The sequence below is a fragment of the Ixodes scapularis genome, unplaced genomic scaffold, assembly GCF_016920785.2.
Source record: "Ixodes scapularis isolate PalLabHiFi unplaced genomic scaffold, ASM1692078v2 PGA_scaffold7__128_contigs__length_106722199, whole genome shotgun sequence".
Lineage (NCBI taxonomy): Eukaryota > Metazoa > Arthropoda > Arachnida > Ixodida > Ixodidae > Ixodes > Ixodes scapularis.
In genome coordinates, this window is record NW_024609882.1 from 84,823,923 (window position 1) to 84,896,011 (window position 72,089).

Sequence of the window (72,089 nt, forward strand, 5' to 3'; positions counted from 1 at the left end):
AAGCACAAGAGGACGACACCGTACCATCCTCAGGCCAATATCACTGAGAGAGTGAATCGCAACCTGAAGACCATGCTGATCGCGCTGACGGAGAGACACCGGGACTGGGACGAACACATCGTCGAGATGGGCTTCGCCATACGGACGACAGTGAACCGATCAACCGGCTTTACACCAGCGTTCCTGAACCTGGGTAAGGAGCTCTCGTCTCCACTAGAGAACAAGTTAAGACACAGCGAAGGGGGATCGGGTCGCCCCCTCTCTACGTACGCGGCCGGGCTCAAAAGCCGCTTGACGGGCGCGTTGCACGAAGCTAGAGAGAACCTCGATGCCGCAAGGATCGAGCAGGCGGCGCAGTACGACAAGAGCCATGGCCACCTGGAGTACAACGTCGGCGACCTGGTTCTGAGGAGAGCGCACCAACTGAGTAACGCAGCTTGCGGTTTCGCAGCATCGCTGGCTCCGAAGTGGGAAGGGGGCCCTACGAGGTAAGTACGCGAGTGTCGCGGCTTACGTACAGACTCACTCGGCCGAACGCAACCGAGGAGTCTGGCCCTGTTCACGTGACCAATTTAAAGGTTTTCTACCTTCGCGATCAGGACGGCGATGGACGAGAAGCGGCTGATCAGGACGGCGAAAGCCCCGTCTCGCCCGGACGGTAGGCGCAGTCCGGAGCACGGATGAAGCGCGGTGGCCGGACGGTGCATGACACTGTCGGCGAGCTCACTTCTAACAGGAGTTTCTGCCGTCACTACAATCTGCAGCGCAGGGTTTAGTCCATTTCTGTGTTTTAGAGCGCAGCTCTTAGGGGCCCGTTCCCGGCTTGAGCGGCGTCGGCGTCGGCGTAATCAAGGTCACCCCAAGGTCACGCGACCCTCAAGGTCATCCCAAGGTCACGTGGCCCCCAAGGTCACCCCAAGGTCGCATGACCCCCAGAGGTCACGTGACCACACCCCAGGGTCACGTGACCTCCCCGATGACGTCATCGTCACTGATGACGTCACCGGCATCCGCATCATCGTCGTCATCATCACTGATGACGTCATCAGTGACGTCACTGATGACCTCACCGGCATCCGCATCGTCATCGTCACCATCACTGATGACGTCACCGGCATCACGCATCGTCATCATCACGGATGACGTCATCGCTGATGACGTCATCCGTGATGATGACGATGACGATGCGGATGCCGGTGACGTCATCAGTGACGTCACTGATGACGTCATCAGTGATGATGACGATGACGATGTGGATGCCGGTGAGGTCATCAGTGACGTCACTGATGACGTCATCAGTGACGATGACGATGCGGACTCCGATGACGTCATCAGCGATGATGACGATGTGGATGTCGTGACGTCATGAGTGACGTTATGACATCACTGGCATCGTCACGTGACCCTCCAAGGTCACGTGACCCCCAAGGTCACCTGACCCCCCCCCCAGGTCACTTCACCCCCCAGTACCCTTCTCTCCTCCTCCTCAAGAGCTGCGCTCTAATTCGGTGTTACAGGGAGTTGTAAACGGCTTTCATTTTTTTAACTGTATTTCCTTCGCACAGAATGCCTTTCTGGAACGACGCCGGACGCCGAGCACGTGCCGGCGCTGGACGGGGACGACTCCTCCCAGGAGGCCCGCCAGGCCAGAACGGGGGCGCTAATGCTCCCCCAAGTACCCGGGGTGGGCGCCCCGGGTCGAGGCGGCCCGACTCCCGAGGTCGGCGATCATGGAGGTGGCCCCACGATCGGGCGTCGGACGCTGGGTCCGGACAGCGCCAGGTGGGCTCCGCAAATTCTGCGAGCCGCAGCGCCGCCACAGCGCAGAGTGGGTCGGGCCTGCCTGCGCGAGGAGGACCAGGCTCGAGCAGGCCTCTTCGCCCTGCACTATTTCCTTCCAGGAGCAGAGAGGGACCGTCACCGCAGGGGGGACGGGCCTGGAGCCGGCGACCATGCCACACGGTGGCAACCTGGACGACATAGGACGGGCAGCGGGACCTCCATTTTGTGTCCCGCCAGCTTTGGCGGGACCAGCCAAGACCGGTCCACGGCAGGCCCGGTGTCGAGGTCCCACCGCCCTTCCTGGGGCACACGCTGCCCGCCTTCGAGTTGGCCCCGGACCAGCAGGACCCCTGCTGGCTCTGCCGGGTGCCGGTGGTTCACCGCGAGACTCATGAGGCCAGCCGACGCCACCAGGAGCTGCTGAGAGCGGTGGGCCCCCTACGTGCGTCGAGGCGGCGCTGCGGCTCCTCCAGAGGGACCGGCCCGACCTCCTGGCCCCGGCGGTTCGGGAGCTACCTGAGGAGGGGGCCACCCCTGCAGCCGCTGCCGCTGCCTCTACTGCCGCGACCGCCGCCACCGCGGTCTCGGACCCGCTTCCGCCCCCGCTTGTGCCACTCCCCTGCCCGGCCGAACCCCTCGCCGCCCCGCTGCCGCCTCCGCCCGCCGAGGACACGGTGATGGCGGAGCTGGAGGAGTTCCTGGCCGGGGACCGTCCGCCCCCCGCCGACTGGGTCCCCTCGGGGTTCGAGCCTTGTGGGAGGAGAGGTGTGGGAATCCGTCCGGCCGCGCCACCCTGGAGTCCCGTCTTTCCCGCATCTCCCTGCCCCTTCGCCCGTTCTTCCCGCGCCCTGCCAAGGCCGAACGGCCCGCTCGCTGCTCACCCGGATCCCTGGAGGGGGAGCGTCACCGTACGGCGCGTAATCCCCACTCGGGGATCGTGAGCGGCCCGTGGCAGGTGCGTGGGTGTTCACGTGGACGGGTCGTGGGGGGCACGTGATTGGTGGGGGCGAGGATACAAAAAGGGAAGCGGGACAAGGGGGGTCCTCTTCGGAACCTGCGGACCGGACGGTGTGAGTGTGTGCGTGAGGACGACGATGAGGAGGACAAAGGACAGGGCGCTGACCACCAACGAGTGAGTTTCAGTAAAGTGTTCTCAAAACGCACACTGCGTGAGTGACTTCTTGGGGAGCGAGCGAGGCACGTCCCGATCGGGCGTCGATTAGGTCGCGACCTACAACATTTATAAAAAAAAAAAATACATTGAGGTTTTTTTTAAAGATGTTTACCCCTTCATAACAAACGACTGAACTGGGTACAAGTAGGAAGCAGGTAAAATATTGCATTCCACCTTGCTCTAAGGCTAAGTGTTTGTTCAAAATAGGTTATTTATAAAAAGGTTGAAAGACTGACAATGTTTATTACACAAACCGGGCGGCTATAATATATAGTTTTCGAGGTAAAAAGTAGTACCAACTCTGAGACGAGTGTTTGATTTCAAATGAAGCACTTTATAATCAACTAAACTGACCAGACGTTGCTCTCATAATCACCCACCAACACTGTGAATTTCACTAATACTGCCCATTCCTCTCATCACTATCGCAACACTAATCCTGGAATTGTAAAAAAAAAAAAAAATGTGTCTTCTCGCTGGCTCTGTCATTATGTAAATTCAGTCCTACGGAACCGCAGCTAATCTTTTTTAACTAAAATAGATGGTTAGTGTGTTTTTTACGCTGCTTTGCGCGTCGAGCCTGCGCCATCAAATTTCCGTGAAATTTAAGTAGTCAAGAATCCGTGAGGGCTAATTGAATGAGCGCTCACAATAAGTTAGTGGAAGTGCACCCGCAGCTTTCGTTTGCATATCCTAGTATAGTGCCAATTATTTGTCAAATATGATTTTTTGGATGTTGGAACAACCTTTTCAATCATACCCCTACTAAGATTTGATAGCTGCCGAATTGCCTTATGTTTCGCTGATGTATCGAGTTTATATTGGATTTCCACTCAGGCATGTTTTCCCCTTTTCACTCTAGGAGGTGCAAGGAGGTGGTTGCCTTTTTGTTCTGCCTGCTCATCTTCGTCGCATCAATATTGTTGGTCCTCCGGCTTGCGCCATTCGGTAAGAAGAACACAGTAAATATTCGCAGTGGCAACTATCGTCACAATTGTATAACGCATAGAATGCGCTATTTAAAGGGTAACTCCGGTCAAACGTCGAACCAAGGTAAATACCTGATATTGATTTTTCGTAGACTATACACGAGCACTGCGAAAATGTTCAACTAATGGGAAACCCTCACCAACTCTAAAAAGAGTTTTAAAAACGTTACCTCCAGATTTTCAGCGGGCAGAGCGGGGCTTGGCTGTTTGTCAAGCAGCCTAGTGCCCTGATGTCATCTTTGTTTTCGAGGAGGTTTCTTGTTCGTACCAACACGCGTTTTGCCATGTTTTTCTGCTTCATTTTTAGCGGAATATTTCGGCTTGTTTTCCTATGCTTTAGCAGCCGCTGTTTGTAAGAGCTCTTCGACGATCGGCACATGAAAACTACTGACTCCAAGCTCCCTCAGGCGCGTCTCAGTGCCGAAGGTGGCAAAGGTGGCATTCAATGGCGTTCATTGTTCGTACTACGTTCACCCTTAATGCCCGTGTCCCACTTGAGCGACAGACGCAAACAAAAGACAGCGACAAGCCTCAAACCCATGCAGCATGCTCGCGGTGGTACCTTTGGCAGGCGATTAGTAACACGTGTTAGAGCCTCGACATGGGAAACGGGGGACCAGTGAAGGTTTAAAAAGGAGCGTTTAATACACGTCTGGCGGGTACGCCTGCCCAGCAAAAAGAACGGTGCGCCACGCGGGTGGGTGCGCGAGCTTGGGATCAGTTCTCTTCTTTTGCGAGGGCGCTAACACTCGGCCATCCTGAAATTCAAGCGTCCTCACTTGATGTTTCTTATTCAATGTCAACATCAAAGGTGCTGACTCGTTTCAGCTTGTCGACGGAAGCTGTTGACGCGTAGAAACCTTGAGTCCGCTTGTGGCCAGGTATATCTTATATGCGGTAGGTGTCATTAGGAAGTCGCATTGACTTCCGCCGCAAGTGCGACTTCTTGTTCTTTTTTTTTTCTTTCTAGAGCCTCCGCTGTTGCTCACGGAAGGCTTGTTGTTCTAGCCGCCGTTGTTGTTTCGGTGCTGGTGATTCGTATTGCGGTGAGGTCGCTTCCTTGGTTGTTTTCTTGCCGACGCGTTTTCGCTGTGCACCCCCTTGCGGCTGCCCTTGCCTCCTTTCTGCTTGTTCAGTGGTGCTCGCCAATTTCCTTCGGACTGTCTACTCTGATGTTGAGACTCGTGAGGGTCGTTGTAGGAAATGATGCAGGGCGTAACACGATTGCCCCTCTTTTTCATGTGACACTGGTGACCAAATTGGCCTTGGCCTGCGCAGTTGTAGCAGTAGCATTCCTTAACTGGCCGCGTCTTGAAAGGTGCTTGCAGGATAGGACCATCCTCTGTTGTAAGGCGGTTTTTCCTCGACAGCCCAGGGCAAAGCTGAGGTCCAGTTCGTAAATCATCCGCTTTCGTCGCTTCCAGGAGATCCGTCGTCCTTCGGTTGATGGCTGTTTCAGATATTTCTGAGCACCAGGAGCCTCTGGCTGCTACATCACCTTTTGAAATATTGACGTTGGAACTGGATATGTTCAAAATGGGCAAAACCGTATCGCCATCTTCTGTGACGTTGATTGCACAAGCAGGCAAACAGTGTTCCTTGCCTTCTTGTATCCGCAACTGTGCGTCAACAAAGATCGCCTTGGCATTCTTTTCTGCCTTTGAACCGGATGCCGCATCGGATAGGTGGGACGCTTCCCCGACGGTGGTGAGTCGGTCGTCCAAACGTTTGAGGCACTCCAGCAGATCCTCTGGAGTAGAAAACTTGACAACGCTCAGGCTCCGAATGAGCGCTTCGTCACTGATGCTAGACTCTGCAGGTGATCTTGGGTCTTGCGTGTGCTGGGTAGCGGGACGAAGCAGGTCAGCCATGCCTGCGACCGCTCCTCGCACGGCGGCTTGTACAACCTCTTGTACAATAGTCCGAAGCCCACACAAATCACCTGTCGGTCCATACAACCCAGTGTGGATTGTTGGTGGAACGTTTGCTGGGCCTGCCAGCCGTATTCGTTGCCCCACGGTGTCGGTATCGGAGCGTTCCGAAGCTTGATCTGCCACGCCATCTTGGCTCCTGGTTGCGTCGTCGCTACCGCCAAGGCTCGTGCTCCCTGTTCCAGTCGCAACGGTTGCTGGAAGTCGGGGAGGGCCCGCCGCCGCAGTCTGCCGTATTCGGTTCCGCTCGCTCCGCCGCCGCCCTTCCTCGTCCATGTCGAGGTGCTGGTCGGTGCCGCTGCTGTGACGATTCGTGGTCACAGAAGTCGGCTTGCGCTCGGTCGTGGTCGCTGGATCAGGCTTTGTCCATCCCACTTCTGATATGTTACAGCCTCGATATGGGAAACGGGGGATCAGTGAAGGTTTAAAAGGGAGCGTTTAATACACGTCTGGCGGGTACGCCTGCCCAGCAAAAAGAACGGTGCGCCACGCGGGTGGTGGCGTGAGCTTGGGATCAGTTCTCTCCTTTTGCGAGGGCGCTAACACACGAGCAATTGCAAGTCTGCCAAAGACACTCTCGCGCGCATGATGCTCGTGTTTAAGCATAGCCTCTTTTATTCTACAAAGCCACTCAAATCGCGAAAGACCCTGGCTTGACGCTTGTCGCTGTCGTTTGTTTCTGTCGGTCGCTCTAGTGGGACAAGGGCATAACTGATACTAGAAGCTCTGCCTTCAGCGCGAGCTCGCTGGCTTCCGCAGTGCTTTGGTTGTGCCTGATTCAATGTTCACACTTCTGTTAGCCAGAACAGGAAGCTCGCGCTGAAGGCAGAGCGTCTAGTTTCAGCTCAAGGCTGAACGGAGTGTGAAGGGGGCGCATCCACCTTCAACTAATTTATTTACATATTTACATATTTACAAGGCAAACTAAAACGAAGTCGCTTGGAGCGATGTCGGGAGCTGGAATCTTCCAAGCCGATCTTTGTTGGCTCGCGCTGCGTGCCTCGTGCCGGTTTTTCGTCTTTCCCTTTAGCGCTTCGCTGGGAGCTGCTGCATGGATCCACTCCCCACTCCCCTAGCGAGGAGCTCGATAAGACGAGCGATCTTGTTCGTGTGGCAGCGACGGAATTCTCGGAAAGTTCTAGCTCGTTGTAAGGTAGATGAACTGGTTTAAGGCGGTCCAGTGACACGATTTCTTGTCCGTCATATATGAACAAAGTCATTGTTTTTTCGTAACGTTCAATAACAGAATATGGTCCGTCATAAGCAGACTGGAGGGGACGCTTCGCCTTGTCGTTGCGTAGAAATACATAGGTGCAGTGCTGTCAGTCAAGGCTCACGAAACCTTTGCGCGACTGGTGGGGTTGGTTGGATGCTCTCCAGAGTCAAGTGTAGTCGGTCAGCGAAATTATCTGTGTCTGTGCAGTGCTGTTTGCTTTCGGTGTGAAAAAATTCTCCGGGAAGTCGAAGAGTTGTGCCATATACCAATGCAGCCGAGCTACACTGAAGGTCTTCTTTGACTGCGGTCCGGATGCCTAACAATACCACTCGAAGGAGTTCGGTCCATGGTCCTGCTGAGTCGTGCGCTCTAATCGCAGCTTTCAGTTGTCTGTGGAATCGTTCCACTAACCCATTTTAGGATGGGCAGTAGACTGTCGTCCTGATGTGGCTCGTGCCAAGTATAGAAGACAGTTTTCGGAGAAAATAGCTCTCAAACTGTGTTCATGTGTCCGTTGTTATCGATGATGGCACTCGAAACCGCGGACCCACATCGTAACGAAGGTGTGAGCTACGGTTTCCGCGGAGATGTCTTTCAAGGCTATTGCTTCCGACCACCTCGTAAAACGGACAACACACGTAAGCAGGTAGCGACAGTCACGTGAGGGTGGTAGTCGTCCCACGATGTGTAAGTGGAAACTGTTTAACTGTGCATCCAGAGCCTTGAATGTACCTACAGGAGTTAGGGTGGGGCGGTGTACACGTTGACATTGTGAACATGTCCTCGCAAAGTTTCTAACATCGGTGTTCATTCTCGACCACACGGATCGAGATGAGACAAGGTGCTGCGACACGCGTATACCAGGGTGCGACAGCGAGTGGAGAACGTCAAAAACGACTTTCCGAATAGGTGTCGTTACGTAAGGCCGAGGACGACCGGTAGAGAGGTCACAAAAAATGTTTGGTCAAATTCAGGAATTTTGATCTCTTCCATTACCAATGCTGCTGAGGTAGAGCGAAGGTGTTGAAGCTCTTGATAGTCGTTCTGTGCTGCAGCAAGGCCCTTGGAGTCGACCGGCAAACTGTCAACGTTGCACTGGTTAACTGTTATTCGGGATAGTGGGTCGGAGACATTGTTGTTATGGCCCTTGATGAATCTGATGTCACTGGAGTATTCCGAGATGTATGCCATCTTACTGCATTTGTTATGGCGACTTTTTTTTTGTCAATACTTTTATATTTCCCCCGTGAGCGCATGCTGTAGATATCGGGCAGTACAAAAGGCGGCATCACCCTAAACAAAAGGACATTAAGGCACCCTAATACAGGCCACATGCGCGCGAAATGCATTCACAATTTCTGGTTTTCTAATTTGTTTATAAAAAAACGTGCGCTCAACAGAAGAATAAAACTTGTTCCCGTCATTGAGTACTGCATCGTGGTTCCGCACACTTTTTGCGCATATCGCAAAAGGTCAAGGCGCAAAACATTTACTTGTTATTGCACAAATACACGGAATACCTCTATTCTCCCCCCGTACTGTAAATTAACAACATCTTTAAAAGAGAGCCCCTTGCTCTACTCGCAGAACCATGATGGGAGAATATTGCGGGGGAGCAAAATATAGAGAAAACAGGGGGAATGTCTGTACCTTCAAAGGAATGCAGAGGCTACGAGCCGATGGCCCATACCAGAGAACGACAGAAGCTCTTGGTCCCTGCTTTCAGTTAATTTCCTTGTCTGTGTGCATCGCGGCCAATCCAATTTGACAGATAAAGTGCCCCGAGAAAATGTGCTTTGAGTCTGTGTGTATGCTATGTTTGTCTTTTAGGCTCCGGGTGCGCTCCGACTTGCAATAAAACAATATTTAGAAATACCACCTACTATATCATCGAACGCGGGAGACTAGAAGAAAGGAATAGAATAAATAGAAAATGTGTGTGCAGGAGGTGAAGAAAGATGATTTTACCTTTTTCATTCTTGGAACTTGGTACCATCTGCGTATGTAATATATGGAGATCGAAAGATGTGCAGATTGAAAATATAATTCCTGCGACTGCAGCCGTGCTATTCGTTCACGTATATTCTGTAAATAATGTTAGCAGTATTTACTAGGTAAAAGCTAGTAACTCTTTGTCACATGCTACTAGGTCCTGAGCAACCTTAGGTAGTAACGGTCAATCTCGTAACGGTCACTAAGTCAAGAACATAGTAACGGTGATTAAGAGACCTAGTATCTCTTACTACACTTCAGTAATAACTGGCACTAACTCTCACAAGACCCAGGTGGTGCAAGTCAACGCCAAATTCAAGAAATGTCAAACAAATTATTATCGCTGGGATAGATATTTTTACGCTAGCTACATGCAGATTTGCTCAACCTGTATTATAAATTTGCACACGTATATACATGTAGCATAGACAATGAATTAGACCCATGAGACACGCCCAACACAAACACGAATACAAGCTAATCCAATTCCTGCCCCCAATGGCTACCCATGCGTCTTTTATACTGATCATTTGAAAGATGTCAGTTGGTCAGTGACAACCTCGTCTGTGATCTATGTTATAAATATGGTGCTGTTTTTCACCGATATTTTTCACAAATATATTTCCTAAACATTAAAAAAAACGTATATCTTACTAAGAGGTAACGGTACACACAGTAGTTTATATCGGTAGTCTTCGAAACAGCATCCCCACAGGTTCCCTGTAGCCATGTACTCGCTTCCCCGCATAAACTAGCCCACTTCGCGCATGCCCGTCTCCGTGGCAACCGCATCGTGTCTTGGAAAAGAGAATCACATATTTTAATAAATACAATAACAAAAATAACATATTATTCTCTTCTTTTTGAAAACATTTTTAGCACGTGCTGGGTGTCTATTTTTATCCCAGTCAAAACCAAAATGAAATAAGCAACAGTTAAAAAAATGGAAGCCGCTTACAACTCCCTGTAACGCCAAATTAGAGCGCAGCTCTTGAGGAGGAGGAGGGAGGGTACCGTTGGTCACGTGTTCTCGGGGGGTCACGTGACCTGGGGGTGGGGTCACGTGACCCCCCCCCCGATGTCACGTGACCCCAAGGTCACGTGACCTTGAGGGGTGTCACGTGACCTTGAGGGGGGGGGGTCCCGTGACCCCCAGGTCACGTCAGCCCCCAGAGATATTTGTCTGCTAGATTTAGCGGGGAATTTTTCCCGCTAGATTTAGCGGGGAAATTTTTGCGCTAGATTTTGTGGGGAATTTTTTCTGCTAGATTTAGCGGGGAAATTTTTCTCTTAGATTTAGCGGGGAAATTTTCCCGCTAGATTTAGCGGGAAATTATTCCATTAACTTTAGTGGGGAAAGTTTTCCGCTAAATTGAGTGGGGAAATTTTCCGCTAGATTTACCGAAGAAAGTTTTCCGCTAGATTTAGCGGGGTCATTTTTCACTAAATTTAGCTGGGAAATTTACCCATAATACACCGCGCGGTTACGGCGACGGCGACGCCGACGCCGCTTAAGCCGGAAACGGGCGCCTAAGAGCTGCGCTCTAAAAAAGGCAAACGGGAGGGACGTCTGGACGGATTTCACGAGCCGGAAGGCCATTGCATCAACCATGGCCGCGTTCGCGGCAGCGCTGGCATCCACGACGCGTGCTGGAACAGAGGCCGCGGTCGGTATAAAGTCAGTTCCAAGCCTCAAATGGCCTATGAAACGATTTTGAAATGAAATTTGATCCACCATACGTCATAAAATGTATGAAAAACAAAAACCAAAACACAAATATAGAGAGCCATTTTTTTTCGAATAGAACTTTTGGAAGGCGGAATCTTTTATAGCTTCTTTCCTTTGAAAGCTCTCTACCTTTTCACTGCGAATTATCCGCGGTGCCAAAGCACGTCACAAAAATCCACGTCGCGTATTGGACAAGCGCCTACCAAACCAGCACCGCGATCATAAACAATGAATGGCGGGTGAATGTTCCTTCGAAGATTTTTTTTAACATTCTGAACCACATTTCGCAGCATATTTAGCGATGTGATGGAATTTGCCGAATTTTGTATTGCTCGGAGCCATCCGCCTTCTATTGTGTGATAAACGAAGCAAGAGGAAGATCAGACGTTTCTTGCGCTGGTCGCGATTCCTCCTATCTGCTGAAAAACATGCCGTCGGTGGAGATCCTCGATGTGGTCGGCGTGGTTGAAACTTATCCTTCCGCGTAGAGCGCTATCCTGGACTGAATTCTTGTCGTGTGTCGCGATGATAACCCAGCATATCCTAGAAGGGAAGATCCATCTCCTCGTGCGGCGATGTTGTGGCGGCGCCCTCAAGACGGCTGGAAAGCTAGCGCCGCCGTGTGTGTTTATTAGGAGTGTCTAGAGTTCCGTCTGGACGGAACGATATCAGATGCGGAACTAGAGCAGTCTGGTAGAGATCCGTCCAGATGGAAAGATAGCACGTGCAAAATGGGTGGCACTGTAGCCGCTGAAAAAACAAATGTGGTGGACGAAACGCCGCTGGTTTAAATGGAACGGGTCTACCTTTCCATGGGTGCAATGGGGGACAACGGGGCTTGGTCCATTGGGGAGCTCACACGAACCGGCTTGTACGGGGAGCCAAGCGGGTTAACATTTTTGTAACTAATAGCCCCCCTCACGCTGCGTGAACGCAAGCGTGGGGGAGGGGGGGGGGGGGTTAACGTGCTCCCAGGGGTACACACGCCGCCCGAAACTGCCAGGAATTTCGCTGTGACTGTTGGTTCTGCTTGGACGAAACTCTAGAGCTGACTGTGGTTCCGTCTGGAAGGAACCCTAGACACAGCCTTGTTCATTTCAACTACAGTGGGGCTTTCTTAGCATTTGTGTCCTCGAACATTGCCCGGATTCTTTGTCTTCCGCATTCTAAGTGTGGGTTCAAGTGCAAGATCTGACTGGTGCGTACTGTGTTTAACGGCGTTTAGAGTGGATACGAACATGACGCGTTTTAATCACCCGAGAAAAGTGAATATTGCCAGCATTCCTAAAGGCTCGCTACGTCTACGTGATAACGAAAACACTTTTCAACGTTGCAATATCGCTGTTAAGATTACATCACCTTTTGCAATCGTAGAAAAGACGTGTGGCGAGATTACTTCTATCGATAAAGTCGTCTGTTAAAAAAGTGATCGTCCAAGACGGTGTTCTGCATCTTTGCTTTTTTTATCATCCCACTCTGCCCTGGAATTCCAGCCTCACAAAATAAAGTTTAATGAAGTCTGAGCCCATAAGAAAAGCTTTGTCCACTTTCCGCTGTACCAGTGAGTGGCAGCGCGCCACCTCCTTGTTAGAGGCACCGCGGAAACCGCTTACGGCGGCGGAGACGCGGCCGCCGTGCAGACGGCCTGCTACGCCGCTTACAGTGGTCGCAAGAGTGTGTACGCGCGGTGCACAACGGTTTTTCTGATCGCTTCGGTCACAACGGACTCAGCTGTAGCTAATGCGCTCGTTTCAAGTATCCCAAATATAATTTGTGTAATCCGGAGCTCGAAAAAAACAACAAAAAAACTGCAGTTTAAGCGCTCGCCAGTCGAGGAACCACGTCGAAGCACTTTGTGCAGGCTCATTGGTTTGAGGGACCCCAGGTCTAAGGTCATGCATGTATGCTCGGAACATTCCGTACATTAGATTCGCCACTCCTTATCGTCCGAATCCGGCAAAGAACTGGAATCTTCCTCGGAAAACTCGCCGCTATTCCCAACAAGCTTACCATCGCATGGGACCAGTCCCATGCTGTGGCTGTAGCGCAATATCTCTAATTGAGTTTCGCTAAGCTGGCGCCGATTCAGAAAATATGTCGGTGGCATCGGCGCCATAACCGCGGTAAAATCCTGTCACTCACTGGTAAAACCTACTGGCACACCTCCAGCTTGTCGCTTACAATCCCAATCGCCTACTGCCGAGAGAACTTTCAAACTCAAAGTTTATTGAATTCTCTTCACAATAGAAGAGAGGGAGGAGGGGAAAAAGCAGTACCAATCTGCTTGACAGAGCCCGCTCCTCCTTCAATAGCAACAGCAGCGGAACTTTTTTTAGGAATATTAAAAACAACAGCAAAAGAAGAACAAATTTTCGCGCATATAAATTATCCAATAATCTATTCCACTCAATATAAAATGTACTGCGAGTCTCAGCCAAAAATAACGTATTGTATTGCCCAGAAGAAAAATGAGCTAGGCATCACCGAACGCTCGTTCTTGATTCAAATGCAGCGCTAATGGTCCGAACTAGAGTTTAGTTCGAAAAAGGATCGGCTTGCTTGAGACACCGTATCAACTAAGACTGGAGGACAAACAAAGCACTGCCAAGTGCTTTTCTTTTTGATCGGAACTTATGCAGCGTCTCAAGAAGCTCGCGCGCCCTACCTTTTGAAGTGCTTTCTTTCACCGAGTCTCAGCTGAGACGCTGTTCTAGGAAGCCGGTGCTGGTGTTAAAGTTTGAGCAAAGTTGAATAGGAAAACGATGCCCGTGTTCACTCAGTTTTGTTAAATTTAGTGATTCAGATCCACGTGTTTCACATCTCCATCGGCCAAACTTCACCCAATGAAAATCAGAAAATTACTTAACTACTGCATAAAAGAAACAGTTTGTGCTGAAACGTTTGCTTCGGGTTTTGAACTCTAAGGCTAAATTTGGACAGGAAAAGGGCTTTCGGCAAAGCATAATTTAATTTTTCTGTGAAAACAATGGAATTATTTTTTTTTGGGAAGAACCTAAAGTGTAGCTCAATGTTGTAATTGTGGCAGGACCGTGGATCCCGCTATCTTCGCACTGGAGTGGCAGGAAGCGTAGATCGCGCGACAGGAAACGTTGCTGTGAGGGACGAGCTTCCCCAGCTGCTATTCTCTTCAGCAACACCTATTGAAGCAGTTGTTTTGCTGCTAAAAGTCTAACGCTTCAATGAGATAAGACTCACATTGCATGTTCCGCATATGTTGCATTAGCACGATACCAACAGCCAATCTTGGAAGGTGCGCCGGTAGTGGGCTCGAAGTTCCGTGAATGTTCGAATTCTATTCGAACCCGATGATACATTTCGGTTACCTGAGCATCTTTTGGAGTACATCTTTGAAAAGCCTACACGTGTTGGATCGGCCACTCATTCTGAAACGTACACGGGGTTTGTAAAATAAACCTGTTATGCCTACATGCAACGCTCATTTAATATTTAATTTAATACCACCCCCCTCCCGTTCCTTCGACGAGCACAGCCTGGGGTACTATCCTATACTGTACTTGGATGAGTACATGCTGGACTGGGCTAATACAAAGGCCACAGTGCAGACAGCTTTGGTGCACGTTGAATGGTTGGATAACCAGCAACCTTGGGTTTTTCCGCATTGAATTGGGAGTGGCAGGAGGCGCTACCTATATACACGGAAGTCGCGGTCGTCAAGCATTCGCGCAGGTGGCAGAAGGGCACGCCGCAAGACGTTCCGGTGATGCACGTGTTTGCTCAATAAGTGTTGTAGCTTGTTCCCTAAAAAAATTGAGAGCAAAAATTACTTATCTCCGGCGTGGCGAGATGTCCAAACCACAGAGAAGATATTGCCGCAGTAGGCGCGCCGTCGAATGCAAATGAGCAGCGTAGTATGAATTTCGCCTAGTCGTGCTAGGCTTCAAATTATTATACCGTTTGTGGTCACATTAGAAAATTGCCAAATATTCATTGATAGATGATTCAGTTTCTAAATTAACAAAAAACAATACAAGCACCAGCCATACCTACACTCTGCAGTGTACGTGTTCGGTATAAATATCGAGCTTGTAATTATTTCATACTGTAAAGGACTTTTTTTGCGGGCTAATACCTTTTCCGAAAAGAACTGCAACAAAGAAATGAGATAGTTCACCAAGAGCTTCAGAGGAGAGATATCCTTCTGCAGAGTATGCAACAAGAATTCCAAAAACGAGATATTATCCGAGCAGAGAAATTCGCCAGTCTAGCGGCTGGACAAACACAACTCGAAAAGTCATATAGCAGGCTCAAACCAATCCTTAACTCGCTTATAAAGAAACCATCAAACCCGGACACGAACTCGGTAGAGAGTCCCTGCAAAGTAACTATCCCTGACGTCAGCACCCAGAGTACACCAACAACTATGCGATAAGAATAATTTCAACCAGCCGCAGAAAAGCAACCCTAACAATGTGCTATCAATATGGCAGTGGAATTGTCGAGGACAAGGAAAAAGAACGGCTTACTCAAACAATACATTCAACAAACAATAAAAGCACCTGATATCATTCTAATACAGGAGAGCAATGGCTTAATGAACATGCCGGGCTACAGCTTATTCAGTCAACCTAGCATACAAAAAGTCAAAGGAAACAACCCAGGTAACACTGCTCCTCAAGGAAAAGTCGCTACATATATACATAAGAGGCTAGACGCTACCCAAATGAACACCACGAACCTAAACATAGAAGAGCAAGAATACGTGGCTACCAATATTAAAATCACAGATTCAGAGCTCGTAATGCTAAACGCATACTGGGTTCCTAATAAATCACACAAGAAATGGAATGACTTAGATCGATTAATTCGCGAAAAGAACAGGCACCCCTTACTTATAGCGGGGGACTTTAACAGTCCTCATGCCAGTTGGGGATACGCCTACACCTCGCCCAATGGCAGGAAGCTAGAATCAGTCATGTCTAATAGGCAATCAACCCTCATGAACGACTTCACATCTGCCACACGACAAGGTAACAGCATAGAAAGAGATACCATTCCAGATTTAGCTTGGTTTAGAGGAAAACTCACCTGCGAATGGGAGAACCTCTTAGAAAGTCTAGGTAGTGATTACTACATTCTTTACATAACCATTCAAATCCGTAGAAGAAATAGAAAAAAATGTCAAAGGTACGAAAATAAAAATCACCAAATGGGATCAAATGAGAAAAGAACTAAAAGAATCTTTGGAGAAAGAACCACACATGAACTGGCACCAAGGACTGAATTTCATACGTAATAGCTATAAATATAACACGAAAGACATCCTGAGCAACAAGGACGCGCCATATGTCGATTCCCATCTTCTCAATTTATGGGATAAGAAAAATAAACTCTGCAAAAAAAACAAATAGAGGCCTGAAAAAAGCCATTCAGATAATGACGGAGGAAGCCTACGAATACGCGAACAAGCTAGCAAATGAAAATTGGCTAACAACATGCGATCAACTAAATGGCCGACTGCATACTCGTAAAGTATGGCAGATTCTTAGAACGCTACTAGGACAGTCTAAAACAAGACATACTACAACTAAACTATGTCTTCACTATCAGAAAGGACCCAAGGAAATATCTGAAAAATTCGCAAACAAATTTTATCCTACCTAAAATGCTGCTCCATCCTCGGCAGTCGAGACAGAGGATAATTGCGACGAAGATGCTGAGGGTATTGATTCACCATTCTTGGAAGAGAAGCTACGGGTAGCCTTAAACAGCTTCAAACGCAACACCACCCCCCCTGGAGAGGACGGTATAACGTATGGGATGTTAAAAGATCTACCAGGTGAATATCTATATCTCCTACTTGAGGAAATCAACAGGGTATGGAACGAGGGCAGTTTACCGCCTCAATGGAAAGAGGCACTCATCATCCCATTCCAAAAACCAGGGAAACAGCCCAACTCTATTACAAACTTTAGACCCATATCCCTAACATCGTGCGTAGGAAAAATAGTAGAAAAGATGGTTCTCAGAAGACTGGAATGGCACAAGGAAAGCCAGAATATCCTCCCAGAAACCATGATAGGATTCAGGAAACATGTCAGCACGCAAGATACAATGTTACAAATTAAACAACAAATTTTTGATAATCCAAGTTCGGTGCAACTAAGGACGGTTGCAAGGATTGATATGAGCAAAGCGTTCGACGGGGTTTTGGAAACCACCGTACTAAACAATCTAAAAGAAATTTATCCCGGTCGAAAAATATATAACTACATTAAAGAATTTCTCTCGAACAGGAAGGCCAAGATTAAGCTGGACGACTTTACCTCAGACAGCCACCCTATCACAAGGGCAACCCCGCAGGGCTCTATCCTCTCCCCAACACTCTTTAAAATTGTAATGAAAAACCTACCTAAACAGCTGAACCTCATACAAGGACTAGAACACAGCATATACGCAGATGATATCACAGTATGGACGACAACAGGGTCTCCTGGAGAACACGAAGAAATAATGCAGAAGGGCATTATTTCTTCGTGCTCTATTGGACTAACTTGCTCAGCCGAAAAGTCTGAATACGTCGTGATTACCCAGGACACAACCAATAGAGCATCTGAGTACAGAGGAATGATAAACCTAACGATAGATGGGAAACCATTATACCGGAGAAATTCTTTAAGAATACTCGGATACCTACTACAAAATGACGGCAAATTCAATCTTACCATAAGTAAGCTAACAAGACAAATAGAGTAAATTCTTGCCATGTTACGGAGAATTACCAGACAAAAGAGAGGCATAAAAGAACACGAACTGCGTAAAGTTATCGAAGCGCTAATATAATCCAGAGTAATGTACCACTTGCCATACATGACACTAACCAAAACACAGCACGCCAAACTAGAAACAGCACTCAGAAAGGCCACCCGATTGGCGGTAGGGGTACCCAGATACGCAGTCAACCATAAAGTAGAAGCCACAGGACTCTTTAACTCACTAGATGATAGAATAGATATACACAAACTTGGGCAAGAACAAAGGCTAAAAACCTCAACCTAAGGCAGGAAAATCCTTCAAAACCTCGGCTACGATGTAACAAACCTTCACTCCATCCCTTTGGAAGCCCCGCCTTGGGACCAACTCCCCAGAATTATAGTTGACCCAATCCCTAAGAATACGCATCAAACAAGAGATATATAGAGAAGAATAGATAGGGTCAAACGCCTCCAGAACGAGGAGGAACACTCAAATGCAGTATTTTATTATACAGACGCCAGCTACGACACGGAGCACTGCGCTATTGCGGTATGGAGCCGGAATAAAACACTGACCCGCAAGTATCAGGGAGCCCCAACGCCCATGCACGCCGAGTTGCTAGCAATAGCAACAGCCATAACTGAACTCATGAAATATGAAAAAGAATCTATAATTAGAACCAATAGCCAAGATGCCTGCAGAGCTATCCTGAATAACGATTTACCTACATACATTCACAACACTCTACAACGACACATGCATAGCTACCCACTTCTAAAGATCAAGATCCAATGAGTTTCAGGACATAGGGACTGAGAGGGAATAGCCGAGCTCACAAGCTCACCCGCGAATCAAATCCGGGACCCCCTCTACTCTGGCCTGAAGAGTGTGAATTTGAGCCAAAACTGGGGGGGGGGGGGGGGGGGGGAGGAGGAAAGAAAAACTCTACATGAAGCTAGAAAAGAAATCCTTAAGGACAGGCGAAGAATATCCTCTTTCCTACCCTCACCATTATAAACATATTCAAGAAAAGAGGCATCCCTCATTAGAAAAGCACAAACACACACTTTACTCACCGAGCAGTATATACATTACTTCGCCAATGCTCCAGGACACCCCAGCTGCTCCCATTGCGGTGGATACCCGTCGAACCAGCATACATTCTGGGACTGCCCAGCAGCCCACCAGAGTTGACATGAATCCCCCTCTCAGTTATCCCACGACCTCACTCCAAGCGGCTGGGAGGAATGGTCCTCCCCTCCTCCAGAACTCCAGAAGTTGTGGTGGCCATCCCTCCTCGTTCATCACATTCAAACTATGATGGGTGACGGAGACCGGCACCGCTACATAGGCCCGGACCTGGGCTAAGATCGAAGAGCTTCCACTCTGCGGTTAAAATAAAGTTTTTTTTTTCTCTCCCTCTTTTATTCGCGAATCATAGGTGATTCGCAAAATTTGCAAAAATTAGCTCCTCGCGATACTTTGGTCGTTTAGAGTACGTGCCCAGGTATGTGTAAGTTTATATTGTCTGTGGTTGAGGGAACTGTTTTTAACGATGTTTTCTATCTATTTCATAACAGGTGCAGAGAAACACGACACCACACCCGAGTTTAAAGTGTCTGGCGGATCAAACGGCGGTGACTCCGTGGAATATTCATCGTCGCCACGTCAACCACCTATAACTAGAACAACTGCAGCCATGGCAATAACGACGACGCCAGCGGTGACGACAGAGGCATTAGCTATTAAAACGACGACGGTGCAAGGTAATTTTGAGAAAAGGACGCCTTTCATCAATAGCTGCTCACAGATAACAACGACTCCGGGGTCTCAAAACGGAAGTGTAGTCTATAGAACATGTGTGCGAATAAACAGAGAACAGAAAACACTCCCGTATAACACAAAAAAAGTTTCTGCGGGCAATTTTGTTTTCTTTTTTTCTTTTTAAACAAACGACCGTATTTTATGCTCGTATTTTGCAAATATTTCTCCGTTCAATGTCTGTTAGGGATGCCCGTACGGCTGAAAACCAATCAGTGCTTTTTTTTTTTAAAGCTTCACCGGCGCCTTCAAGGACCAAAACAAGGACAACTCCAACGCAACCTGGTAAGTGCCAAAAAAGAAAAGGATGTCTTCCACCGCAAGGTTTGAATATTTCCCAACTATTTTGGTGTCTCAAGACAGAAGAGTAGAGGATAGAGCAGATGACCGAATGAACAACAAAGAAAGTCGGGCAACAATTGGAGCATGGAATATTTTTGCAGCCTATGGATTAGTGTCTGCTCTGCTCCATGGAGGCCGCGATGTTTGAACTTGTTAACGCACTGACACAGTAGGAGGGCTGCGCTTTTTGGAAGACACCGTTTTTCTCAGAAACCTTTGCAAATATTTAGTCTGCGGTTGAGGGAACTCGGGTGAATATGCATTTCAGAAATGCATATTCACGGAGCTCCAAGAACAACACCGATCCCAAAAGTGCTATAAAAGGCAAAACTCTAGTTTCAAGCTCAGCCTCTCCTTCCAAGAGAGCCTGCATAGATTATTTCCCATTTTTATCGGAAGGGAGAAGGATTTAGGACGCAAGAATATGTTCGGACAAAAATGTGGGTGTTTCGCGTGCTCAAATCCTTAATATTTGTCGGTGAAATGTCTATTTGCGACGTCCGTACGGAAAATACCCACCAGGGGTTTCCTTTTGATATCCCCAGCGGCTACCACACCGAAAACTTCGACCCCACCTGCAAAATACCAAAGAATGACGTTTTTCACCAGAAGCTGCTCTTAAGTGAGGGGGACTCCCGGGTCTGAAAACTGAATATTAGAGTCTAGAACAGGTGGTCGAACACAAATCAAGCCAATGACGCAGTATTCTCAATCATATATTTGCTTGGAACACCCGTAAAATAGTGGGGCGTTCAAATCTTCATAACCAGATGTTAACTTCCAACAGTTAAGAAGATTGCGCATGCTTGTTTAACGCTCTTATCGTTTCGGTTCTCTATTGGTTCAGACAAAGGACGTAATAAACAAAAAAAAACTGTGTTCGAAATTCGGAACTTCTTTTACCTATTATGATCAAAATACATCGTAATTCTTATATTGTATGTTTAATCTGTTGCTAGAGTCCCACTCCCCTGTTCAAGCGACGCGATGTAAGTTAAAAAAAAATGAAGAGAAACGCTTTGCAGGCCGCTTTAGGTCCAGGCACAGCCGATGCTACGAGCGCGAGCATGTGGTCCCGAAAAGCGCTTGCACTGCACGAGCACGCGTGCTTGGCAAGGACGCTGAAAGCCGGAGCTCACTCCTTTTTGGCTTCAGCTGTGCTCACACTTAAAGTGAAACGGAATATTGTGTTGAGAACATCACGTTTGACATCAAACCTAAACTGTTTAACATGATTTGCACGTTACATCATCGCACTGTATGCTAGTGTTCATTGACATTCCTTTTCACTAAGAAAATAAAATCCCGTTGTGCAAAACGCATGCTGCAAAATGTTCGCGCTCAGTGCAACTCATGTATTCAGAACCAAAAATTATTCTTGCTTGGTGCAGCGTTGCGAGAAAAGGCACGAGCGTCTAGCACAACGAAATGAGCTTTCTGGCAAGAATGATTTTGTAAACGAAGTAGCTTTGCCGGATCACGATGTCTGGTCTGTGCGAACGATGCGGAGCAGAGGAACTTTTAGAAAACAGTATTGTTTTTAAAAATCTCCCCCGTTTTTTTTTTTTTTTTTTTTTTTTTTTTTTGGGGGGGGGGGGGGATGCTCCTCCAAAGAATACTTTTTATTTTTTGTTTCGGAGGGACTCTTTTATCTGTTTGGAGGTTACCAATTCGAAAATTGTATTTGTGTAATTTGTTCATAGTATTCGTTCATTTCTTTTATTTATAACCCAAAAACTGGACATTACAAAAATAAAAACTGCTAGACTCAAAGCGGCTGGCAACGTTCGGCAATCCCTCGGAAGAAACTGGAATCTTTCCTTTCAGTCGTGGAAATGGAGCGTGCTGGTTAAGTTACGGTGTTTGTGGAGAATATGTTCGTGTCGTCCGGTTTTTGTCCTCTATGTTATTCTCCACAAACACCGTTTCCTTTCAGGTATCACTGCCGTACACACTAATAGTTATATTTATCATGAGATAAATAAGCCATATTTAGTTTTTTCAATGCTTCTATTCTCGGGGACAAGTTTCTAAGACACTACAGCAGCAACGAAAACATGTTTGCGTGCCTCAATGATGTCTACATGTAAAATGTTTCGCCTACAAATTTTCGAGCTTTCAGCAAATACCGCTGAGAACTAATCTTTGATGCTGATAACTTTCAAAATCGCCCATTTGTTTTCCTCTTCGCTCAATGACAGACGCAGAAAAAATTAAGGAAAGAAACAACTTTCCTCTCCTTAAGTCGCTATAAGAACAAGCCGCGTCATCATCTGGCGCTAACTGTAAACCGCCAGTGTTCATCATTGTCATGCTCTGGTGGTGGCAAAGAATAAAGCATGGCTTGAGCTTCAGACATTGTTCGAGCTCTATTCTAATCTTTGACTGAACACGATTTATTACCGGAATGTTTGGCGATGTTGATTGCCATGATCCCGAGTTCTCGACTCGGGCTCATGACAATCGAGTACGTCACGGTGACTCGCGCTGAGAAGTCGTGAAAGCATCTGCTGGCATATTGTCAACAATGCTAATACATCTGGTGACGTTCTCAATGTAAGTTCATTTAACGCGGTGAATCACGCGACTACTTCACGGGACTACGTGACTTGACAATTTCTGACAGCATGTCGTGACACCATGACGCCACGTGACACAAGATTAATCGTAGTTTCATTAGAAAAAAGCGCCACAAAAACCTGCAATTAATCATACAGTGCAATTCAGTAGATGACAATTTGATCACAACATCGAAATAGAGCTGTCAATGTTTACCTCCCAAACACTCATTCTGTAACATTAAAAACGAAAGTACCGTGAACCGTTTTGAAAGAGTTGGTGTTATATTTTTTTTCGGTTAAGTTTCGGTCCAGTTCCAAGGTGGCGGAAAAAATTTCGGTTCGGTTAAGTAACGGTTCGGCTAAAAATAACGGTTCGGTTACGGTTCGACCCTCTGGGCGACACGTCCAAACCACAGTGAAAAAATTTGCGCATTAGGAGCGCCTTCCAATGAAAATGAGCGGAGTAGGATGTATTTCCCCTGGTCTTGGTAGGATTTTATAATTATGCGGTTTTTGGTCACGTTGGAAAATCACCGAATGTTCAATGACAGATAATTCGGTTTCGAAGTTAACACGAGCATTAAAACACCAACTATATATACACTCTGCAGGGTACGTGTTCGGTAAAAACATTGACCTTGTAAATAAACCATACGTGCCCCTCTATCAGTAAGTTTATACTGTCTACGGTGGAATGAACGGTTCCTAAAAAGCACTGATGGTTATATCTGCCGTCTCGAATGATTTTTACACAGCTGGCTCATTTTTAAAATTTCGCGCCACACGCTTAGCACTAGCCTCCAACTAAAAAAACTTAAAGGGGCGGTGCAACAATTTGCGGACTTTGGCTAATTAATTGCGGGAATTGATCCCGGCCACATATAAAACGAAAGGCCGAAAACTATTCTTTCCTGCTTGCCCTAGTTTTCATTAAAACAAATGAAAGAAATTGATATCTCTGGCACCCCTCAACTCAACATTGAAGCGGCACCAGCTTCGCCCGTGACGTCATTCGGAGTGGCGTTGGTTTCCGGTTGGGTTTTTCTGGCTTCCGTTTCCCAGCGCTCGCCGGCTCGCCGGGCTCGCCGCTCTCCCGCTCTCCCGCCAATTCCCGACGGCCTGAGCGACGTCGTCAGTCGACGCGGCGGGCAATCGAAGTCGAAGTCGAGGTCGAGACACCAGGAACAATAACGATACCACGATACTACGAACCACGACCAACGCACTCCGTCGAGCGAGGGAAAGACAAAACGTCCGGGTTGCTCGTGTAGCCGCCGTAGGCGCCTCGGGCGTCGACGGGTGACGGCGACGGCAGGTTTTGTTGACTTGCGGTAGATGGCGCCACAAATAATTCATACCCTTTTAGCGGCAATATTAGGCTTTTGAAGCGTTTCTGCATGCCTAAACAAAAAGATTTTTTAAACTTAACCTTAAATCAAGCTTACAATTGCCTAACACTATCACTTACAAAAACCACTCCGAATGACGTCACACCACAGGTTCCATTTGCGGTCACCATGTGGCCGCAGGTTGGGAAAAAAAAGCGTTCTTTATTTTGCGATTACGCAGCGAAATAGAGGTATGTTGGGATATGGTGGCACTTTTTCTCTTACTTATGCCGAAGTAAACAATATAAAAAAATACAAGCTGCACATTCGTTCAGTGTTAAAATATTGCACCGCCCCTTTAAAGACCACATTACGAAAAAATGTCCATAGTAACCTTACCTGCGGTGCTTAATGTTTGGAGGGGGCTACACCAAGAAACGAGCTATGGCAAATAAATGCTTCAATACGCTATCCCCGATCTACTCAGTTTGTATACGACTAAACGTTTGGATTGGGATAAGTTATCCCTGAGAGAATTAAGATCACTCTTTTTTCCAGCAGCTGGAGGTAGTTGCCTTTCTTTGTAGTCTGTGTGCCTAGTTTTTGTATGATTTTGTCTCTGATAACCGTCATGCCCCAACGTAAGAAAACACTCTAAAATTTGTGCCTAAATTGTTGTGAGAGCGACAATCTTTGTACAGTTTTTGTTTGTTTTCTCTTGATTACTGTTTTTCCCGGCTCTGTTTGTGCTTTCTGTAGGAGGTCAGGGACCCGTCAATCTGTACCTGACAAATTTTTTTCCTGATGGCCACTATTGTATGATGGAAATGAACATTATTATTCTTATTCTTCTTATTATTTTTATTAATATTATCCCAAGCGGCACAAGAATATTAGGTGAGTATCTACACAATATTGTTGGCAATACAAGGAATAGATGGTTCTTCCCATCCACACGATGTCTAGACAATATCTTTTTAAAAGCGGGGCAGTACCAGCACAATATCGCTGGAGTACCGCCACCGTCAGGTTGAGTACCCACCAGACGCCGAGTATATCCATAGAGTACTATCAGCGTCGGCTGAGTGCACGCGGGACGTCGCGTGTTAATCCAATGTCAATCGAGTTCTCGGAGTACCCGCCGGATATCGCCCGTATATCCACAGAGTACTTGGAGCGTCGGCTGAGTACCCACCGGGCATCGCGTATGTCAATCGAGCTGACGTGTCGTCTGAGCACCTGCTGGATATCGGGCACATATCTAGAGAGCACTTAGACCGTCGGCTGAGTATCCGCCGGGGGTCGAGAATTTCAATCCTGTCCAGGCAGTGTCGTCCGAGCACCCGCCAGAGATCGCACGTATATCTACAGAGTACTTGGATGGTAGGGCGAGGACAAGACGGGCAGGAAAGGAGGAAGCAGACGGATTGCTGCAGAGAAGAGAGGGTGAAACCTCCTTCCCTTTTTAGCGTTCCGTCTGCTTCCTCCTCCCCGGCCCGTCTTACCCTCGCCCTACCTTTTCGAGTTGCAACGGACTACAGATACCGCCCAATTTATGCGCTACAAAAATATTTTTATTTGCTAACGCCACCATTACGCTTCAGGCTTTTTTTGCACCTTTAATATACACACATGTAGATACATTACGCGTACCACAAGCTTCAGCTGAAAATATATATTAAGCGCATACACATACACGGCACATACAAACGTCAGCCAAACAGCAAACTAACCACTCCTAGAAATAAGACCGTAGCGCTCTTCTCATGACGTCACAGCGCAACATTCATTTTATTTAATAAGGCATGCGTTTTATTAGCTAGAATGAATGCTGCACATAGCAACTGATCTAAAATATATTTTATTACACGGGAAAAACATTACACCGCTAAATAATCGGTACGAAATGGCACAAGGTATGCGTATAAGCCGTCTATTAAAAAGTGTGATTGTTTTAAGCCGAAAACATTGAGTCGCAATTATTTCTGTAGGAATGAATGTTTTACACAGAAATACTTTGGCAACTTTGCATGACACAGTGATTGGACACAGCAAAACAGATCAATGTTAAATATCAGGTAGTAAAGTGGTTAGTTGGGCGAGTTGGTAATGATTGAACATGGTTAAAATTGCGCACAAATAGAAAGGAACAGAGAAGAGGGAAGAGAGAAGAGACAAGCGCAAACTCACAACTCGATGTATTGAAGGAAGAAAAAAGAACAGGCCCTCGGTATCAGCTCGAGCCGAGGCCACACTCGCACGGGTGCACCCGAGCACGCGGAGGACACACACCATCAACCACACTCGAACGACTGTAGAAAGGCTATTTCCTTGTCGGTTAAAGCCACAGAAGGATGGCTGACACAAGGCTCGCCAAAGCGGAGTATACTAAAAGTTTCAGAAATTTCGCGAGTGTGTTTTTCGGCGAATCTGCCAATTATCGAGGTCTTTTGTAAAGAAGGTGTACACTTACACGCTTGACAATGCAGAGGTAGGTGACCCCCCACTGTTGAATTTAGAGAAATATTGTGCTCCCTTAACCGGTCATTAATACTCCGTCCTGTCTGTCCTACGTAGGATCTGCCACAGAAAAGGAGAAACAGTGCTGTTGGGTGTCTGTTACAGGCCGCCGCATAATAGTCCCGATTTTCCGGGGCAGCTTAACGATATGCTGTGCCACCTCAATGCAAAACATCCCAATGCCCAGATACTTCTTTTTGGCGATTTTAATTACCCATATGTCGAATGGGCTAACCTGGCGCCTACAACAACCAGCAACGCAGAAACGAGAGAATTTATCGATGTTTGCCTCAATTTTAACCTGTCCCAAATATTAACTGAGCCAACACGTGTCACGCAAGAGAGTGCAAGTCTCTTGGACCTAATATTAACCAACCGTCCGGACAGTATGTCGTCAATTACTTACGTACGGGAAATTAGTGACCATAAGGTCATTCACGCTCATTTTATGTTCTCGCCGACGTTGCCCATACTCAAAATAAAACAATTCGCCTCTACAACAAAGGAAATTATGAAGCGATAAATAACCAATTAACCAATTTTTTTACGGAATTTGAGGCTGCTTATCAAAGTCGATCCATCCACGAAAATTGGGTACTACTCAAGAACAAGTTTAACGAATTAATAAATACATTTCTTCCTAAAATCAGTTTTCGTGTTTGCCGACAGAAGCCATGGTTCACTAAAACCCTTAAGAGGATGGAAAATAAAAAAAGCGTCTTTTTCGCTCTGCGAAGTCAAAACCAAACCCATGCGCGTGGGAAAGGTACTACGAGGCCGAAGCAACATATTTAAACGCGATCATTGAAGCCAAGCGCTCATTTTTCCTTATTGACTTACCAAACATGTTAATCAATAACCCAAGAAAGTTCTGGCAGGTCATAACCCCTCAGCAGACTCCCGGTTTGACTCTTGCCGATGAATCGGGGAATGTGCTTAGCGATAGTGAGTGCGCTAACATGTTTAATATCGCGTTCTCATCAGTCTTTACTCAAGAGCCCGACGCACCACTCCCACCCGTAATCGTAACTATTGAATCGGAAATGCACCCCGTCTCATTTTCCACTGCCGGTATTTCGTCTATTATTGATAACGTCAAGTTGTCATCATCAGCGGGCGTCGACGAAATCACCTCAAAATTTTTGAAGAATTGTAACCATGTATGTTCATCATTTTTCTCACTTATGTTCTCGCAGTCACTTTTCACAGGCGGCATTCCAGATGACTGGAAGACGGGGAAGGTCGTTCCCGTTTTCAAATCAGGCAACAAGAACTCTCCATTAAATATCGACCCATTTCCTTAACAAGCGTACCCTGCAAAATCATGGAACACGTCATTTATACCCACGTTATGAACTTCCTGGACTCTAACCAATTCTTTCACTCTTCTCAGCAAGGGTTTCGCAGGAACTTCTGCTGCGAAACTCAACTAGCTCTCTTTCTCCACGACTTGCATACCTATCGCGACTCTAACTGCCAAACTGACGCTATCTTCCTGGACTTTGCCAAAGCCTTCGACAAAGTACCTCATAGACGCTTGCTACTTAAACTTTCTCGGCTAGGATTAGACCCTGACGTCTTGAAATGGATACAGGAATTTTTGGACCGATCGCTCTCAGTCCGTCCTCGTTAATAACCAGTCCTCCAACTGCCTACCAGTATCATCAGGTGTCCCCCAGGGCTCCGTCTTGGGCCCACTGCTATTCCTCATATATATTAACGATTTACCCTTACACGTTACTTGTCAAAGCTGTATGTTTGCCGATGACTGCGTTATTTAGCAACCAGTTACTAACATTTCTGACCAAATCAATCTACAGGAAAACCTCAACCGCATCCAGGAATGGTGCGACCACTGGCTCATGTCACTTAATCCTAATAAATGCAAACTTATGTCCTTTCATCGCCGAACCAACCCTTTCCTTTTCCCCTTTTCAATTGCTAACACTCCCGTCGAACTAGTACAGTCATATAAATATCTTGGTGTCACCTTAGGTAGCGACCTATCATGGCGCGCACATGTCACTAACATTATCTCATCAGCAAATAAAAGTTTAGGATTTCTAAAACGCCATCTACGTACCGCTCCTCAAAGCATAAAACTGCTAGCATACAAATCACTCGTAAGGTCAAAGCTGGAATACGCATCCCCCATCTGGAGCCCGCACCAAGCCTATCTCAGTTATGCACTCGAACAGGTTCAGAACCGCGCCACCAGATTCATGCACTCATCTTACTCGTACAAAGTTAGTATCTCATCCTTAAAAGCTGAATCGGGCCTTTTAGACCTCTCCTCTCGTCGCCATACTGCTAGCTTATGTCTATTTCCCAAGTTTTTCTATTCTCCGCTCCATCACGCGCCCTACATTCTACCCCACGCCCGCATCTCTCTCCGAACAGGTCACCCATTGCAGGTCACCCGTCACCGCACTCGAACTGCCACTTTTTTCAATTCCTTCTTCCCCCGTACTGCAACAGACTGGAGCGGCCTTCCCGGCGATGTTGCTACGATCACCTGCCCATTAAGGTTTGCTGAAGCTGTGTCAACCATCAATCTAGCGTAACAACATATTGTTCAAGTTATTGTTTTTTTTATATTCTCCCACCCCTTATGTAATACCCCTCCCGAAGGGGTCTTTAAGGAAATAAAGTGAAGTGAAGTGAAGTGAAGAATGCTATAAACCACTCTGGTTCAACAGGGCACGTAAGGGCGGACGTATTTTGTGCGGCACCTGTGTTTTGTAATATTTTCTAGTTTCGCACGAACTTTAGAAAAAATTTGACCCATTTTTTGGGGTGCTGACATCACTAAGGGGACTCCGTACCTATTGGCTACCTGTTTGAGATGGTGAGATATTCTGTGTATATACGGAACCACCACCACTCTTTTTTGTCGATATCACGTGCAGCTTTTTCGCATCCTTTTACTTTTTTTATCAGAGTTCCTACCACTTCAGTTAGCACCTGTGCTGGAAGCCCAGACGCTGAAAGCCTCTCAATTTGAGCATTAAAACTGCTTTTGATGGTGTGGAGGCATGACTTCTTTAGGGCTGAAGTAAGGCAGGAAAGAGCTATGCCTCTCTTTACGACTTTTGAGTGCGAGGACGTATAATGCAGTAAACTTTTTTTAGATCAGGGTGAAAATGACTAGCACAGGTGGTTTGTTTGCAAAGATAGGGAAAGGTCTAGAAATTGCAACACACCTTCCTTAGGAGTTTCACAGGTAAGAATAAGTCCTGAACCGAACAACGCATTCGGCATAACCTCCCAAAAAAGAAAAGATCTGTGCCAGCTGCAAGACGATTTACCAACCTCGGAAATGTAGCGGTTCCCCAGAACCTAGAAACAGCCTTGGGTCTGGGTCCCAAGTTTTGCCTTCAACTGAACCTGCGACCACCGGAGCTTTTTACTTTGGCAAGGAAGGTTGCCTACAGAACCTGTGAAGAGGTTAGATCAAGATGTGTTTCCGAATGTGCTGACGCTCTATCTGGCTCAAGGGGAGTTCATGCCCAAGATCATAGTAAAGTTGTTAACGTTTTGGTTGACAACCAGCAGCGTGTCTTGGAAGCGGACAAAGAAGGCTCTTTTGTGATACTGCCCGAAGGCATGTAGAATGAAAAAGCATGCGCAGCGGTTCAGAAGAACTTTCGGCCAGTGCACATAGTCCTGAAGAAGGCCAAGAGCCAGGCACTCTCCCTTTGTCAACGTTTCACGTTGAACCAGTTAGCAAGCAACATCAAAAAAGCTGAAGGGCTACACCTTGAGGTCAGAGTGTCGAACCGAAATTTTTATCGGTTCGGTTCCGGTTCGGGTTCACGGCTTTCGGTTCGGTTCCGGTTCAGTTCCGGGGAGCAAAAAATAACGGTTCAAACCGGTTCGAACCGGTTCGAACCGGTTTGAACCGCTAAATTGATAATATATTTTCCGCGTTGTTCTGACACTATACACTATTTACGCCGTGAAACAATCAACTATATAGTTTCTCCTCTCATCTGTGCAATTAACTTTTTTTTCAAATACCAAAAGTATGAAATTCATTTTTTTTATTTCTTAACATACATAACGGCGTGTTCATACGACATAACATACACATTACCAGTAACATATATTTACCTAAATCCAAATGTTTCAGTATAACGGTAAGGAGCTGAGCTTGTTGGTACATACCTGTAAATTGATCAGCTTGGAATTTAGAACTATACTGTCTTTTCCTGTACTTTCTTTGTGTTTAAGTAAAATTCTAAAATTCAAGCTGATTTATTCACACAGTATAAAATGTTGACGCCAAGTGTGGCATGGTTACCAAAAATACCCTTGATTTGTACAACTTTGTGTCGCAGTATTAAAAGTTAAATCGTGATTGTGTCCTCGAACTAAGGAATTAATTACTGCATAAAATTATGAAATGGGCGCCTCGTGGCCATATATATCGTGAAATATTGTTTACTAAATATGTTTCACAATATATATATGTATATGATGACGACACAACTAAGCAAAAAGCAATGAAATTTTCAAAATGTCACGAAAGTTCTAGGATAATCCCTTTCAGTCTATTTTTTAAAGAAATGCCGAGCGTCAATCAAAATGCTTGTTGTTTTAACCAAACATTGCTTACACTCAGCACCGCGATGCATGCGACTAGTCATGCAGCAAGGAGCAATCAAAATTGTTCAGTCTAATCTATATGCACATTCGCACTCAGATCGAATCTGGCCCAAAATAGCGCTAGCCCACGTTAGTTAACATTTTCCTATACAGGATAAGCTGGCATAGCCTGGCTATTGAGGTTTGCTCTTGACAAGAGGCCGGTCAATTTAATTTGCAAATGAGCATCACCCTTGCTAATTGATTATTTTAACGCAATAGCACTGAGAAGCTCATGTCGCAGAAAAGCCGATTCCGGTGTCGTGACTGGAAAATCCTGAATGGTCGATAAGGTCATGACGTCAGAGCTACATGCCCTCGCTCAAGAATTTCAAACAACTCACAATGCTCACGTGAAACGTGACATCACGCATGGAATGAAAGTGATTAAAACATGACATGTAACGTGAATTGCAGGTCGCCGTATGTCTCTAATAATTTCTCTTTGCCTTAAAGGAAAAAATAAAATTTAGGAGGGATTCGATCCCGCGGCCCTTCGGTTGCGAGTCAGACGCTCCTGACTAGGCAACCGAGGCACGCTTGCGCGGCAAGTAAGGAGGCGATTTTAAAGCCGAAGCTTATGCGTCCCCCAAAGTACCTTCTTTATTAAGTACAACGAAGTAGTATTTAAAGTTTTCCTCGGCATGGCAGCTACTTAATTGGGTATTTTCTGACAGTTTGCGTGCGTAATCGTCATGGTTCAGCCGCGCCCCTGTTTACTTTGTTTTTGTCCAGCCCAGAGACACATTAAAGCAATGTTGACCACATAGAAGAGGCAATAACAGGCTTCTATATGTTTAAGAAGTTATATATGTGAGGAACAAATTGTTGTTTAAATTAGCTTCAAAATCAGAAATGTATGTAAAGCTGTCCCAAATAAGCTTCAACGTGCCTGTCGAGGATACAAACGCCGGAAAAGATTGGCAGAACACAGTGCAAATAATTTTGGGGGACATAGCTTTTGGGTGGTCGGCCATTTATTTATGTTGTCAAATATTCAGTTAGCAATGTAATATATTTTTATAATGATCAATAAATATTACCTTAAAAGTTCACATAACCGCTTGAGACCGACACGGAAGGAAGATACTCGAAACTACGCGAGCTGTTGAGTCTGCGTAAAAGTGTTTTTTCTGTTTGCTGATTGGCAGTGTGAAACATCGGGTTGCAGGGTACGCCAAAAAGGACTCTGTGTTCACATGACAGATCTGAAAGCAAATACTCGAAATGTTAAAAAAAAGAGAAAATAATGGTATTTTCCTAAATAATCTCTTACAGAACGCCTTACTGCAAAAAGAGATGCGTAAAGGTGCACGCAATGAAATTAATAATTTTACACGAATAGCGCGAAGGACCGATGGAATTCTTAAAATCTTAATATAAATCTCATTTCATCAGCTTGCATGAGCTCGAAACTTCGCAAAATACTATCTCGCGAGACTAATGTTACATACGGTTTTACCTGCACTTGTTTTGGGCCCTCGCTTTACAACACTGTGCTTCAATAATCATGCGCTCTAACATTTTTCTGGGCTGCCATCTATCATCGCGAGACTGCAATAAATACTGGAAAACTTTACAAGTAGGACATCTATTGCTAGTGTTGCGAACATCACATTTCGCCAGAAAGCTGAACTGTTTAGCATGGCATGCACGTGACGTCATCATACTATATGCTAATAGTCATTGTGAAAATCAAATTCGATGGTGCAAAATGCAGGCTGCAGGAGGTTCAAGCTCAGTGAAAGCCAAGTATTTGAATGGCACGTATTATTATTCGTACTGCATCTTCGCGAGGAACTGCGCGACCGTCTGGCACGACAAAAACGTGCTTTTTGACAAGAGTGTTTTTGCAAACAAAGTAGTTTCCGGGCCCACGCTTTTTGGTCTCCGCCAAAGATGAGGGAAAGAGGAACCTCTTTACAACTGTGTATGTTATTAAAATTACCCCCCCCCCCACACACACACACACTCACGCACACACACGTGCTTATTTTTACAGCGGAGCTATTAAGGGTCAGTTTCCCATCATGTCAGTCAGTAAACAAATAATGACACAAAACTCTGGACAGCTACCGCCATCTATAATTGACGGCGGCAACCAGACAACCGGCTTCCCGGTTGTCTGGTTGCCGCCGTCGCGCATTGATGGCGACAACCTCTCCAGTCTTTGCACTCTGGCTTGCCGACTTGCGGCCGGCCCATTACTTCATTCCCACCATAGTACAGCTTCGCTGGTGTTCCTTCTTCACCAGAGTGGAAAGGCTGAAAGTATTCCTGAGGAATTGCCTCCTCCGTTTGTGTGTGCTAAATCCACAAGTTTATTTGTCACTTGTTAACAGCAACCCTCCATTGCTTTTTCTTGTATTATTTTGCACCCCGCGAAGTTTAAAGCGGGCATCAAAGGAATTGAAGAAGCGTAGAGTTCTTTATTACCACAACTATTTCAGTGTGACATCAAATCGCACCGACCGGTTGTGGCGAAAACTTAATTCAGTGTTGCACCGGGGTGAAACGCAAAAAAAATATTGAGTTTATAATTCATAATAACGTGACCCTTACTGGTAGCGCTCTTGCAAACGCTTTTAATGACTTTTTTGTAAATTTAGTAGGAACCTCAGATACAAACGAAGCTTGTGGTTATATACAACGAAGAATTGGGGAAACTATCTATCTAAATCCTGTAACTGAAAACGAGGTAATAGCAGTATTTCGCAACGTAACCGTTAGTAATAGCTGCGACGCTGATGATATACAAATATGGCCAGTAATTTATGTTTTGGACACCATTAGCAGGTGCCTTGCACACATTTTTAATCTTAGCCTAGAGACAGCCACATTCCCTACAAAAATGCAAATAGCAAAAGTGGTTGTACTTTACAAAAAGGTGACAGAAATAACATATGTAACTATAGGCATGTGTCTCTCCTTCCAGTCTTTTCGAAAGGTTTAGAGAAAATTATCTTTAGGCGTCTTACCACATTTATAGAAAAACATAACATTCTTGCGGAATCGCAGTTCGGGTTTAGAAAGAGACGTTCCACGGAACTTGGTTTGTTGGACCAAAAAGAATTCATTTTACGTAATTTCGAAGACAAAAATGTAGTGTTAGGTATATTTATAGATTTTACAAAGGCATTCGACTTTATTAAACATGATTTGCTTCTTCAGAAACTTTATATTTACGGTATTAGAGGGCATGCGGCAGTACTTATTAAGTCATACTTAGAAACCAGGCGTCAATATGTGCATATCGGGGGTCACGCCTCTGAATTAAAACCTATAAAATCGGGAGTACCTCAAGGAAGTATGCTTGGTCCGCTTCTTTTTAACATATACATAAACGACATCGTTAAAGGGACCATGAAATGACTTTTTTTACTTTTTCCAGATAACTTTTACAATAAACCGTCAATGTTCACTGAATGCCGAACAGGCATCCGTTTTCGTCTCGGTTTATTGACTTCTACACAAAAAAAAAATGAAATATCGACTTTTTCTTGACCGCAAAACAAGCCGCGACGTACGATGTTTCCGGAACCGGAAGTTCTCTCTGCAGTAGGAGATGGGAGCGTTAGCGAAGTTGGGGTGCGCCGGTGGGTTTTACTGCGCCGATGTCACCGACGTATTTTCTGAATCGGCGCCTCTCATCGCCGCATCGCAGCTGAGCGAAATTCAATGAGATACGTTGCGCTACAGCGACAGCATGGGACTAGTCCCATACGCCGGTATGCCTGTTGGGAAGTGCAGATGGGAACAATTTGCCGCGGCGTTTTTCGCGGTCTCGGAGATGCAGGAGCGAGCCGACGTTAAAAAAGATACGTTTGAACTGTCAGCAAGAGCCACGTAAATGCCTGTTCACACTCGGAGCGGACGCGCGCGTTTGATGAAGTGCTGTATTCGCGCTGTTGGTAAGCGCTTCGGGACCGATCTTTTACAATTGCAACTCGATACTGACGCGACACTCGGCAAAGAAAGGTTGGACCGGTATCCCACGAACTGTTACAGCTCGACAGTGACGTGCAGTCTGTCAGAATAAAAATGGCATACCAATAACAAAGTGTACATACCGTGCTACGAAGGTAATCCATACAGCGTTTATTTGAGCTCTATATCACACAAAACAAGGAGAGGATCGACGAGGGTCCCCTTTCCACGAGTGTTCGTCAACACCGCCTCGGAAAACAAGGGGAAGAGATTGACCTCACCTCTTAACCTAAAATTGAGGTCAGCGATCAAACTATAATACGGAAGGGTCCACAAGGGTAGCGCGGGCATATTCCATTCAGTACGCCAGCCGGTCGTAGGCAGACGGTCTTGCGACGAAGCAACGCTGCGCCGAGTCGGAGTGCCTGCTAGGCCTATATTCTGAGAGCTTCGTCAGAGCGGGATTCGCGGCTGTTGTCGCTCTTCTCGGGTGTTTGTGGATCCAGCGTTCTTGTTCGTCGTGGTTTGTTATAAGTACATGTCTTTCTTGCTGCTTGAAGTCGGCACGCGCGAGATGAACACGTAGAAAAATAAACGTTCAGTCCGTCAGAGTTTTGAAAGGAAGGAAACCAAAGGAAATAACCGTTCTGAGCTTGGCCCTGCCCTACTGCGCACGCGCAGTAGTTGCTTCGTTTACCACACGATAGATGGCGCTTGGCTCTCAGCATTATCAAATTTGGCAATTTTCGCCACACATCTCTAATTATGCTACAAAATGTGGATCTGAATATTATTTAACAAAACTTTTAGGAAACATTCGCCGGCTATTTATTGTTTACGATCGCGGTGCTGGTGAGGTAGGCTCTTACCCAATAGGCGATGTGGATTCGGCTGACGTGCACCGTTTCTGCGTATGCATCGTAGTGAAAAGGCAGAGCTTTCGAAGGAAAGAAGTCGCAAAAGAGTCCAGTTTTCTTTTAAAAGTTCTATAGCAAATAATTTTTTTTTTTGGCTCCCTAGTCTTGTGTTTTTGTGTTCCTTTTCACACCTTTTACGACGTGCGGTAGATGAAATTCGATTTTAAAATCATTTCATGGTCCCTTTAATATTGCACCACCAGCTAAATTTATCATTTACGCTGATGATACGAGTATTTTTATATCGTCTCGGAATTGCAGCGATATTGTACAAGTCGCAAACGACATCTTGAGAAGTCTGGAGGCTTGGTCTACATCAAATATTCTAAGAATAAATAAAGACAAAACTAAAGCTATGCTTTTTAGTCCCAAAAACAGGAAAATTACCTTTTTGGGCGACATCGTTCTGTACTCGTCCCCCATTGAAATGGTCACCACGTTCAAGACATTGGGCGTGTTGTTTTCAAACAACATGTCTTGGACAGCGCACTCAGATTACGTTATTTCAAAACTTGCTTGTATAATTGGTTTGATACATCGACACCGTCTAATTCTTCCATCAAGTGTTAAACTACTTTTGTATAACACACTATTTGTATCTCATTTAAACTATTGTCATTTGGTATGGGGTACCAATACTAAAACAAATTTACATAGAATATTCATACTGCAAAAGAGAGCGTTAAGACTCGTGTGTGACATGCCTTATCTTTTTCACACGAACCAAATTTTTGAAAAACTTGGGGTACTTAAAACACATCAACAATATGAATACAGGCCTATCATGAAGTATAAACAAGAATATTTTGTGATAGATAGCTTCCTGCTAAGCTTGGCATCCCTTAGGAAAAAACAGCTGACACATTCTACTCGCCACTCAGATTTCTGGATGGTTGGTACATCGCGTACAAATTACGGTCTTCAGATGATTAGAAATACACTCCAACGTTACTAAACACTTTCCTGAATTCGAATATTGCCGCCCGCAGAGCCGAGAAGGCAACGCTTGGTCACGGTCTTCTAGAAAATTCCCGGTCATTCTCGCAGCAGACGTAACTTTCCATCTGCTTTGTTATTCTGGAAAGTGCCAGTTCATCCTCGCCCCGAGCGCGCGACGCTCGAACCTTCTTTGCCGAACTTTCGAGATAGTTCGCACGGTAGATAAGCAGCTGCCCGCGACCTTGTCGAGTCAGTCCCAGTTTCGCTAGCGCTCTGTAGTGCCGCCGAACCGCCGCCCACTTTTCTGCTACCTCGAAGCTCTTTCGTTATTTATTTTTGGTTGGCACAAGTTCGCCCATTAAATCTTTATTTTCAGTTCACTGTTCGGCTTTTCGTCACCTTCATTCGCGACATTTCTGGTGGAGGTGCGGGGTAATTTGCATGGGTTTCATACGGTCTACTGCCGAAGAAGACCAACCAGTCGACGAAGCCGACCATGGACCTCCAGTCGTCGCAGACCCCGATTGTCGCCCCCGTCGTCTACCTGCCCGTCGCCCCTCGTACACCGACGTCCTTCCACGGCGAGATCTACGAAGACGTCAAAGATTGGTTGCAGCAATACGAACGGGTGGCGCTGCACAACCAATGGACTCCGGAACAGCGTCTTCAAAATGTCTATTTTTCCCTCGAAGGAACGGCGCAACAGTGGTTCGAGAATCGTGAAACCTCGATTACGTCATGGGACCAGCTGAAAGGAGAGCTCCGAGGGACGTTCGCCAGTCAGCACCGAAGGGAGAGAGCCGAAGACCTCCTTCGGACGAGGACGCAAGGCCCCAACGAAAGCGTCACCAGCTTCGTTCAAGACGTCCTGCGACTGAGCGCGCGTGCCGACCCACAATCCACCGAAGACAAGAAGCTGCGTGTCCTTATGCGCGGGGTGAGGGACGACATCTTTGGGGGCCTCGTCCGCTACCCGCCGACCACCGTCGAAGCGTTTGTCACGGAAGCAACGAACATGGAGCGCGCCCTCCAAGCACGCGCCTCCTACTACCAACGATATCCCGGCGTCGTTGCCTCCACCGACATCGGCGCCCGCACCCGGGACATACGCGACGTTATCCGGGACGTCGTCCGAGAGGAGCTCCGAAAGCTGCTCCCCGCTACTGAGCGCCCGGCGTCGCTGTCAGTCGCCGAGATCGTGCGCGACGAGGTACAGCGGGCCTTGCAGCCTGAAACTCCCGTCAACGAGCAAGCCCCTGAGGAACCGAGGCTGACCTACGCTGCCATGGCCAGACGACCGCCGCAAGCTCCCCGCCAAGCTACGGTGCCACCACGACGTCAACCTCCAGCGCCACAGTACTACCAACGTCGCGAAGAACGACAGCACGTGCGCCCGGAAAAACCAGCACCCAGGAAAACTGACGTGTGGCGAACGGCCGACCGACGCCCGCTTTGTTACCATTGCGGGGAAGCCGATCATGTCTACTGCCGTTGCCCGTACCGGCAGCTGGGGTTACGAGGCTTCCACCCCGACGACCCGCGACCACGCTACGGAGAGCGACCTAGGGACATCGACGAATACCTCCGCCGTTCGCCATCCCCAGGACCGTCTCCCCGCCGCGGTTACCGATCGCCGTCACCGCAACGCCTTGCATCGCCTCATCGTAGGTCCCGCCGAGAAAGCCTGTCCCCCCTGCCTCGCCTGGAAAACTGAGTGCGGCAATACCGGGAGGTGGTATTGCCGGTGACGAACGACGCCAATATCCTCCACAAACGTCGGAGGGCTCCCACACTAGCGACAAAACAGATAGGAACGACGCTTCTGTGACGGTGTCGAATAACCTCGACGTTACCATCGACGGCCACGACGCGAAGGCACTCGTCGACACCGGAGCAGACTATTCCGTTTTAAGTGGGAAGCTCTCTCGCCGCCTTCGGAAAGTGATGACGCCGTGGGATGGCCCAAAAATACGAACCGCCGGTGGACATCTCATCACACCAGTGGGAAGGTGTACTGCGCGCGTGGACATCCACGGAGAGACCTGCCCCGTGAAGTTCGTCGTCCTCAAAGACTGTTCGAGAGACGTCATCCTTGGCATGGACTTCCTCTGTGAGTACGGTGCAGTGATCGACCTTGGAGCAAACAGGTTGACGCTGCGAAAGCCCGTGCTACCTCCAGAGGGATCCAAAACGTCGCCAGCCGCCGTCGGAGTCATTGCGGACCACGTGAACCTGCCGCCACGGTCGAGTGTTCTTGTGCCCGTCATTACCGACGCAGTTGCCAGCGGGAAAGTCCTTCTGGAAGGCAACGTCCAACTGCTTTTCGGAAGAGGAATAGGCGTCGCAAGGGGCGTAGCAGAGCTGCAGGATGGACGTTGTGTGGTCCTCGTGACGAAGTTTCGACCGGAGACGCAGCATCTCACGAAAGGTGCCACTATAGGACACGTCGAGGAACTCCAGGCCGACGCCGAAATCGCCGCGATCTCCGACGAGCCCTCGCCATGTCAGCCGTCCAGTACAGTGCCGCCACAGCTCGACGTTAACCCCAAGCTCAGCACCACGGAACGACGACAGCTCGGAGACCTCCTCGCCGGGTTCGGCGACTGCTTTGCGACGACGTCGAGGGTGCGCCAGACAACAGTTGCGAAACACCGCATCATTACCAACGAGGACGCGCTCCCTGTGCATCGGCCGCCGTACCGGGTCTCCCCAAAGGAACGAGAGGCCATTCATGAACAAGTACAGGAGATGCTCAACGACGACATCATTCAGCCTTCGAACAGCCCGTGGGCCTCTCCAGTCGTGCTTGTAAAGAAGAAAGACGGAACGCTTCGATTCTGCGTTGACTACCGGCGGCTCAACGCGGTCACCAAGAAAGACGTGTATCCGCTCCCCCGCATCGACGACACGCTGGACCGGCTGCGCCACTCCCGGTACTTTTCGTCGATGGACCTTAAGAGTGGCTACTGGCAGATCGAAGTCGACGAACGGGACCGAGAAAATACTGCCTTCGTCACGCCCGACGGACTGTTTGAGTTCAAGGTGATGCCCTTCGGACTGTGCACGGCGCCGGCAACGTTCCAACGAGTCATGGACACCGTCCTGGCAGGCCTTAAGTGGCAGAGCTGTCTCGTTTACCTCGACAACGTCGTGGTATTCTCGGCCAACTTCGACGAGCATTTGCGACGCCTTCGTGCCGTTTTAGAGGCAATCAGGACCGCAGGACTCACCCTCAAGCCGACGAAGTGCCGGTTTGCCTACGGCGAACTGAAGTTCCTGGGCCACGTGGTGAGCAACGAAGGTGTAAGTCCTGACCCTGAGAAGACTCGCGCCGTAGCGGCCTTTCCACCGCCCACCGACAAAACGGCCGTCCGAAAATTCCTTGGACTTTGCGCATACTACCGGCGATTCGTTCAGGATTTTGCCAAGCTTTCTGCGCCGCTAACGCACCTTACAAAAGACGCCGTGAACTTCGACTGGGGTGAAGAACAACAACAGCAACAGACATTCGACGAACTAAAGCGACGGCTCCAGTCACCACCGATTCTCGGCCACTTCGACCAATCAGCCAAAACGGAGGTCCACACGGACGCCAGTAATACAGGACTCCGAGCGGTACTGGTCCAACGACAAGACGGTGCGGAGCGCGTGATCGCATACGCTAGCCGGACGCTGTCGAACGCGGAACGCAATTACTCGACGACCGAGAAGGAATGTCTGGCCGTCGTCTGGGTCATCACGAAATTCCGCCCATACTTGTACGGGACTCCTTTTCGGGTGGTCACCGACCACCATTCGCTGTGTTGGTTAGCGAGCCTGAAGGACCCATCGGGACGCCTCGCTCGGTGGAGCCTACGACTGCAAGAGTACGACGTGACCGTTGTCTACAAGTCAGGCCGAAAACACAGCGACGCCGACTGCCTGTCCAGAGCCCCTGTCGAGTCAGCTACCGGATGTGCCAAAGACGACGACGACAACCACTTTCTTGGAGCGGTGAGCATTCACGGCATGGCAGCGCTCCAGCGGGACGATCCTGAGTTGCGTGCACTGATCGACCACTTGGAGGGACGAGGGGGTACGATTCCCCGAGCCTTCTCGCGTGACCTGCCAAGATTCGCCGTCCGGAGAGGTCTCCTCTATAAAGAGAACTTCGGGGACAACAACTCGACGTGGCTCCTGGTCATTCCTGCTAGTCTTCGCGAAGAGATCTTCCAAGCCTGTCACGACGACCCAACATCTGGTCACCTTGGCTACAGTAGGACTCTTGCACGGATCCGAGAAAAATACTACTGGCCCAAGCTCCCGAAGACTGTCCACCTCTACGTCCGTTCGTGCCACGAATGCCAACGACGCAAGAAACCACCGACGAAGCCGGCAGGTCTCCTGCAACCGATCGCGCCCCCAACTGCACCATTCCAGCAGGTTGGAATGGATCTTCTCGGACCTTTCCCACCGTCGGCGCAGGGAAACCGGTGGATAATCGTGGCAACTGATTATCTCACCAGGTACGCCGAGACAAAAGCACTCCCGTCGGGGACCGCCGTGGAAGTAGCCAAGTTCTTCGTGGAGTCTATCGTCCTCCGACACGGCGCTCCCCAGGTCCTGATTACGGACCGAGGATCCTCGTTCATGGCGCAACTGACACAAGAGATACTCTGCCTGAGCCACACCGACCACCGCCGGACCACGGCATACCACCCGCAGACCAACGGGTTGACGGAGCGACTAAACAAGACCATCGCCGACATGATTTCTATGTGCATTGACGTGGAACACAAGACGTGGGATGAAGTGCTGCCCTACGTCACCTTTGCGTACAACACGGCGATTCAAGAAACTACCGGCATTACACCCTTTCAGCTGGTGCACGGCAGAAAGGTGACGACGATGCTCGACGCCATGCTGCCCCACGACCCGACGGACGACGGCACTGACGACGCCCAGCTGGTCACCCAACGAGCAGAAGAAGTACGCCAACTAGCCCGTCTTCGAATAAAGGACCAGCAACGTGTGGACGCTGGCCGGTACAACCTTCGCCGCCGCGACGTGGAGTTCCAGCCCGGAGACAGGGTATGGGTGTGGACGCCCATTCGCCGCCGCGGCCTCAGCGAGAAATTGTTAAAACGCTACTTCGGACCCTACAAGGTCATCCGCCGCCTTGGGGACTTGAACTACGAGGTGCTCCCCGACGGAACTCGCCCATCAGGACGCCGCCAGCCACGACCCGAAGTCGTCCACGTAGTTCGACTCAAGCCGTTCTACGCGCGTTAGGATTGTGACACTCCATGTTTGTTTTGTTTCGCCGTAATTGTTTTAGCCATTTCCGTTTTCCTTTCGTTTAGCGTCGGGGCGATGCACTTTTAAAGGGGGGGATAATGCCGCCCGCAGAGCCGAGAAGGCAATGCTTGGTCACGGTCTTCTAGAAGATTCCCGGTCATTCTCGCAGCAGACGTAACTTTCCCTCTGCTTTGTTATTCTGGAAAGTGCCAGTTCATCCTCGCCCCGAGCGCGCGACGCTCGAACCTTCTTTGCCGAACTTTCGAGATAGTTCGCACGGTAGATAAGCAGCTGCCCGCGACCTTGTCGAGTCAGTCCCAGTTTCGCTAGCGCTCTGTAGTGCCGCCGAACCGCCGCCCGCTTTTCTGCTACCTCGACGCTCTTTTGTTATTTATTTTTGGTTGGCACAAGTTCGCCCATTAAATCTTTATTTTCAGTTCACTGTTCGGCTTTTCGTCACCTTCATTCGTGACAATATTGATATATTATCTTCTAGCCCGCGTGAGTTACGTGATTCTCTACTTTTTATATAAATATGATGTTTATCAGTCGTCTAGTCTTCATGCAATTTTTTTTTGTGAAGGTGACGGTCTGTTAGTCATCTTTTAGTTTTACCATAACAGCGTTTTGTGGTTGTTTCTGTTTATTTTGCTGTTGCTTTTTTTTTCTTGCTTGTATGTAACTTGGCTCCGCTGTGTACCTGTTCAGGGGGCTGGAGACCCGTCAAGCTGCTTTGTCAGTTTTTTTCTCCAGCTCCCACCATATGTGATATGGTGAATAAAGTTATTATTATTATTATTATTATTATTATTATTATATCGGGTTGGAATGTTCATGAATTTTCTGAGGCGTATTCGTCCTAATCTGACCCAAGTATACTCGCACAGGCCGCCACTGATTCAGAAGTTCAATTGTCACGGTGGAATTACGAGAATAAAAGGGAACTATATCTTTCAGTATTGCCTTCGCAAAGCTTGACGACGTAATTGGGGGATCGAACCCACCCGCCTGACGACAGTCGAGCGCGGCTCATGGATGAGACACGAGAACTGCGTGAGCACTGTACATCGGCTCGTAACAATCAATGCCTCGGCGGACACTCGGGTAGTGGCTTGTGTCCAACCACTGCGCTGATGAGATTAGCCGAACTCTAAAAATGCCTGGAGCTCCAGCAGGCGTTTTCTTCCTTTCCAACCCCACCACGGGGGCATGATTAACGTTGGCGGCCTTAGATAGGTACCAGGCCAGGAGGCCGCTTCTGGCTCCGAGTTGAGGGCATCAACGATGCTCATATTTCTCTAATTTTTTGGCCACTGCCATTGCCTAAAGAAAAAAGCAAAGCCAAGTTTATTTAGTTATTAACGTTAGGAAGTGATTTTAAGCAGCATTATGTGAATGTATAGAAATATTTGTATTGCTCCTTTAAGCAAAATACAGAGGTGGTAGAAACCTTGAGAACGACGCTCGTGTGAGACTTAGGCCGTGTTTTAAAATTTACATGATCTTACTCCAGAGTAAGGGTTTTGTTTTCTGGCGTTCCAAAACCTAGCCGCGTCCAGACCTTTTCAATCTGTGATGTCACGTGACATGACCCGCGGGAGTAACTCGGATCCATTTGGGTAAGATTTGGAACACAGCCTTAAAGCGACTGCAAATGTTCGGCTCTCCCTCTGAGGTCAATATTTTTTTTCTGTTTTTCTTTCAAGTATTTTTTTTTCGTACAGTTCAAAAATTAGGCAGGCGATCGAACTATAGGGGGCGTTCTTACCCGTTTGTTTCCCCACACCTAGGTGTTTACTCAACACAAGGCCTCTGCACGTGCACACAGGCCTTATGTGCATGTCCATGTCATCTTCTACAATAGAGCACAAGGCACAGTTTAATGTAAAAAATACTAACAATCGACGAAGCGACGTTAAGTGTCGGATCTATCCTCAGGGAATGCGAGCTGGGCCCACTTCGGCTTTTGTGCTGAGCAGGGACCATGCAGGCTGCATTGTTCATGCAGGCCGGAGTGGAAACAAAAGAGCCCCCCCCCCCCCCCCCCCAAGCAGCACAGAGTTGGCCAGTCATCGGCCAGTGGCTGGCTGTGGTCCTTGGCCAAGTGGCCAGACAGTGCCCAGGGACTCGCCGGTGACTGGCCTTTATCTGGCCATTGGCCAATGGCCGCTGGCCATCAGCCATCGGCCAAGCATTGGCCAATGAATGGCCACTCTCTGGCCACTGGCCAAAAGACCATCGCCAGACATTGGCCATTGCTTGGCCAAAATCCGTGGTGTTTGTCCACTTCCTCACCGGAGAACACGAACTCCAGCCGAGCGCTGACGCCCGTTCGGTTATGTCTGCCGAGCGCTGAGTCATTGTATTTATTGTCCCCATCCGTGTAGTTCTAAAGTTAACCGCTTGGGGCGTCACGGTCGCTCCTCCTCCCCAATAACGAAAACATTTTTGGGTGCTTCAGTAATGTAAAATTGGTCGTGCAACATTTGTTTTTGTACTTTCAGTAAATACTGTTAAGAAGTAACCCCTGACGTTGATAGCTTGCGAAAAGAAAAAAAATAGCAGATGCAAAAGAAAATAAAGAAACAAATAGCTGTCGATCCCCTCCTCAACTCGCAATTTGAACAAGCAGCCACGTGATCTGACGCTAATTATATACCGTCAGTGTTCATCATAGTCATGCGCTAGGGTTTAGAAAGCAAAAGCTTGGGCTGGAGCTTCAGATATTGTTAGAGTTGGGCTATTATAATCTTTAATTGAACACAAGCCGTTGCCCGAATGTTCGGCGATGCTGATTGGCATGAACTTGAGCACTCGATTCGGGGCTATGAAAATTGTTTACGTCACGGTGCCACGTGACTCGGTGCAAAATCGTGATATCATGTTACGTCACGCTGTCAACAAGGTTAATACATCTAGTGACTTTCTCAAATTAAATCGACTTGACGCAGTGAGTCACGTGACGTCACAGGGTCCCGTGACATTACTTGACAGCATGTATTGACACCATGACGTCACGTGACAAAGTGACACATGGTTAATCATATTGCCAGTACAAAAGCGCCACGAAAACCCACAGTTTACCATACATTGCAATTCTGTATGTGACAATTCGAACAATAGATAGAAATACAGCCGCCAATTTCATATTCCCATATGTTCGTTTTGTGATACTAACAAAAACGAAAAAAGAATACCTTGAACCGTTTTGAACCGGTTACCGTTATATTTTTTTCGGTTTGGTTCCGGTTCAGTTCCAAGATGGCGGCGAAGATTTCGGTTCGGTTCAGTTCCAGTTCGGCTAAAAATAACGGTTCGGTTCTGGTTTTCGGTTCGGTTCGGTTCCGGTTCGACACCCTGCTTGAGGTCTTCTTTAGTGCCAAAACACACAAGGTAGCCTGCCCGTCCGAGCATTTGTCAACGAAAGAGGGTCGTGGCAATGGCAGATGTCGACCATGTTGAATATACCTGAGACTGGGGTAGAAAAAAACATAAAAGTCGAAGAAACAGAACGGGACAGGACGACGTCTCAAACTCAGCTACCAGGTTTATTCAGTCCTCCTCCTTATATAGTCCATAAACAGCCCACCACCAACACAAAGGGGCAACTCTAACCAGTTCAACCGCCAAACCCTCCAGACAGTCACTACCAGCACAAAGGGACAACCTCTAAACAGTCCAAACGCCAAACCCTGTAATTCCAAACTAGCGCTAGGGACGGCCTTCATGCCGATTCACTAAGATAACTCAGTAATCTCCCCCAATATATAACAAGAGGACCATTATCTCTTCAAAAGTGACAAAAATCCACAAACACATACGCACAAAAAAAAAAAAAGAAAACTTTTTTCCACTTAAAATGTTTTTCTTTCCTCCTCGACGAACGGATGACACGCACTTAACCTAAAACGGTGCAAAGATGAACAGTACAGCATTTCCCTCTTTCCACCCGAAAAAAATCTATCTATCTATCTATCTATATATATATATATATATATATATATATATATATATATATATATATATATATACATATACATATATATATATATATATATATATATATATATATATATATATATATATACATATATATATAACTATATTTTTAAAAACACTTTTGGAATTTTTACCGAACTGTAGCGACGCCTGGCTTATGCAATTACCTAAAGACTTTATTCGCACCGTCTCCCTTACTAGCCTTTTTGTATCATTCCTCTCCTTGTGAATGATTTCTGTCTCCGACCAAATAGCAGTGCAGTTGTTACATTCGTTGACATGTTTTGCGATTTCTGAGTTCGGTGCATTGTTCTTCACGTCGGCCTATTTTCAGAAGCACCTTTCGGGTGTGAAGATTACGGATCCCTTTAGAGTGTGCAATTCGGAAGCCGTCGTTGAAATACTAAGGTCAAATGAACTGTCCAATCACAGTGTTTTCAGCGTGGACGTTCAAGATCTTTTTTACTCGTTTCCCCACGAACATCTCCTTGCCTCTGTTAAGTCCTGTATTGAGTCCCACGGTGAGCTCTCGTTACGGAGCTCAAGTGGTGTACCTATAGAACGTTTTCTTGAGCTGCTACATTTCTATCTTAATTCGACATTCATTGGGTGGCAAAACGGGGTATTTTTGCAAAAGTCGGGAGTCTGTATAGGCTCTTGCGTTGCACCGTTCCTAAGTGATATTTTTCTTGCGGGAGTCGACAGCACCATTAAGACGGCCATAGCGTCTATGCCAGTTCTTGACGCGTTTAGGTATGTAGACGATTTTCTGCTAGTGTACCAAAAGACATTGGACAATAATGTAATTAGTGGCACCATGGACATATTCCAAAAGTGCGGTCCAGGACTTATTTTTCCTGTTAAACTCCTAAGGAACGTGTCTTGTAATTTCTAGGCCTTTCCCTATCTTTGCAAACAAACCACCCGTGCTGGTCATTTTCACCCCGTTCTAAAAACGGTTTACTGCATTATACGTCCTCGCACTCAAAAGTCGTAAAAAGAGGCATAGCTCTTTCCTGCCTTACTTCAGCCCTAAAAAAGTCATGCCTCCACACCATCAAAAGCAGTTTTAATGCTCAAATTGAGAGGCTTACAGCGTCTGGGTTTCCAGCACAGGTGCTAACTGAAGTGGTAGGAACTCTGATAAAAAAAGTAAAAGGATGCGAAAAAGCTGCACGTGATATCGACAAAAAAAGGGTGGTGGTGGTTCCGTATATACACAGAATATCTCACAATCTCGAACAGGTAGCCAATAGGTACGGAGTCCCCTTACTGATGTCAGCACCCCAAAAAATGGGTTAAATTTGTTCTAAAGTTCGAGAAAAACCAGAAAATATTACAAAACAGAGGTGTCGCACAAAACACGTCCGCCCTTACGTGCCCTGTTCAACCAGAGTGGTTTATAGCATTCCCCTTTCCTGTGGCAGATCCTACGTAGGACAGGCAGGACGGAGTATTAATGACCGGTTAAGGGAGCACAATCTTTCTCTAAATTCAACAGTGGGGGGTCACCTACCTCTGCATTGTCAAGCGTGTAAGTGTACACCTTCTTTACAAAAGACCTCGATAATTGGAAGATTCACCGAAAAACACACTCGCGAAATTTTTGAAACTTTTAGTATACTCCGCTTAGGCGAGCGTTATGTCAGCCATCCTTCTGTGGCTTTAACCGACAAGGAGGAGGAGGAAAGAACATTTATTGTCCGACAGAATTGGCATTCTCCCTGCCCCCTCGGCACCAGGCCGGGGAGGCAGGAGGCACCGCTTTAGATGCTGGCCAGGAGGTCTTGTGTCCCGGCGGCCTCTTCAGCCAGTCGGACGAGGCGGAGCTGGAGCTCAGGGTCCGAACTGCGCAGCAGGGTCTCCCAGGATTCTTTAGAAGCGATATTTAGCGCCCTCCCAGGAGAATTTTAGCATTCCCAGATTATATGGTCGAGGGACCCTCTCAACCCACAGTGTGTACACTCGTCTGATCTTATATCCGGGTACATATGGTTCACCAGGATTGGTTGCGGGTACGTGTATGTTTGGAGTCGTCGCCACGCGACTGCCTGCGTATTATTTAATGACGGGTCTGGTGGGGGTACCAGCCTACGTTCCAATCTGTAATGTTGAGTAATTTCTCTATATTTTACCATGCGTTCACCGCTCCCTTGCCAGGGGGGGTCCTCACCACCCCGGTGGTATAAACCTCGAGCTAGCTCGAGAGCCGCCTCGTTGCCGGGGACGGAGGCATGTACTGGTGTCCAGATCAACGTAATTTTCCTCGCAATTTGTCGCTGATCGAGAATCTTCGCCACCGCAGGCGAGATTCTGCCTGCACTAAAACTTTGGATGGCAGTTTTACTGTCGCTTATGATGAAGTTTGCTTCCGTGCCGAAGCAAGCCAATGCTACCGCAACTTCCTCCGCCACTGCAGCGGAGCGCGTCCTTAAGGAGACTGCGGTAACGGCATTTCCGCGGCCATTGACTCCCGCGGCTACCGCTCGTCCGTCGTGGCCACAAGCGGCGTCCACATTCGCTACCTGCTCCGAGGTCAGCTCCCTATACCGGAGACTAATGGCCTCTGCTCTCTTCTCTCTTCTGATCTTATTATGCTCGGGATGCATATTCTTAGGTAAAGGGGGGATGGTTAGCCAGCTTCTGATTCCCTCCTTAATTTCTGCCTTCAGGATTGGGCCCCTGTGCGGATTGATTCCTACTTTAGCCAGGATAGTCCAGCCCATTTTTGTGGCTCACAATCTCTCAATCTGAGATGTGCGCACCGCTTCCGCCAGTTCCACCCACGTGTTGTGCATCCCGAGCGCCAAAAGTCGCTCCGTGGATGCGCACGTGGGCAGGCCCAGCGCGCGCTTGACGCATCTACGTATTAATCCGTCAATTTTCATCTTTTATGCCGACTTTAAGTCGAGATAAGGCGTAGAGTAGCTAACTCTGCTGAATATGAAAGCTTCTACCAGCCTCATTAAATTATTTTCTTTTAATCCTCGCCCTTTGCTCGCAACCCGCCTGATGAGGCTCAGTGTCTGCATCACGTGGCTCTCCAATCGCTTTAGAGTCTCTCCGTTGTGGCCGTGAGACTGGAGAACTAGGCCGAGAATTCGTATCTGTTCTACTTTTGGGACCTCTGCTCCCGCTACCTGAATTAGAATATCCGACGGTGCCTTACACCGGAGATGCTTAGGGTTGTAGACGAATAGTTCCGATTTTTGTGGCGAACAAGCCACTCCTCGCTCGGCCGCGTACCTCACGATTGTGTCGGTCGCCGCCTGGAGCCTTTGTTCAATTTCCGAGTCAACCCCGGTTGACCCATAAGGTAATGTCATCTGAGTAGAGGCTGAATTGTAGCCCCTCGATGCGTTCCAACTGCCCGGGGAGCGCGCACATGGCCACGTTAAAGAGGAGGGGGGACAACACCGAGCCCTGGGGCGTGCCCCTGCTGCCAAGCTCAAGAATGGAAGATTCGATAGATTGGAATTTTACGCAGGCCGTCCTGCCGGAAGGGAAGTTTCGCACGTAATTGAAAGTTTTAGTGCCCACATTTAGATTGCTAAGTCCGGTAAGTACCGACTTGTGCTTTACGTTGTCGAAGGCTTTCATCAGGTCTAGCCCTAGGATCACCTCCGCATCTTTAGACCGCGAGTCGACAATGTCGTATTTAATCTGAAGCATGATATCCTGCGTGCACAGATGAGGGCGGAACCCGATCATTGGTTGCGGCAAGAGGTCCTGCTTTTCCAGGTATTCGATTCATCTCGTCTGGATGACGTGCTCCATTAGCTTTCCTATGTACGAGGTAAGCGATATGGGCCTGAGATTCCCGAGCTGCGGAGGCTTGCCCGGCTTGGGTATTAAGGTGACTTTTGCCGTTTTCCATTGCTGCGGCAGCTCGCCTTTGTCCCAGCATTCTCGCATGTACTCCGTTAGGTAACCTATGGAGGTATCATCCAAGTTCCTGAGCATTTTATTTGTAATCTCGTCAGGACCCGGGGCAGACTTTGTGCGGAGCCTAACTAATTCCGCTCTAACTTCCGCTTCAGTGATGGGGGCATCAAGCGCCTCGTTGTGCGCGCCATCATAGTCTGGAAGGGGAGTTTGATGGGTCTCACCTACGTACTTTTCTATTAGTTTCTGCATGAAATCGTCGTCGCCGCCGTCAAAAGCCTGTCGAGCTTTGGCGAGTCTGGTTCCCAATTGGGTTTTCGAATTTTCCGGGTCGAGCAAATGGCGGAGCAAACCCCACGTTCTAGCGAGGTTCATCTCGCCTTCCATCTGGTCGCATTTGTTGCCCCAATTTTGTTCGCATAATTTAAAGGAGTAATCCTCAATTTCCTTGTTGTGTCGCGCTAACCTTCTCCGGAGGGAGCGGTTTCATTTTTGTGCCCTTAGACGTCTTTCCATGCTTTGCTTAGCCTCCCACATATGCAGGAGGCGGCTATCGGCAATCTCGGGGGCGTCTTCACCTTCTAAGGTTTTGGTAACCTCGCCGACGTTCGATTTTAGCTGTTCCGCCCAATCCCCGATGTCGCAAATGGGCTTCCCTTCCTGGTTGGATCTGATTGTTCTAAAATGGTCACATTCGACGGTGGCTGGCGCGCGTGCTCTGCGCGTTTTAAGGCCTTCTTTGAGGAGGGATACCAGTATGTAGTGGTCGCTCCCAAAATTTATCTCTGAATTGTGCCATTCAAGGCCGCGGACGTTCTTGGAGAGGGTGAGATCTGGGGACGTATCCACACTAACGCTGTTGCCCACTCGCGTGGGGCTATCAGGGTCAGTGTGTAACAAAAGCCCCTGGTCTTACATGTCCTCCCACAATTGTCTACCTTTTGGGCACTGATGAGAGTACCCCCAGGCCTGATGATGCGCGTTGAAATCCCCCACAACCCCTAGAGGCCGGTTTCCGCTAATTTTGAGAGTTTTTCGGAGCAGGGCCTGAACCTAACCTTTCTTTGTTTAGGCGAGCTGTATATATTCAAGAAAAAGAGACTGGGTTCCGTTTTTTTGCCCGTTAAAATTTCGACGAAGACGTTCTCGATCTCCCGCAAATCGAGATCGTGTTCTATCACCGCGAAGTTTCGTTTCACAAGTGTCGCGACCGTCGATTTCTCGCACCGGTCGCTATGAAACGCCTGATATTCTGACATTTTCGCAGGTCCCCCCCTCTCCTGAAGCGCAATCGCGAGTGGCGTGATGGTCAGTAGCGGAAGATATCACTGCAGAATTGGCCGCTTACGGCGGAAGCCACGACAGTTTTACTGCCAAATTTGGTTCTCAGCACGACTGGCTATTTTGCAATTTTGAAACAACATGCTCGATATTTTGCTGCCAAATATTATTGGCAACCAACTCGGTACGCAATGTCTGAGACTCTTCAGCTTGTTTCTGAATAGCCTCTGCCTGCTTCTGGATAGCGCCCAGAATGGCCTGAACTTGGGTATTGATGTTAATAATGAACTCGTCTAATGTGTTTTCCAGTTTCATCATTCTACCTTCCAACGTCTGACCAGGGTCCGCGTCCTTAAATTTGAAGCGATATCTTATATCGCTGGCTACGCGCCAGCATATCGCTGCGTCATGCTGCATGGGCAGACAGTATAAAAGGATTGAAAAAGAATGAACGGGGGCTTTTTGGCTCTGCACAGAACTTCGTGCTGGTCGTTCATTCGTGGCTTCCGCCGAAACGCGACATGGTGTCAGGAGTGGGGTGCGTCTGACCAGGAATATGCACGAAGAGCAAGCCATGGGGACGCCGGTACCAGCTCAAGGGGGACTAGGACTGCAACGACCACCTAAACTGGACTTTGACAAAGCGTCAGAATGGCCAGTGTGGATTCAATAGTTCGAAGACTACCGGTTCGCAAGCGGTCTCAACGAAAGAAGCGGCGAGGCTCAGGTCAGAACCCCCCTCTATACCCTAGGAAGGCAGGGACGACAAATTTTTGCAACCTTCGGCCTGAGCGAGGAGGACTCGAAAGACTACGAGAAAGTCCAAAAGAAGTTTAATGAGCACTTCGTGAAAGAAAGAAACGTCGTCTACGAGAGCGCCTGCTTTCAACGGCGTGTGCATAATCCAGACGAGACCATCGACCATTACGTGACAGCGCTTCACACCCTAGCAGACCGCTGTGATTTTGGGGACTTTAAACAACGAATACTGCGTGATCGACTGGTTGTCGGCATGCGGGACGGAAAGCTGTCGGGAACGCTTCAGATGGACTCGCAGCTTACGCTTGCTTCTGCGTTGGCGAAAGCAAGGTTGAAAGAGACAGTACGACAGCAGCAACGAGAACTGCGTCCCGAGGAATCGCCGGCAACATCTGAGGACGTGAACATCGATGAAGTAAGGCGGCACAGTAAAACATCGTGGCGTCAAGGAAGTGAAAAACTGGCGTCGTCTCGGAAGGGGCCCTGTTCGTCCTGTGTAGGGAACCAGCACCCACTGTCAGCCTGTCCAGCGAGAACAGCCAAGTGCTTCAACTGCAGCAACCGAGGCCATTTCAGCAAGGTTTGCAGAACTGGGGCGGGGAAACCGAAAAAGGTACGAGAGCTTGCCCTTGAAGAAAAACCTGTATATCTGTTTAAACAACCTGCAGATACAGCGGCCGCGAAAGCACGGTATGTGCAGATAACCGTTAACGGTGTTCCTGTTTTTGCAAAAGTAGACTCGGGTGCCGAAGTGTCTGTTGTGCCATGTACGTTTCCAGGCATCCCGACTAAGCTGGATCGAGTCGAGGAACTTTTGGTGAGGGCAAACGAAAAGCGATTCACGGTCTTGGGAAAATTTACGACAGAAATACAATGGAAAGATAAGGTGTCTTGTCAAACAGTGTATGTCATGAGCCCTTTGCGTGAAGTGTTGCTAGGCCTAACGGCGATTTTGTCCTTGGGGGTCATTAAATTTGTAGATAGCATCGGCAAAAACGAACGCTACGACGTTTTGTACCTGCAGCTGTTCAACAGCTTAGGTACGTTTCAAGGGGAATACACCATCCAGCTCACCCCGCACGCCGCACCTTTCGGTGTTAATACAGCACGGAGGGTTCCCATTCCTATGATGGAAGCTGTAAAAAGCGAAATAGCCAAAATGGAAAAACTAGGCGTAATACGTAAGGTGGAAGGATCCACAGAATGGTGCGCAGGAATTGTGCCAGTACTAAAACCGTCAGGCGCGGTTCGTATTTGCGTGGATTTGACGCAATTAAATAAAAGTGTCCGTCGGGAACGGTATGTTCTGCCAACAGTCGAACAAACACTCGGCCTGCTTGGTGACGCATCGGTTTTTTCAAAGCTGGATGCTAACTCGGGTTTTCACCAGATTAAACTATCGGAAGCATGCCAAGAACTGACAACGTTTATCACGCCATTTGGCAGATACTGTTTCACGAGGCTACCCATGATACCCGAACAACTGCATCCAACAAACCTGAGTCAAGCGGAGTTGATCCGAAAAGACCACAGCGCAAGAGATAAGCAGCCTCAAGGGCTTAACAAGCGACACGAAGCAAAAGCGTTGCGGACTCTTCACATCGGCGATCGGGTATGGGTGACGGACATGAAGGCGAACACGGAGGTCGTAGCTCCAGCCAGAAGGCCAAGGTCCTACGAGGTACAAACGTCATCTGGGGTTACCCTAGTGCGGAACAGGACGAGTTTGCGGTTTTTGCCGCGACAACAAGAAACCGGAGGAAGCTACGATTTCCCAGCCAGCATGAACAGAGGGGAGGACGAGATGGTATCGAACACAGTTCAATCAAGTGCTTTGGTTTCCGTGCCTGTAACGTCAAGAGAGTCCAATGACTCTCCCGTCGTCATCACGCGGTATGGGCGAACAATTCGGACACCTAAAAGATTGGGTATTGATGAGTAGGTAAAAAAATGTTACAGATGCTTGAAATTGCTGAGTGAAGTGACAATGTTTCTGGTTGTGTATTCAAGTGATACGTGTTAGCCTTGAAAATGTGCGGGAAGAATTATATAAATGCGTAGTTTATGTAACAGCGTTTTTTGCTTCGTTGTTTTGTTTTCTTTTGTACAATCTGAGTTCTGATTGGAAGTTGTGCTTTGCTTTTGTGAAAAAAAAAAAGTTGAAGCGATATCCTATATCGCTGGCTACGCGCCAGCATATCGCTGCGTCATGCTGCCTGGGCGGGTGTAGCCCGAAACAACCCATTCCCGTTTAAACCCGTCCCGTTTTGACCCATTCCCGAAACGACCTTCCCGTTTGAACCCGTCCCGTTAAGACCCATTCCCGAAACGACCTTCCCGTTTGAACCTATCTCGTTTCAACCCATTCCCGAAGCGCCCTTCATATTTGAACCCTTAGCCAAGACATATTTTTTGTTTGAATTTGTCCCGCTTGAACCCGTTGGTAAAAAGCTCCGCACATCTCAACCTCTTCGCTAAAAGTGTCCATCGTTGTATTCCTGGTCTGCGCAGTATTTCTGCTTAAAAATATGTCCCGAAATCATGTTAATGCAATTAATGCAAAGGCGAGCAATTCAGTTATGTTGGGAAATATTTTTTCTTGTAAACGTATTCTTAAAATATGCAATACTTTCAGACAAGCTTCAACAAAATATATTTCTACTTAAACCACTTAAAATGTTTCTTTCAAGATGGTCCCCAAAATGTGTAACCACATAATGGACTTCGTACACTGCGCGACAACGTTACCACAAACACGATGTTGGCAATTTTTTTAAATTTCACTTCGAAATGGTATTAGAAGGTAGAACATTTTATCGCTTAGGTTAGTGGACCAGATGAGCACTTTCAAATACACTAATAATATTGATGGCAGTCTTCAGATTTTTTTTTTTTAGACAAACAGCTAAAACCAACAATCGTTTCCTCGCGCTAACGGTTTCGCGCTCTGTACAATAGGGAGTTGTAGTAGATCGTTTTTCTCCTCCGCTACGATATCCCCGAAGAAAACGCCACAGCTGCGCATGCGCGCCCCCAGCCTTCTCTGTATAGTTCAAGGTCTTGTGGGGGATTACGGAGCGCTATATGAGTAGGTACAAGTGTTCAGACACTGAACACTTGTACCTACTCAACTGTTAACGAGCAATACAAACGAACCGAACGGTGGCCGAAACGGAAAGGTTGTTTCGGGAAAGGGCGAAATGGGAAAGGATGAAACGGGAAGGTCGTTTTGAGCCGGGTCGAAACGGGAAGGTACAAACGGGAAGGTTGTATTGGGAATGGGTCGAAACGGGAACCACCCGCCTGGGCAGACAGTATAAAAGGATTGAAAAAGAATAAACAAGGGCTTTTTGGCTCTGCACAGAACTTCGTGGTGGTCGTTCATTCGTGGCTTCCGCCGAAACGCGACAAAGTTTGCGCTTCAGCGGGGGTGGGAGGGTCGCCTCGGTAACCATTTTGTCCTCGCTTGACGGCGGCTCCGGGGCCACGGGCCGTGGCTGAGGCGGGGGAGGAATCGGTGGCCCCTGTTTTTTTTTTTTAATTTTGAATCTCTACCTTCTGAGATTCCACAATCCCGCCTAATTTTTCAACCAATTTCTTTAACTGATCAATCTCGTCAGCTCTTTTATCTTCCTTAGCCTGGGTGACCGCCTTTGCGAAGCTCACGCCCTTACGCTCCTGGCTCCAACCTCGTTTTCGTGGGTTGGCCAGGCCTCTGGAGCTGGAACGCCCCCTGGCCTGGCTTCTTCCCCTGGAGTTGACCCGGGAGCCGGATCGGCCTCTGGGTTCCACCGGATTCCTTGTATCCAATCTTGGGAAGAACTCGTCTCGGACCTTGTAGCCCTTCTCCGGCTTCGGCTCTCTCGGTCGGCTCTGGCGTTCTGATGAGTCGGTCTGACGTTGTTTCCGATCCCACTGCTTCTTCTTGACGACGTGGGATGTCCGGAAAATCTCCCGGCATTTCTAGTCGCCCAGTGTATGCCCTTTGCCACACAGTTGACACTTGGGCTCGCAGCTATGGTCCTTCGGTGGCCTTTCGAGATCGCAACCGCGGCACCTGACGTTCTTCGGGTCGGGGCAGACGTCGTCCCGATGACCCAGGCGTCCGCAGGCGTTGCAGATCTCAAATTTCTTCTTATAAAGTTGGCATCTCAATGGGACGCCTCCAAAAAGGATTTATCTTGGTACCGTGTTCTCTTCGAACAGTAGCATCACGGCCTTCGACTCCTTGCCCAATCTTCTGACTCCCAGAATCTTAGGGTTGTCGCGGCGGTCGAGTCTGGTCTTGATGTCTTCTATCGTGTAGAAGAGTGGGATGTCGTATATCACCCCCTTGCCACAATCCTCCGGGGTGGCCACGTAGGCAGAGGTTTCGACACACTCCCCGTCGAGCATTATCGGCTTGATGCAGGCGTACTTAAACTTTCGCTTCTCGCACGTGGTCCCGACGAGAATGGACTGTTGTTTCAAGTTCGGCGAGAATATATCGTCGCCCTCTTCCTTGGGATCGATCCCGGCTGCGGCTTTGATGACGTCGCCCAGGTGGGCCGTCCCATATTGGATCAGCTTCGTCAGGCCTCCACGCGGCCTGAGCACGATCTTCGCCGCCTCCGTCGGCATGCGCATCTGCCTGCGCTCTATGGACTTCAGCGCCATCTTTCTACCCATTGCCTTTGTCGGGGCGCGGCTTTGGTCACTTTCGCGCGTAATACTTTCCAACGGGACAATCTTCGATTTTCGGCTGGTAAACCATTGGTTTGGCACTTCCAGCTCCTCGGGTCGGATGAGCTTACCCTCAACAGTGACCTCCATGTTTAAATTCTTCGACGGCGAGCGCCGATTGACCTCGGGTAGGGCCGCCGCGGACTCAGTCGACTCAGTAGGCTTAGCGCGGTGAGGCGCCCGTTAGGCTTAAATGCTCCACATGCGATGCGGATCTCGAAAAGCTGAAAAATGGCGAAGAAGTGGTCCACTTGCCCAATATGTTGTGCCTCCGTGGTCCTTGCGTACTCCACCGCTCGATTCACCGAAAATCTGGGGTGAAAACTTCAAAAAGCTACGGAAATCGACGAAAAATCGCAGAGCCCGTGTGAAATGCATCCACTCACTCCAACCGACAAGGAAATAGCCTTTCTACAGTCGTTCGAGTGTGGTTGATGGTGTGTGTCCTCCGCGTGCTCGGGTGCACCCGTGCGAATGTGGCCTCGGCTCGAGCTGATACCGAGGGCCTGTTCTTTTTTCTTCCTTCAATACATCGAGTTTTGAGTTTGCGCTTGTCTCTTCTCTCTTCCCTCTTCTCTGTACCTTTCTATTTGCGCGCAAACAAAAATCAGGTAGACGTAGTCAACGCGGGCACGGCAAGATAAGTGTCATTTAAGATCATGCAAGCGGTTGTTATCCCGTGGAGCTACTGAATTCTTGCATTATATCCCGGACACATGGCAAAGTTAATGTAATTTCGATCGAGTGACATTAGACAAATCAGCTTGTGACGGTAGTATAATCACTCAAGACCGTGAACTGAATAAATTTCATATCATTTAATGAAAATATATTACCTTTTTTGTGTGGCAGGGGTACTAAACGTACTATTTAGTTAACTCATTTACTTCTCCCTATGGGCTTGAGCTGCCTTAGAACAAAATATAACTTTTTGTGTACAGTAATGCTGTTTACTTTAATACAGTTAAGATTACAGTATAAACTCGGTAAAGGCAATAAAGTAACATTAGTATAAATATACACGTAAGCACTAACAACGCACTTTTCATAAACACAAACTTATTATTCACCTTCCAATGAAACTAGAATATTACCACGCATATTTACAGCACACGGATAACGACGAAGAACAAGATTTCATTCTGTCACAAGATTTAAAAAAAATCGACTGCAGCACTTCGCTTGCGTCTTACATGGCCAAGAAAACCCGTAAATATGTTGTGTCTCACCTGTCTATCGCATCTATACGTCCGGCTTTATTCACCACGAAAACAGTTCAACATAAGCTCCAAGAAGTCTCTTTGTCGAGAGAGCGGGGTCTATCAATAATGATCAGTGTCATATTTGACTAGTTGCCACATATGTCACTCAAACCATAGCAGGTCTTGTTCCGCGAATCTACGTAAATGGCGTAGTATCAAGCGAAAAAAAAAAAACTATTCGGCAAGCACTTCCAGATCTGGTCGTCTCGGGGAAGCGGCGTCCAGTTCTCAGGGCGTTTAAAATTATCCTTTCCTCAATATCCCCCTGTCCGTCGATGTATCGCTGCCTCCAGGCCGTCCCGTCCAAGGAAAAATCTGCCTCCTGGTCTCCGCACCGTCCCGTACGCTCAGCCCTTGACCCCCTTCTTCCTTCCCCTTTGTTCCCCTCCGGGGTGGTCCATTTCCCCGCAGAAAAGGTGGGGAGAGCTTGAGATCTTTCCAGTCGGAAGCTCTGCTGGAACGTCCCTCGCCCGTTTCTGTTCCCGTTTCCTTGGGCAACGTGGTCCGTTTCTTGCTCGTGTTGAGGGGGAGAAAGCCAGCAGATTGCCACATCCGAAATGGGGGGGGGGGGGGGGGGGGCGGCTTCTCCGAAGCATGTCTAGATCGCCATGAGTCACCGCCCGTTGCCTCTCGCTTCTTGAAACACGCACACACACCCACACACCCGCGCGCGCACGTAACCGGATCTTGGGTTGGGCCCGGGCGCCTTGTTTCGAAGGATTAACCAAAGACGAGTACGTCGCAACTGTCTCTCTCTCTCTCCCTTTCCAAGTTTGCTTTCCAAGGCGCCAGCGAGTCTGGTCACGTGAGGTTGACCTAAAAAAGTTGGAATCACTCTACCTCTTATTATGGCTTCTCTCTCACTCGTGTCGTCCCGTCTCTCTCCTTTCCCCCTCCAAGCTATCTTTTTGGGAGGAAAAAACAAACAAACAATATTCGTCCAATCGTCGTTACCGGGTTTGCGTCGGAACAATATCACAGATATTCTGTGGACATCGGCCGTGTCCAAATGGTACCGGCTTTCTTTTAATATCATTTTCAGATCAGCCAAAAATGCCTAATACTGCGCAGTTATTGCCGATTCAAAAACAATATTCAGGGAAACACACGGTTCGTGTACCACGCATACCATGGTTGCGTCGCCACAATACAACAGATATTCTGTCGACATCGGCAGAATCAAAATGGTACCGGCAAAATTTTCCCGATACAACAGAAAAATCGGCAATACTCGCACGACTTTCCCGACCCGAGGCGAATATTGCTCAAATATTGTGTGCTGCCTGGGATTATTACTATATTATTACTATATTATTACTATTATTATTATTCACTCTGTACTGTTTTGTTTTACGAAGTGTTCTTTGTTTTTCTTTTTATATCTTGAGAGGTTTCGCTGTCCGACTTGCCGGGTCCTGTCCCACAAGGCTCCCTTGCATTGGAGAAACCGGCATTTGTATAGTGCCATTGAACAAAGTTCGGATTTTAACTCTCTTCGGTCGCAGCTCAGTCCAGCTCCTTCTGGTTCATTCGCCATGCTACACTCAAACATAAGGAGCCCGCGCAAATAATGGAACCAGTTTTTAGTTACGTTTGAGGTAGTCAGGAAGTATGTGGATTCCTTTGTTCTAGCTGAAATTTACACACCTGAACAAAGTTTGCCACATTTTCAGCTGAGAGGTTGCGAGGTTTTTTTATTGCCAGAGATGCCCTAGTGAAAAATACACCAGGCCGAGGGCTGGTGTGACTTGATATGACACCAGACTTTTTCAGATATGATTTGGGAGATTTTCACATCAGCAATCTGGTGTTCTGGTGTGACACTAGAAATCTGTTATGCTGCTGTGACACCAGCAATCTGGTGTCCTGGTGTCACATCAGGTTTTATTGTGGTGTGATACCAGAGCCTCTGTTGACTGGGTTTGGGTTTACTCACAAAAAAAAAAAGTAATATGATACGTTTGACGACAACGCTGCTGTCATAATAACTTTATTAAAAAAACAAATAAAAGCCACAAAAGTAAAGCTTCCGAAGCTTTACTCTTGTAGGGAGTTGACCGCGGTCAAAGGGAGCTTGTTCGGAGCCACTGCCCTGCGTCGAAGAACCCGACGCCCTGGCGTTCCCCAATTCTCGGCCTTTCAACTTGCGGTTGACTCGTGGCTTAGTTATGCTGATGCGTTCCGCGTACACTTCCGCGCCAGTTATCTCCTTTTATAAGGCATCCTATTTATTTATACACTTATTTATTTCAATATACTATCAGTCTCTTCTGAGACTATGATAGGGTGGGTATACAAGCGTACAAAAAAACAAACAAACAAAAAAAAAACAGCTACACGAGCAGCACACACCTGAAAAGGTACTATGAAAGATATCACCAAAATAATCACCAAAAATGCTTTGACAATGAACATAGCAATATAGATCCGTCATGGGCTATAATGCGTTGGCGGAAAACAATACAAACAAAAAACAACATTCATTTCACATTTCGTAAGATGCTATATAAGAAGAAAAAACTTCAAGTGATTGGCATACCACGTCTTGCTCGGAAAGAAGATTCCAGTCACTTATGGTTTCTGGAAAGAATGAGTATCTGAAACAGTCCTTGAAGAACCGGGCTGATGAAGTCCGCGACTGTGTTTGTTCCGAGTTATTCTGGACTCGGTCAGGAACTAGGCGAGCTGTTTTATCTATCTGCAATAAGCCATTAATTATCATATATAAAAATTCCAGTCTTTTTTCTTTACGCCTCATCTTAAGTAATGGAATGTCGGCTTTTGAATACAGTGCCGTAGGTGAATCCAGTCGACGATATTTGGAAAAAATAAAACGTAAAGCAAGTCGTTGCACCTTTTCTAGTTTTAGCACATCTTTAACAATATGAGGATTTCAAATTTCGCATGCGTATTACATCAACGGACGAATGAGTGTTTTATAAGCCAAAAGGTCTTTGTTCATTGAACTCGGTTTGAAAGACCGCCTTAAATACCACAGTTTATAATTCGCTTTTTTTACAATACTATCAATATGAGTACTCCAACGGAGATCGTGAGAAATAATGACACCCAGATATTTGTAACAACTTACCCTTGCTAGCAGGTATTCTTCGATGGCGTACGCGAATTCAATGGGCTTTGTTTTATGTGTAATGGTCATACAAACGCTTTTATCTAAGTTTAGTGACATTTTCCAAGTACTGCACCATTCACCAACGCGTGCTAAACACGTGTTAAGATTAATTTTATCGATGGGCTCCTTAACCTCTGTATACAAGATACAGTCGCCGGCAAAGAGTCTAGCCTTAACAGTTAAATTGGAGAGTATATGATTAATAAATATTAAAAAGAACAAAGGACCGAGCTCTGTTTCTTGAGGTACAACTGATTCTACATCGATCAAACCAGAATGTTTATAATTAATTTCTACTCATTGTCTTCTTCCGTACCAAAAAAATCTCTATCCATCTGATGAGACCTGGGTTTTTCATCATATATATATTTTAATTTGAGTAATAATTTCCTGTGGTTATCATTACCAAATGCTTTTTTTAAAAATCTAAACAAATAACATCAACTTGGCCTTTACGGTTCAGTACTTCAGAAGAATCATGCGTAAGGTCAACCAGCTGAGTAATAGTAGATACTCCTTTACGAAAGCCGTGCTGAGAGCTGTTTAACAAGTTGTAATGACTGTAATGACTTAAGAAGGAGTGAATATGGCTCGAAAGTATATGCTCTAAAAGTTTCCCACATGATGTTGTTAGAGAGATTGGTTTGTAATTGTTAACGGAGGTAGCTTTCTCAGACTTCAAAACAGGCACAACTTTACCAATCATCCAGTCATTGGGTAATGAACCTGAAGACAGGGATCTCTCAAAATGATAATAATATAATGGGACAGAGACTCGGCATTTCGTTGAAGAAACACATTTGGAATTTTATTGTATCCGGTTGCTTTTTTACAGTCTAGGTAAAGTAACAGTAAAAGCTTGATCTGCTGGGCAAGTTGGTAGTGGACATTCATATTAAAAATAGCGCAAAAGAGACGGGACAAAAAGACGAAGAAGCACACAGGACAAGCGCTAACTGGGAACTAAACTTTATTGAGAGCTTCCAACTTTGCTATCGCTATGCACGCGCTTAGTCTCGTATCAACAGAAACAGGGGGACCGCCAAATCCGCACATTCATACCGCCCACCGCCTGTTCCAAAAAGTCAGCAAAACAGCTACAATCCGAACGAAGAAAGGAACAGAAAAAACGCGGCGTTAATATTGTCAAGTTAGATAGTGTTAATGAAACTGTGCTCTTTCGGCTGCATATACACCGATGCGACGCTTATGCAAACGCCTTTGTCACAAGCTCGTATTTTTGCCGCCTCCAGCAACTCTCGTTCCCTCCTTCCTTTGTTACGTCCCTCCACCTGTGCACTGTCTAGCTCTAGCGGGGGGAGGGACCACAAGTTTTACAATGCCCCGGTAAGTGGGAACCGTAATTGTTGCCAAAAGAAGCCGCATACTCTCAAAGTCGATCATTTAAGCAACGTCCACATAGGGCAGGCGGGACGTTGCTTAAATGATCGACTTCGAGAGCATGCGGCTTTCTAGGCAACAATTATGGGTCCCACTTACCGGGGCATTGTAAAACTTGTGGTCCCTCCCCCCGCTAGAGCTAGACAGTGCACAGGTGGAGGGACGTAACAAAGGAAGGAGGGAACGAGAGTTGCTGGAAGCGGCAAAAATACATGCTTGTGACAAAGACGTCTGCATAAGCGTCGCATCGGTGTATATGCAGCCGAAAGAGTACAGTTTCATTAACACTATCTAACTTGATAATATTAACGCGGTGTTTTTTTCTATTCGTTTCCTCGTTCGGATTGTGCGGCGGGGTGATGTAGCTGTTTAGCTGACTTTTTGGAACAGGCTGTGGGCGGTATGAATGTGCATTTTGACGGTACCCCCTGTTTCTGTTGATACAAGACGAAGCGCGTGCATGGCGATAGCAAAGTTGGAAGCTTTTAATAAAATTTAGTTGGCAGTTAGCGCTTGTCCTGTGTGCTTCTTCGTCTTTTTGTCCCGTCTCTTTTGCGCTATTTTTAATATGAATGTAAAGTAACAGATCTACAACTCCTTCCCGAGAAAGCTGTACATCAGGGACGGCGGGAACATCTTCCAATTGGTTAAACACAGGCGTCGTTCCGTCATCAGAAGATAACACAGTAGAAAAGAATGTATTAAAGCAATTTGCTATCTTGTAGTTATCTTCGATCGTGTGTCCATCGACATCAAGTTTTTCCACGCCCTTCTTTGTTGGTAAAAGGTGCCGCCAAAATTTGCGAGGAAACGAGGTTAAAAACGCCGGCATTATCTGGTTAAAATATCTGTGTTTCGCGTGTTTAATTGACGTTTTAAGATTCTGGCTTAGCGACCTGCTTTTTCAAGCGCACTGAGAGTGGCTGTTCTGCAAATTTGTGCCCGACATTGTGCTATCTTTTTTTTAAAATAAATAATATTTCTATTGATCCAGGGATTGTGCGTTGCTTTCTTCTTTGTCCTTGTTGGTACATACTTAGTCATACACTTAGTTATAACTTCTTTTAAGTACAGCCAGAAGTCATTTACCGATAGTGCTGGAGTATCAGCCATTTCCTGGAAAGTTCCGTGTGCCAAAGGTAGTTCGTCCAGGATGGCCTCAATGTCGGCCTGATTAAAATCCTGGTATACGCTATATGCAAACTTTCTACAGGGGGATCCTAACTTTGGAAAAGATAAAAAGACTATGCAATGATCTGAAATACCGGGCAACACGCTGCACTCATAAGTGGTTGATAGCAAGCCGTCAGAAACAAGAAACAAATCCAGAAGCAAATTTGACGAACCTTGAATTTTTGTGGGTTCTCTGACAACTTGAGTCAGATTGTGCGAAAAAACCATTTCGAGGAGAGCGGAAGAAACCAAAGTTTCACGAGAGGTCGGAACCATGCCGTTCCAATCGATATCAGCAAGATTAAAACCGCCGACAATGATACTTTTACAAGAGTGCTCGCGGAGCTCATCTAGAAAGTCATTCAGTTTATTCACAAATTCTAATCCCATTCCGAGTGGGCGATAAACAGCGCCCAAAAATGTATTGAACATGGCCCAACTTAATCTTGCACCATTTATTTTCTATGTAAGGGGCGCCTTCTAATTTCGTAATATCTAAACAATCCTTGATAACTATAGCGACGCCGCCCCCTTTACTTTCCTGATCCTTTCTGTGAATTTTATATCCGGGTGGATGATTTCACAATTTAAAACTGATGAGTTCAGCCAGGTTTTAGTGATAATGACAGCATGCGGATTATGTTCAATCAAGATATGTTCAAGTTCAACGACTTTATTAACCACGCTTCTGGCATTCACATTGAGATCTACGAAATCTTTATTGCCGTTCGACATGACTGTCGTTTCCTAGCGTAACTATGCTGCTCGTATGAGGCACGCGGGGGCAATTGTACTCCCTCATCCTTTTCTTCATCCCAGGCGTACATTTCGTCCCCGATCTTTAATTTGTCGTACAATAATGTCGCCCTCTCCCCCTTATCTCTGTTAGCCTTAGCACTGTCCCACAACTTTTTCCGAACGTTCCTGACGAGCAGCGAAAAGTCCTCGTTAATAAAAATGGCTGTTCCTTTTAACTTCCGGGCATTTTTAAGTACTTCTTTTGTTTCCGTGAAGTCACTAAATTTGAGGATAACGGGACGCATTCGGTTAGAAGACAATTTACCAAGTCTGTGAATTCTTTCAACACTTTTCACGTGAACTGTTCACCTATCGGAGAACACTTCATGGACTACACTGTTCATTAAATTGTCTTCAGTCTCGTTGTCCATCTCCCGGATTCCATAAACTACAAGGTTATTACGTCTACTCCTGTTTTCCAGGTCATCTATTTTTTTCCCGGTTTTTCCACGCACAATTCTAGGTTTGATACTTTGTTCTGCGAGCTATTAAACCTTTCAACTAGTTCATTCAAACGGGAAGTCGACGCCTTAATCGCTCCTAAGCGTGCTTCCAGGGTGCCAAAATGGCTTTTCAGTTGAGCAATATCTCCCGCTATTTTGTTTTGACCTTCCGAAATTTCCTGCAGCGGTCCGGGATTTAGTTTAACATAACCAGAGTTGAAGCAGCAGAAGAACGACATCCCACACTCAGTCATCATAACACGGAAGTAGCCAGGGCTCGGCAGCACAATAAGCGATACAGTGTCATCCCTTAAGCATTTGCACCAATGATACTTATTGCTGACCTGCATATACAGCAAGAAGGGATTAGCTAATCTGCCTGACGCGGTGCCACCGAGCCAACTAAAGTAGGTGTCGTAAAGCTTCTGGTTTTCGTAGGCAGCCGACGATGTTGCTCCCGTCACCAGCGGTCCGGAAGGAAACCTCGACACCAGATGTCGCGCTGACGGTGTGCGTTCACTGCCGTAATCTTGTCTTTGATGATGAACTGGTGGATCGTGAGTCGCGGAGCAGATTACTTGCTCGAATCTTTGAACGCGTGTTGAGCCGGCCAAGTCATGGTGCTTCTCTCTAAGTAGTGTTCCGAGGGTTGGCAGCCACAGCAGAATCTGCATATACAGCAAGAAGGGATTAGCCATCCTGCCTGACGCGGCGCCACCGAGCCCACTTGGTGGCACCGAGTGGGCTCGGTGGCACAGATGGCTCAATTTCCTTGTCCAGCTCTTTCAGGAAAGCCTCTTTAAGAAGAATATCAAATCTTTCTTTGAGCTCACGGATGTCGGTCAGATCCGTGGCAAGCAGGACGACAGTCTCGTTGGTGATTTTTGTTGTGTCGGCTCGCAGGAGTCCTTTTTCGCGTCAGGCGGTCAACGCCCTCCTGCCTCGTAGTAGGTATGATGTGGCCGGTAATTCCCGGGTTTCGGCACCAAAAACTGTGATAATAGAGAGTTTTAGTAGATCGTTGCGATACCTCCGATAGCCCCGATAACGAAACTATGCATGCGCAAGGGAGGCGGTGGCGGAGTATCGGGATATGGTTATCGGAGTCATGGGAACGATCTACTAAAACTCTCCATTTACTAGCTTTCCTTGTTGTTTTGCTACCAGGCCCAGGGCGTCGGAAGTCAGGAAAGCGCTCCAACACACATCATTTCGGGTTTAACTCACAGCAAAGAGTCCTTTATTTTCTCAAACTTCAACAAGAATACTGTCGGAAAGGGAAAGGGAAACCCCCGAAGAGGCGAGCGCCTCAAGCTGTTCAAGACCTTCCGGGAAAGGGCTGGGGACGAGGGGTGCACTTCTTGAGCACAAAGGAACCCGCCGCGGGGTCTGCGGCGACCACGAAGAAGGGAGGAAACGAGGCACCACGGCGGGGGAAGGGCCGTCACACAAACTAATCAAAAACACGCTCGTGGAGGGGGAAATGTCAACAAAAATACAACAGTGATGTCACATCAAACTGCGTGGTGTGCACACCAGGCTGCCTGGTGGGCACATGAGCCCATGTGGTGTAACACCAGACTCTCTTGGTGTGCCTAACAGGCTGATGTGCGGGTACACTAGCATTTCTGGTGGGCACACCAGGCTGGTGTGTTCTATACAATAGCATTGCTGGTGGGCACACCAGATTTTCTGGTGTCACACAAGGATTCTCTGATGTCACACCAGGACTGCCTGGTGTATTGCTCATAAGGGTGGTATCAGAGGCGGTGGCATTGCAGTGTTTATCAGGCAATCGTGGGACGCTTATACGGTCACGGTCGTCTTTCAGGAAGTAGAGTCTTTGGCCCTCTCAATCTACAATGGGAATATTTCAATGTACCTTCTGGCAATATACAGGTCACCCTCTTCGAACCGTACTCGTTTCTTGGCATAACTGAGGAAGTATTTTTATAGGCTTCCCGTCGGCGGGTCCGTTTGCCTTGTGGGGGATTTTAATATCGATACGCTGAGGCCGTCCGAATCCCTAGTATGCGACTGTCTAAATTTATTGGCAGAGTTTCGAATCGACAAATTATTTTAAGCTCCCACAAGGGAGGAGTTTATGGGCACCACTCTAACATCAACCTGCATTGATCACATAAACATTAGATCACAAGCTTCGTGTTCAATCAAGGCTTCGGTAATCTGTCAAAAGCTCGCTGACCACATTTTTGTGGGCTGTCAGCTGGTCTTTAGCAACCGGTCGAAACCGCGCGACGTAGTGCCTAAGAGTGTCATGATGATTGACCGTAAAAAGCTAGACGGGCTGATGAACTCTTACGACTGGGTCTTGTCTTCTTTATTTGTACAACGAATAGTTCCGACGCTTAGCTCAAATTTCTTAAAATACTTGACTCCTTTAAAGACTCTAGTAAGATAGTTATAAAATTAAAAAAAGCGCTAAACAGGCCAACCATGGCTCAGTGATGATATCTTAGCCGCTATTAAGCTGCAGGAAGCATTATGGTTACGGTGCAGGCGGTCTCCAACAGCGAGGTGCTTAGAGACGAGCTCAGATGCGCTCGGAATAGGGTCAATGCACTTATTCGTTCCTCAAAACGCAAATACCTTAAGAATATGTTTCAACAGGCCCGTTTCGATGCCGCAAAAACGTGGTCTCTAATTTATTACTTTGGAGGAGCCGAACCGGCAAGCATAACTGATAGAGTAAAAAAAAATTCGGCTCTCTTTCGCCCTTGCTCGCAGGCAAGTTTAATCATTTGTTTGCCGCGTCATGTGTTGCGGTTATTGGGGACGGAGGTTATTCTTTGGCGACAGGTTTAAATGTGTCTTCGGCGTGTTTACATTTCCTGGACGCCTCCGAACTGAGCACTATCCCTATTGAAAAATCCACCAGCCCGGGTCTGTTGTGCTTCTGACGTTTACACCAGAGCTGAAATTCAGACACGGGTCTCGGCGCGTTCAAGTGTCTTGGCGTGTTCTATTGTATTGGCGCGTTCTAGTGTCTTGATGTGTTCTAGTGTCTTGGTGTGTTTTAGTGTCTTGGCGTGTTCTGATGTCCTGACGTAACCCTGTAATTGTGTTCTGATGTGGCCCGGCCGATCTAGTGTCTCCTGGGGTTACCTCGTTATGCCTGCACAATATAATTTAGATGCAGAAAGGACTGCTGATGACAACAGCTAACAAATTGTGCAAAAAAATACATTTTTTAGAAGGTTTAGGTGTTCATTCTGCCATGAAGCAAAACTACAAAGACAAAGAGAATGAAACTTACTATTTATTTTTTTCCCAACACGCACCACTCGCACACATTCCCTTGCGACAGGGCGGTCCATGGCTATTTTCTTCCGTGCCGTTCTTGCCATCACATATAGATGGCTAAAGTGATGGCTTGGGCAATTTGGTATTGCATGATAAAACCTGCAGTGCATAAAAAGAAATACAGAAGCAGTTATTCATAAAAAAACATTAAAAAAATAAAATCACATTTGCAACAGTAAACAAGGAAGTTCTGCCGTGGCCAGCCTGATAATCAGTCAATTTATCACTCGGCCCGCCCTTCTGCGTTCAATCTGCTTTCCTATACCTGTGGGGAACATAATACAGTCAATTCCGACTATATCGACCTCTCAAAACACCCTCTACTACTTCGATATAGCGGGCAATTCTCTATAAAAGTTTGAATGAATTTGACAACGAGCAAGCCCGCCACATTTAGAAAAGTAGTTTACGCTCGAAGGGGCATCTGTACGTCATGAAGGACGCTGACCGCAGCCTTTAGTGGCCGCTTCTTCGTTTACTGGCTCACCCTCTCCCCCCGCAAAAGAGATTTTTTTTTTCCTTCTAGGCGGTCGACGCGGCCGCCCAAAAGAAGAAAAAAAAACAGCTTTTTTCTGCAAGCTGGCTTTCCCCCAAGTAAGGTTTCTATTCGGAGGGAAAGCCAGCTTCCAGAGCTAAACAGCGCCCTTGGCAGATCGGTCTATGGGGAGACGTTGCAACCTTCGTTCGATGTAATTGCATTTTTATTGCAGCTACCAGTTCAGTCACAAATAGTTTTAATTAACCGGGTTCCATAATATTGGGTTTGACTGTAGATTGAACAGCATGGCCTCGCTCCCAGTGTGCAAAGAAAGCGCTGCACCCCACGCGGCATTTCTCCTCCTCTCCCCGCATTCACCTTGTTTGACCTCATAATGCATCTGAGTGTACATGCGTGCTGCACAAGGCAAAATATACAATAGGTTCATGAAAATATCTCAAAACTGTAGTAAATCATAACTCATACTATACACTCATTATGTTAAGAGCTAAGCACAGCACAGCCACAACAGATTCTCCGCCCTTCCAGGTTGATCAGAAATACCCACCTGTCAGAGCGTCAATTGTTTCGCGTGGTAGGGGCTTCTTTCCCGCCACACCCTCCTAGACGAGACGCCTGCAGGCTTGCCCGTACACACCCCTGTCGAAGAGCTCTGCAGGCTCCCACAGTGATCGGCTTACCATTCTGAGAAAGCGGCCAGGAGTGGCAGCCTTTTCTACCGCGTGTGTAAATGCTGCCTCTCACATTTTGATGCCAGGTCCAAGTTCAATCTGCAGAGAGTAACACTGTCAACGAAATGCACAAAAACTGGAGAAATACAGGCAACACAAATGGGCTCTCCACTTTCGTCTGCAATCATGTTCCTGCTTTGTTTCTCTGAAATGCTGAATTGTACATATATATAAATAAAAAAATTGAAATAAATTGAAGGCGCACTCTTAATTATTTTAGGATGGCCTATTTATGTTCCTAACTCAATCTATGTGCTCTAAGCACCCCAAAAGTCCAAAACTTACAATCATGTGAGGCTTATTTCACTATTAAAAATGTGATCAAAGATAGCGAATGTGGTTGAACCTTATCAAGGCAGATAGGGTAGAACGGCGAAAGACACTCGTCAGTCGATTGCAAGAGAGGGCTTCCCGTGCAGACGAGCAGGGGTGGTCGGCTGCTTATCCGGACGTGAAGCCATCGCTTGTGATTCTCTGATGAGCCCTGTTTGTTGCTAGCCTACATTCGGCCGGGTTCAGTGGCCCCATTTGTACGTCCGAGATTCACTGTCTTTTATCACATTTTTATTGGTGAAATAAGCTGCACATGATTTAACTTTACATTTTTGGAATGTTTAGAGCAGATAGAGTGTGTTACGGCCACAAATAGGCCATCTAAAAAAGCTCCCGAGCGCCCCTTTAAAAGAAGGAATTTCAGATTTGGAATATGCATTAAGAAAGGAGGTCGATTATTGCTGTACACGTCAAATACTAATAATGATATAAAAAGATGTTTCACAAAAGCTTGGCTTTTCACATATATGATATTTCAGGTACCCTTTAATGAACCATTTGACAATTTTTAAATTCAACATCGCAAAGTACGAAGGAAGGATACTGCTGTGCACACCCATGTTTTCTACAAATATGTGCAGTCTCGGGCAGTCGAGGGATGTGAACAAAAAAAACACCTTTGGCTCCTCTCCATGACAAGACATGAAAAAGAAAACACGAATGAGTGTGCCATCACCATAGCTCACTACCTACCTTTTCTGTGTTCAGAACTAGGCATCAATATGTCCCACTAGTCAGCTGCTCGTCAGCTGACAAAGAGGACGTGTTTTCCAGAGCTCCTGCGACGCTAAGTGATTTTTGGTGTATTTAGTTTCGTTGCGAGTGTGTTGATGGGGTAGTTGAAAGCAGTTCTTCGAGTAGCGATAAGATAGGCTTGCTTGTTGGATCTGCTTCATTAGTGGCGTTGTGCGCTAAAGGCAAGAGGCACACCCCATTGGGGTTGATCCTCCAGTTTTAGCGCCCTGCTGTAAAGCATTTTCGCTCTTACACTGGCAGTTTTATGGGGTAGCAGAAAGCAATTTTTAAAGTAGCGATGGGATAGTTGGGTTAAAGCAGGATTTTTAGGTAGGTAGGGTCACGAGACCGAACCATCTGCACGTTTGAAACTTTCGACGGGCAAGTTGGTTTTGTAGGCAGAGACGTACCCAGGCTTTCTTGGTTTTGGTGCGATATTTGTTGTGGGGTCGCGCTGTGTGTCGGTAGGCAATGGTGAATACGAGACAGAAGGATGCGCAGGCTAAAGTAAAAGGAGGACCCGATGTAGAATGTTAGGAGTGTTGCCGTTGGTGCTGCATGATGAAGACGGAGCTCAAAACTGTAGCAGAAAGCGAGGAGAATAGGAAGGGAATGGGCGGATACGGTTCAGGAGTTGAAGCGGGAGATACGGGTAGAGCAAGAGAAGCGGGTTCACCTCAAGGCGCAGGTCGGAGATTTGATTGAAAGGGCCGAAGCGGATGTGGAGGAGATGACCAGGGAGTAGGAAAGTAGGGTAGAGAGCGTGGCGGGAGGGCTGAGACGAGAACGGAAACAGAGAGCCGAGCTCGAGCGACAGGTAGAGGAGCTTGAACGGGGAGAAGAGTGGAAGGCGGAGTTATGAAGCATAGGAAGGAGTGTGAGGAGATGGTGCAGCAACTGACAGGAATATTTAATGAGAAAAAGGGTGAGGTGGCAGAGAATACGGGCGGTGGAGGCGGCAGACAAATAGTGAAGAGGTGAATGACTGTAGGAAAGGAGCCTGTACAGTTGTATTGCACTACAGTACAGCAGGGCTTGAGAGAGGCAGAAGTTGAGGCAGAGAAAGCACAGATAGCTGGAGGGGGTGAAGACAGGCAGTCGGGGGTTAAGAGGGTGCTGATGGTAGGAGACTCAAACGTAACAAGAGTTAAGGAGGGGCTGCTGTACAGGGTGAGAGGGGATGGAAAGATAAACGTATGGCTCAGTCAGGAAAGTGCATGGTAGACGCTATGGCCAAACCAAAAGAGGAGGTGTGAAAAAGAAATGAAAGCCGTTTACAACTCACTGTAACGCCGAATTGGAGCGCAGCTCTTGAGGAGGAGTAGGAGAGGGTACTGAGGTGGGGTCACGTGACCTGAGGGGAGTCAAGTGACCTGGGCGGTCACGTGACCTCGGGGATATGGACTATAGGGAGCCATGGTTAAGTTTCTAGAACGGGTTTATACGGAGAATGGGGTGGTTATAACATGGGAAGCCGAAACTACAAGGCCAGCAGCAATGAAAGAAGGTCTTAGACAGGGTCGCCCATTGTCTCCTCTGTACTTTATGATATCCCTCGGTGAGATGGAAAAAAGGTTATATTAGTGCAACCTAGGTTTTGACCTGACTGACTTACATGGAGGAGGGACATAAAGTAAATCAAATATTGCCAGGGTTAATGCATGCAGACGACATAGTACTCGTATCAGAAAGTCGTGAGACAATACAGGAACTGATATGGATTTGCAGCAGAGAAGGGGAAGATTTAGGACTAAAATTTAATAGGGACAAGACGGGTACAATAG

General features: G+C 47.3%; 1 protein-coding gene across 1 annotated transcript; it reads left to right on the forward strand.

The window, feature by feature from the left end:
• Positions 1-16,228: 16,228 nt before the first annotated feature.
• LOC8040692 lies at positions 16,229-52,358 on the forward strand (the record flags this gene model as incomplete). The annotated part of the gene is made up of 3 exons (XM_042286295.1): positions 16,229-16,319; positions 16,479-16,605; positions 51,680-52,358. Coding segments are annotated over exons 1-3 (897 nt in total), but the record flags the coding sequence as incomplete, so codon positions are not given.
• Positions 52,359-72,089: the final 19,731 nt, after the last annotated feature.